The 59,579-nt window shown below is 39.4% G+C and overlaps 1 protein-coding gene across 1 annotated transcript; it reads left to right on the plus strand.

Annotated features, from left to right (window-relative positions):
• The first annotated feature begins 8,794 nt into the window (after positions 1 to 8,794).
• On the plus strand, positions 8,795 to 46,657 carry GABRB3 (gamma-aminobutyric acid type A receptor beta3 subunit). Its single transcript, XM_008635794.2, has 6 exons — positions 8,795 to 9,036; positions 14,980 to 15,062; positions 16,118 to 16,255; positions 24,356 to 24,508; positions 30,451 to 30,695; positions 42,707 to 46,657. The coding sequence occupies exons 1-6, from the start codon at positions 8,831 to 8,833 to the stop codon at positions 43,055 to 43,057; spliced, it is 1,176 nt and encodes a 391-aa protein (XP_008634016.1). The 5' UTR covers positions 8,795 to 8,830; the 3' UTR covers positions 43,058 to 46,657.
• The last annotated feature ends 12,922 nt before the right edge of the window (positions 46,658 to 59,579 follow it).

Below are 59,579 nucleotides of genomic sequence, written 5' to 3' on the forward strand. Positions count from 1 at the left end.
GTCAGAAGGACACGCTCTCCTCCACTTTTGCAGGTCTCGGTACAGCAAGAAGTTTGTGTGGATATTGAATATCACATATGCTTATAATATTTGTTCTTGGGTGCAACATTTGAGGGGTTTTGTCCATTCATTTATTCTGTGCTTTGCTGAGTTTTGTGAGCATTGCTGTGTCACGGGATGAGTTTATCCTCCCCACAGTAATGAGTTGTTAATAAAATGCATGTTTTCCTTTTGGCTTAGCACAATCCTAATTTTGTTACTGCAAGATGTAGAGTTGGACTTAGCATTACTGATGGAGTGAAAGGAAGATGTGAGGGAAGCTGGCAGTGTGAGTGACATGTCTGGAGGGAAGGGAGGAGGCAGAAGAGGATAGTTCAGGCATCACCTTTGCAATCCTCAGCCACTGTGGATAAATCTCTTCCAGTTCATTTCCTTACTCTGAAATGAATAGATAAAAGCCTGGTACAAATGAACTACCGTCTTACATATAAAGAGCCAAAGTGGCCAAGGTGTCTGTAGTGGCAGGGGATCCTCATGGAGGGCAGAGAGGCTGCAGGCAGGCAGGGCCCATCCCACCCCCGACCCAGAGCAGGGCAGCTGGAGGGCACCAGGACAGCCCCAGCCCTGGGTATGGGAACCTTCCTGGGGTTGGGGACGAGTCATGAGCCCACAGGTGGGCTGAGCTTGGGTGGGCCCAAGGCTGGCTGGGGCAGAGCTGTGTGAACTGGAGACTGGCACTGCTGTGGCATCGGTGGGGCAGGAGCTGATGGACCCAGGGGGCTGACCCGGAGTCCTGGGCCCTGGGCAGGGCAAGGGAGCCCTAAGATCCAGCAGGGTCCCTGAGGTGCGGGGATGCCCTCCAGGCCTGGCACACCCAATTGGGGGGTGCCATAGTACTGAAAATGCAGGGATTGTGTTTCAAGTTTAGCATAGCTAAAGCTTTTGATGGCGGTTGTGCTCTCTCTCTCTTTCTCCAAAGGCGTTTTGTTCACTGTGTCTGTCTTGAATAGGTTTTCCTGCAAGAATATCTGTTGTTTCAGATAATCACAGACAGCAAGTAGGACTTTGGGTGTCAGCCTTGCTGCTGCAGTGCCAGTGAGATTGGCTGGCTCTCAGAGTCAGCAAATGGATAGGTTGGGAGATGAGAAAATTTAAGAAGTTCTTCCCACAGTGGAGTAAAAATGCCTTTTTTAACCACAAAATGTGGATGTGAACAGATACTATTTTCATTCAAGTGCATGCATCCCTCAGGTCTTTGTTCCTAAATATAGTTTTGATTTTTTTTTGGACTCTGGAGTGACTTAAAAAAAAATATCTGCAAGTTCTGGAGTGCCTTTATAAAGGTCTTTTTACAGTTCTGTGGTGGCAAAAAGATTGTAGACTTTTCAGTCTTTCTTTTTGAATGTTTTTCACATTTAATCACAGCAAATAAGAGGGGCATGGATCTATGTATTTATGATCACAGTATTTAAAACCCATCTGTGTATGCCCAGCTTTAGAGTCTGTGCTGGAACACCTTGCAGACACTAAAACAGTTCATGCATTCAGTAGTCTAGGAAGTAGGAAGGCCTGAATAAATATGACAAATAATATCATCTTATAGGGCGTTCTTCGAGTTTTGGTTTTCCTTCCAGATATTTATTGATAATTCAAGAAATGCAAAGGAAAGATATAAGATTGTGTATTTACAGACAGAACAAAGTAGAAGTGTGAGAAGTCCTTCATTCTCTAAAATGGGTACCTGGTAGATCCCAAATTTTTACCTCTTTTCATATCTCCAAACTGAAAAAAAGTAATCCTACAGCTTTAAGATTTCAGGGCAGTAGCTCATTTCTCCAACTCACTGGTGGCACATCCTGCTACTGTGTAGGAGGCACAATCCATTAGTTGTCAGTTCCCATCTCTCTAAGGTCAGCTGCCTCAGTCGTGGGAACCAGCTGACAGCTGATAGAGGTTGATTTTTTTCTTCCCTGTATGTTGTTAGCAGGATTTCAATTAGTGCAATTAAATGTACCTGTTTTCTTGAGGCCTTGTTGGCTCTAAAATGTGCTTCATGAAACAAGTTCAGTGAATCACTTGGCCTAGCAATATTTTTCTTTTGTATAAGTTTCTTGGGGTTTTTTTTGGCTATTTGATGGTATTTTTTCTGACTTGATCTCTTTTGGAGTTTTCAAGAGTGCAGCATCTATACATTTGACGTTTTTATTCCTCTTTTTTAGGAGGGACCTATCAGATACTGAATTTTTTGTTCTATCTGTCTATCAGCAAGTGGATTTTGATTGTAATTTACCACAAATTGTTTGGACAGCTCTTCAGAGATGGTAGTGTAAGACCATACTTTTTTTTTGCTAGCTTTCTGCTCTGGGGCAGAGAGCATTGTACCCGTGATGAGTAAAGATGTGTGTTAGTTTTCCTTTCATTGCTCCTTTGGGAACAGAAATTCCTGCTTACTGGGAAGCCTGTGGTGTTGTAATACCTGTGATACTCTGAATCAGAAAAGATATATTTAAGTATTCTGCCCCCAGCCTCATCTGTCAGGGATTAAATAGCCCAGACTGTCTTTCCATTGTCTTATGTCCCTGAACTTAAATATTTGCAGGAACTTGATGTTTCTTTGTATTTGCTTTCCAAAGCTCAGCCCAAGCAATTGCTTTTTTGTCAGATGGTGTCCTCTGATGTTGGGATGAGAGAACACCCCAAGAGCAGGAAAACATCCCCATCAGTTTGGGGAGGGCAGAGGAACAGAGAGAGAAAGGCCAGTACCTAGATTTTGAAGAGCGAGCTCCACTGGCCATGGCAGGAAACTGCCATGGGGCAGTACACCGAAGTGACCACGACCTGTGCCCGAAAAGGAGCAGAGAAGCTGCTTTGGCCGGTTGCTATGTCAACTGTGCTCCTTTTGCCTGCAGAAAGCCAAGCACTGGTTGGTATGGCAACCCTCCTCACAGCACCCAAGGATGCTCGATGAGAAACAGGCTCTTTGGAGAAGGCACTGGGGTATCAGTGGAGGTGGAAACTCTTGTGCTAAAGAGTATGAGGGGCAGGAAAGACCCCTGCAATCACACATTTATTTGGAAAATTGTTTTGTAAAATCAAGTGTGTTCTTGGAGGCTAAGTAATTCCTGCTTATAACACCATCCTTTTGTGTTTCAGTAGGAGAGGGAAACAATAATGGTAATTTGGTACAAAAGATACCAAGAGAACATGGGTGTACGGAGGGTCACTCTGAAATCAGTGTGATTGAGCTGCTTTAGCATTTTCTTAATGGAAGAGTATCGTAGCCACATGCTTGGGAAAATATGTGCTATGTTTTCAACCTGCCATTATTGTAGAGATTTTGCATAGTATCAGAGAAAAGCCCAAGTCAGGATCTTATAGGTGAGAAGAAACTTTACTGTAACAGCAGGTAGGCCAAGAAACATTGGAAAAAGATGCTTTGGTGGACTGTAGTGGATGTGTGTGTGTCTGTGTGCATGCTCAGGTCTCCTTCACTCAGGCTCCCCAGGAACTACATCTGTTGCCAGAGACATTTTGATCAGGCAGTTTTCTTGTAAAAGACTATGCAGAACAATAGACTTTGGTGGCTTTCTCCATTTTCTGGCAATTAACGAACTTTATTGTTTAGACATTGGACAAACCAAAATGTCCACAAATAAAACATAATGTAAAAATATAGGTTTCAGGCATTAGAACAGGCTGTCCAGGGAAGTAGTGGAATCACCATTCCTGGAAGTGTTCAAAGGGCCTGTAAATGTGGCATGTGGGGATAAGGTTTGGTGTTGAACATGGTGGTTAGTGTTTGGACTCAATGATCTTAGAGGTCTTTTCGAACATTAATGATTCTGTGATTCTAAATTCTTCCTTTAATAAAATTTTTCTTTAATATGAAAGTTGTTGAAGCTATTAGAAAATTTTGAATGCTGAGAAAAAGATTTATGTGATCATCTCACACAACTGAATAACATTGCTGGTAAATTCTGATTTCCTGTGGTTAGCCTTTCTGAATACATCTTTATTAAACTCATATTTAGTTATGTGAATTAATGTGTGCATTAATCTATTTGTCAGGTCTCTTCTGCGTATGGTAGGGGGACAGATTTACAGATATTTTGTCAAAGTGTAGGTTTCATGAGTTTGGCTTTGCAAATCACTTTGGGCTAATTGGGAAGAATATAACTCAATCATCAATGGTGCAGAAACAGCTCCCTATTCTACAGCAGCCATTTCTAATTTTTGAAATTGCTAGAAGGTGAGGGAAGAGACTTTGAAGTTATAAAAGAGGCTAAGACATGGATACATCTTTTCATCCACTGGATGAGTACTTACTTTATTAACTCATCAAAATTAAATAATGCAAAACCTGATGGTAATAATCATATTTGTCTTTTGTTCAAGAAAACAAGGATGTGAATTTACATCCAAATGCAAATTTAAACCAGGTAGACACAAGGCAGCCTTCCCAAGCAGTGAAATAATTAATTTTGCATAATTTTTCTCTGATATTTCCAGTAATTTTCAATATATTCTTTCATTTTGCATAAATAATTTATTTTGCTTAGTTGCCATATTAACAGTATTCCATCATAATTATTAATTGCAGTGTTTATCTAGCAGTCATTTTGAAGGAACATTTTTACAGCTAATAGAAAACTTGTGACATCCCTGATACATAATATAGTGAGAGTCAAATTTAGAGCATTATTGTTGCTATAATTATGTTAATTTTATTTTGATGATCAAACTGTATTTTAGAATTTCGATTTCACTGTTATTGAGTGCAGGAGAGAAAAGCTAGAGATAACAAGCCATGTAATAGAAAACAAGTAATTGTTTCCTTTACTATTACAGCATATTAGTATTTTTCATTCATTAGTCTTATCAGTAGTGCATTAGGCTCTGTACATTATTTGTCTGAAGTGACTGTAGGAGTGGGTTAGTTGTATTTCCTGCCTGGTATGCTCAGTCCAGGAGAGACAAATCTCATGTAGAAAATGCTTAAAAATTTCTTTGTACATGGTTAGCACATACAATACTCGTTAGTCTCTATAATTCTTGCTTAAGGTGTATTAAAATCACAAGCAATACACACAAAGAGCACAGATGTATTATACACTATTTGAGTTGTGATATCAGCCTCTTTATTGTTGTATCTAAGTGTCTTCCAAAGTGTTACCTACTATTTGAGGTTTTTTAATTCTATTTTCCATTCCCCTTGCCCAGGGAAAACTAGATTGGAAGAACAACCATCACATCTTTCTGTGTGCCTTTCCTTACATTAGTAGCATTGTTGCCATGCTAGAAATTCAAGGATGCCCAGCACTGTCCTTTATCCTTGTAGGATGTTCCAGGGTTTTTAAATGCACAAAACAAAGATCATGTTGCCTGTGCAGTCCAGCTTTTCCCACTTTGAGGACATTTCACATATACTTGAGAAGCACTGTGTTTGTCGCCTGTCGGGGCTTTGAGTGCTTTTGTTACCATGCTTGACCTGAAGCGTCTTATTACTGTGAGGATCTGGCGAAGTAAATTTTGAATGTTGCATTGTATTGTTTGGAGGAATAAACATGTTTTATGGAGGTCTTTGCTGCTGAGAAAATTGTCCACTGCTCTGTGCAATAGTTAAAATTTCCTAAAGCTGGCAGCTCTGTGTCCTCTTTGAAATACAGTAGCATGCTAATAGAGTAGCTGTAGTGGGATGAATCTCTTCTAGCTTTAGACATCTATCCTCCTGACCTCTATATAAGAACTAGTCATCATAAGCTCATAAGGAGCTTAGTCATCATAAGGAGGGAGGTGGCCCTTAATAAACTTTGTAGGCTGCTTACTGAGAGTTAAAAGCTCATTTTCTCATTTACCTGAAATACCTAGTGTATCTTTTCAGTCTACACTCAAAATGTTTTTGCATTTTCCTCTAAGGTCTAGACTAGGGAAAAACTTTCTTTATAGATACAAAGTCTTGAAAATTAGCTAATCAAAGAATGAGAACTGATATCCATATGGGTTTTAATAAGTATAATTTCTGCAGGTAATGACTGACTTGGGTGGAGCCACCCTAAGGAGCTGGCCTTTCCTGCTCGTTTGTTGCTCCTTGCACAGCCAAGCAGTTTCAGCGCACTTCTAATACAAGCTCGCTGCTGCTTTTTTTTTTTTTTTTTTTTTTTTGAGGTCTGGCAGAGCCCAAATGTACAATGATCCTTCAAGGTGTGGGGTAGCACACATGCTTGGTCGAGCACTCTACTTCTGTCGTGTCTGTTGCTCAAACTTCGGAGCATGGGGTTGGGCAGACGGGTCAGTGCGTCTGGGGGGTACATTACTGTTGCAGAAGATGCTGCTTGAGCAATTTCCTGAGTAGATACCAAGTGAAGAGCTCAGAATGAGCTGATATTTCACGTGGAATAATGTAGCCTTTTTTTTTAGAAAGTAACTTATGGGGGTATCGTTGCTTTCAGTATATGCGAATATAGTCTATACATTGATAGGGTGTTGAGGGTTATTTAAATTTAAAATTAAGACGATATAAGAAGGTAGGAGGGTTAATAGAGAAAGCACTAGTGAAATTTGTACCTTAGAGAATGTGTTTTGGAAGGTTTTTTTCATTCAAGACAGTAAATTTTGGATGTTTAATGGTTGTTGTGTTTCTGCGCATAATTTGTAAAGTTGTTCCCTGACATAGTATATATTTTAAAATAAAATGCCAGATTCTTTGTGCTCATATTGTTACATATGTTTTATTTAGCTAATTAATTACTCCATTCATTAGATGTTAACATATATTTTATCTTAAACCAAAGGAAAAAGAAAGCTAGCCTAAATTTTGTTTTTCTTTTTCAAGTGTACTGCTTCTCTTATATTTTGGTGCTGGCCACTTCACATCTTTCAATGCTGTGCACTGCCACCTCTTTTCTTTATTTCATTTTTTAACATTATTCTGTGCATATACTGTGCGTTTACACACAGTGAGCTTTTGGTGTACTGTTCTTGTGCCCGCAACTTTTATAATCCTGAATTTCTTGACGTTACTGTGCAAACCATTAGAGAAGCCAGGCACGCACAAGTTTTGAATGTTAATAGAAACAAGCTTTAATTAAGGCAAAACAAAGCTGGTAGAGGATACTTGTTCTAATGCATCAGTGTTACAAAACTGATTGCAGAGAGCGGGAGGAGAGAGGTGGTCTTTGTGACATGGTCATGGGAGCGAGGCAGGTGCACCCAGTGTCTCATGCACCTCATTCACTGCTGAGCAGGACCATTAGTCCCCCTGAAGAAAGCTGCTGACAAAAAGGTTAGAGCTCATTCTCTTGAGCAGTCATGTCAGATTTGAGGTTTGAGGGATGAGATTCCGTCCAGGCAGTTCCACGTGGGCTCCCCTCTCCCATCACTGGCCCCTTTTGTTTTCAAAGGTTTCCTATTAGTTTCTTAAAATGGGAACAGCTTTTCCTTGATATTGATAATGATTTATTTTTCTAAGCAATTAAATTTGATTTCTTTAAACTGTAGCAGCTCCCTCATTAAAGAGAATGAATCACTGAATCAAAAATGCAAAGGCTCTGAGTGTGAAAGGCAGGCTCAAGTTTCATATGATTTCAAGGAAAGACCATAGGGCTTGAGGGAAACAGGGCAGGAGCAGTTCCTGAAATTGGATTGTCTCCATATGAAACCCATTACAAGAATGGACCATTCCCAACAGCCATGCTTAGAAAACTTGAGCATCCTTTTCCCAAACAAGCAGCAAGCCTGAGGGGTTTTGCATCACCAGTTTGTAGAACCAGATGCAAATGCAGGTATCCTGTGGATTGCACACCTGCTGCTAAATATTTAAATGTATTTGGAGATCACATAAATTTCTCAGTGTTTTGTGAAGAATCTCATGAAGAGTTTTATTGTTTAGATCGCTTCTGTAATTTGAAAATCAAGGGTTTTAATGGCCTGTGCTTATGGTCTCATTTTTTTCATGTGATTTATTTTTTCAATTTTGCTGGTACATAACTTTAAAATGTTCCCAGGCATTTTTTTTTAATGTCTTATAATATCATGAAGCTAATGTATGAGGCCTACCATGTAAGACTTTCAAGGCATTTCAAGATAGTGTTGTTACAACATGAAGAAGTCAGGTTAGCAAATTCTGAAATGAAATAAAGAACTTTAAAATGGATTTTCCAAGATTCTGTATCCATGTTTAGGCTTTTGTTAGTGATCACAGCTCATAGTAGACACCATAAACCTTAAAACTGACAAAATTATGAAAACCAAATATTGACATTAGTGGGAGTTTTATACAATTTACTGTTCTTCTAAGTACCAGTGTGCCTGTTGATGAGAAAATACTTATGTCACTGCAAAATGCAGTCTCTCACAAAGGTACATGTATAATCAACATATTTGCAGACAGAAATTATTTTTCAGACAGAAATTTGCATACTGATTCAAAATACTTCAAATGTTTTTCAATTTATCTATCATTTTTTAAAATGGGGAGGATGGCAGTATTTACCCATTATGTCATTTATCATGCCACAAATGTAATAATTTTGGGCAGTTTCCAGAAGAACTACATGACAGAGAAGAAGGAGCAAAACAAAAGATACCCATACCTGCTGAATTTCATAAGAGTTGAAATACCCCCTTAGTCTAGAGTGATACTTGAATTATATGAAGTATTTATTAAGTGATACAAATATTTAATTTTTATTAAACATTTAAAAATATTCAATTTAAATTGAATCAACAGCAAAATAAGCTATCAATAGGGAAATTATTCTCCTACTTACACAAAGTATGGTTGACTGTTCTACTTCTCTTTTTTTTTCCTTACCAGGATTACACTTTGACTATGTATTTTCAACAGTACTGGAGAGATAAGAGGCTGGCTTACGCTGGCATACCTCTCAACCTCACACTTGATAACCGAGTGGCAGATCAGCTTTGGGTGCCTGACACCTACTTCTTAAATGACAAGAAATCATTTGTGCACGGCGTTACTGTGAAGAATCGAATGATTCGCCTTCACCCGGATGGAACGGTGCTTTACGGCCTCAGGTCTGTGCTTCCATGATGAAGATTTCATCACTGCTGTTATGTGGTGTTGATGTTAGCTTCCTGGTACAAGGTTATTACAAACATTGGATGCTGAATTATGTAACCTTCCCTGTAACTCTGAGAGATGCCTGTAGAAAACAAATGACACACTCGATGTTTCTTAATTTTGCCCGAAGCGCCTTCAGTCAGGTTTTATCTGTTTCTGTAGAGTCACAATATCTGCAAAGCCCACTGGCTATAGGAAGCAGAAAGGCATGTATTAATTGTAAACCTGAAAATTCTGTCCAAAATACAGGCAGTAAGATTGAATGTGGGTGCTTATATTGTCTCTTGATGTGTTCATAGTCTAAAACAAAAAAGCCAGAAGTAGCCCTGGTTGAGGGGACTCAGCTGCAGCTAAGATCATGACCTGGTACTTTCAGTGATTTCTTCAATCACCACTGTAATTGTTATATTTCAAACCAGAGGTACAAAGTGACCTTACACTCTCTTACCTTCTACCTATTTTAGGTTTGACTTGTGTTTTCTTTCTTTTCTGTCATAGCTTTTATGGTTAAAAATGCTGAAGTATCATTCCCTTAATAAACTTAACTACACCAGCAAAAATCCTAATTGAAGACACAGTAGTATCAAAATATTGCTTTCTTTGAACAGGTTATTTCATTTGCTCCAGCAGTTTAAGCCAGCAAAACAAGTCTTTGCCAGTGGAAGTTCCATTTCCATAATTGGAAGTTTCTTGTATATTTATTGGAGATAATACTCAAGATGGGATGCACATAGGTAACGAAGGATAAAAAGTCCCTAATATAAAAATGAATGAGGTCTGAAAAGTTGTGCAGATGGATTATATACCCAGTATAATTATTCTACCTTCTTCTCTTTTTTATCAAGAGTTGAACTTTGTACTTGACTTGGGTTTTGGCCCTCACCTCTTTAATTCCTATTACATGTTACGTATGGGGTAGAATTGGATGAATCTTTCTAGACAAAATAAAAATAGACTCAGCCTAATATGAAACTTCAAAGAAGTTTAAAATATTTTCTCTGTAATTAACCGGCTTTAGCAAAAAGAGGCTTTTGTTTTGCATGGTATTGACCCAGTATGGAACACTACAGGTTTAGGATTCTTTCCACAAGTGGTTAAACGTAAGAAAAAATTGCCAGAGATATACTTGTTTTCTTCATGTCAAGAAATATCCCCACAAGCAACAGAACAAAAAAGTAAAGGAGATTAGAACTCTTGTGATCCTAGTAATGTGTAGAAGTCTTTCTTTCACACTCTATAAACATTTGGAGACATTCAGATGAGGATTATCTATCAGAGAACAGTGTATTGGAATAAATTGGCTTCCTCTTCTGCAAAATCTAAGTGTCCACAGGCAGATTGCATTTCACATAATAGGATTTGCTTAGCAGGGTTTCACCAGTGGCTCATGTGTAGCACACTTCTTCCCATTCATTTTCCCTGGAAGCATGTAACATCCAGGACGAGATGTCCATGATGTGAAGCAGCTAAGTGACATAGTGAAGAATGACTGTCTTAAATTAAATCATGGCAAAATATAGGACATTGTGATCAAAAGGAAGAAAATATCTGAGCCTTATCTCTGCTGATTTAAAGCCCTGTGCTTTGTGTTGTTCCATCACTACCCTACTTCCTCTGTTATGGCTTCAGAGCATCCCAGTGGCATTGGGCTCAAGCTGCAGTCCAGAAGCAGTGTGGGTTGAGGCCAGGACTTGGAGTTTTATGTGCCACAAAGCACAGAGTCACTCAGAATAATAGGTGAAATTTTGGAGGGTTACAACCAATTACAGAACATGCACAGAGCAAAGCAGTTCCTCAACACATATATAATTGAAAGTAATCCCAAGGCCACTCTGGATGTGTGTTCTCTTCTGAACAATGTAGGATTTATCACAGTTTTAAAGACTTGACCTTCAGTCATCCAAGGTTCCTCTCTACTTTAGAGAAAGCACTTTGCTACTGCAGCAGAAGTCTGTGATAGTGGGGGAATGGAACAGTAGCTTTTTGAAGTTCAGCCTATTTCTGGGGAATTTTTTTCTTTGGGAGACACACTGAATTTGTTCCACCTTCTTCAGAACAATCTACAAGGCAAATGATGATAAAACAGCTTTTTTTTTTCACAAGAGACTAAGGAGGAAATAACTACTTTATAGTCTGGGGATCAAAAATAAAGTCTGACTGCTTGTGTGTTTGTCATGCATAATCTTCTTTGTTTTAGGCAGTACAATGTCAAATGTTAAAAGTAAATGGAATGGAGGAATGTATGTATTTTATCTGAAAGGTCTTGAAAATTATTACCTATATATGAAACATGAGGAATGTTTGCAGGGTGAAAAGGTTAGTTGTGATCAGTCAGACAAGGCAACCATGCTTCTATTCTTTTTTGGATGATGAATGTATTTCTGTATCAAGGAAGTAAGCTGTCAGGACTGTGACCTAGTCACATATGAAGTATCTGTATTGCCTAGACTGATGCATACTGTAAAATTTGGGGGGGACATAAAATATCCTTCTGTCAGTTATGCATGCAGCACATCACAAGTGGGGTTCCTATACAATATAGCAGTATAATCAAAGGTGATGAGCCCAAGAGTACAGTACCAGAGAAGCATAAGAGAATCTATATCCAGAGGAAAGAAAACCAGAGTAAGAAAATATAAACAATGAAAAACACTTCCTTTATGTATTGCTTTCAGCCAAACTCTATGTGTGTCTGTGTCCATGTTCTGCTTCATCTTTGTCTGGCTCGTAATCATTTCTCTGTCACTGCCATGATGATTTCTTGAAACCCTGTTGTCTTGTGTCAGATACCATCCCATCCCATAAAAAGTAAACCTGCTCCTCTTGGGAGCATGCACAGGCCTGAGCAATTCATATTTGCTTTTGCTGTGCATTTGTGCAAGTTAAATTTGGTTGTTTGAATGCTCATTCAGGAGGGACCTCTGAGTGCTAAACTTGCTTTGAGAAAATGAGGTAAATCTGTTTCTGTCTATTTCTAGCTGTATCTTCTTTTCTAGTGGATATTTATTAAATTAAAAGCATACATTTTTCTGTAGTGTAAAAAAGGTTTTTGAGCAAGAATGTGCTGTTTCTGGTACTGGAACTTATGACACAAAACCACTACCGTATGTGAACAGACCAAAATAAAAATACATTCCTTGAAAATTCGTTAACACAATTATTAAGTTGAATATAAGTTTGCCAGCTGTATAACTTTTTTACAATTTTGTAAAATTAATCATCTGTGTTCTGTACGGCTGGCATTTAAAGCTAGTTATACAACATAATAGTTAAGAGTCTGGTAGCACATTCCCTTTTGTATCAACTTGGCTCATGTGGATTCTGCTGCAGGATCCCACATGAGACCTAGGTCAGTGTAGGCGAATCTACTAAAGCATGGGAGAGAACCTTCTTATCAACAATTCCCAAGCATGCCTACTTGTTTTACTTTGAACACAGTTATTATTTGACACAGGAGCAAGACCCTTTCATTGCACAATCAGTATGGCTTTGCAAGGACGATCGCTGCTTGTTTATCAATAATCACAGATATAAGACTAAGTTTTCTCCTCTAAGACCATATGCTAATCCTAGTTTTACATGCTTAGCTAGACCTGCTCTTAGGCATCGTATTGAGGAGACATTCAAAGAATCGTAGAAAGCTTTGGGTTGGAATGAGAGGATTTTTAAGGTCCTCCTGACATGGGCAGAGACACCTTTGATTAGATCAGATTGCTCAAAGCCCTGTCCAGGGCTCCAAAGTCCTTGCTTTCAACACTTCCAGGGATGGGTCATCCACAACTTCTCTGGGGAACCTGTTCCAGTGCCTCACCACCCTCAAAGTCAAAATTTCAACCTAAAATCTGATCTAAATCTACTGCCTTTCAGTTTAAAGCCATTCCTCCTTGTCCTATCACTACACATCCTTCTAAAAAGTCCTACTCCAGCTCTCTTGTAGCCTATCTTTTGGTACTGGAAAGCTGCTATAAGATCCCCCTGGAGCCTTCTCTTCTCCAGGCTAAACAACCCAGATGATTAATCATCTCCATAGTTAATAGCTAGTTAATCTTAGCACCCTGGTTCCAGAAGGGCATTTCCAGGTGTTGGTTGCAGAGAAGACGTTTCCCTAAACTTCAGAGCAACTGAGGAACAGCTGTTTGTCCCACTGCTCCAGGCCACTGGAATTTCTGGTAACAGAGGAACCAGAGTAATTCCCAGATGCAGCTTGGGGGAAGGCTGACCTAAGTATCCCATTGTGATACTTGGTACCTGAAATCTCATGGGACTGTCCTTCAGAGGACAGTCACAGGAATCAGCAGTGACAAACATGATCATGCTGTAGGTAAGGCTGGAAAGCACAAAGATCAAGTGTGTGCCTTTCTCACTGGCTACTGCTAAGAACACAAGTGGGAAGATGTGCTGAGTAACAGATCCTTGAGCTTTTCCCTCTGCTAGCTCATTCATTGCCTCTGTCTCTCCCTGTGCAAAGAAATTACAATATTTTCTTGCAAAAGCATCTTCTCGGTCAGAGAAGGGTGGCCTCTGTTGTCCTGTGAGATAACAATAATGGTCTTAATACCTTTCTTTAGATATTATGTAGTTATTCATCTAATAGGATCCTATATACGAAGGATAAGTGTTCTTCCTTTTCTTTGAGATTGGATAGAACATTCATAATAACAACATGGGGGTTTTTTACTGTGAAAGAGGTGAAGAAAGGCACCTAACTACTTTTCGTCTTTTGAAACATTGCCCTGGAATTTTATAGTTTACAAGATTAGAAGACTGTAGTTTGAGAAGGTTAATGGGTAGAAGAAAGAACTTCAGAGAAAACACATGAAGAAAACATTAATGTTGAGGGTTCCAGCTTTTAGAGGTACATTTAAGGCATTTTCCCCTCTTGTATTTATTAGCATAAATTATCACTAGAATATTATTTGTTTAGGAACAAACTGTGTGCAAGGTCCTTGTCTTGTTTATATCAGAAAAGGATCAGCAAGGAATGGAGCTATTCAGATTCAGAAGACAATTTAAATGTGAAATTTATATGAAGCCGTTATAAAAACAATGATGAATAATAATGTACATACCCTTGGTGAAGGCTGTGATTCAGAAAAACATCAAAATATGCTGCAGATTAATTAGGAGCATATGGTTATATCTGTCTAAAGTTAGTACAAATATATAAATCCATTAATTAATAAAGTGACAGTGCTGTTCGAAGCTGTTAAGACGGTTGTTCTGGTTGCACATGTATATTGTTGACTCTCATGATATACAAGAGGTTGATGAATAATGTTGTTTCATAAATAGTGAAATGTTTTGCAAAACCATCCTTAGGGTGCTAAATGGATAAATAGACAAAGAAGCAAAAATTTATTGTTATATAAGGAGAAAACTTAAAATTCAACATGGAGCTTCATAACAAAATCCTCTTTACATTTGAAAACTAGGGAAGTATACTTAACTTTGAAACAAAACATTTTGCTGGACTTAAAACTTTCTTTCAACATTTCAGGGTTTCATTTCTAGACCTGCCACAAAACCAAAAAATCAGTTATTCATGCAGCTGTGATGATTTTGACATTTGTAGCAGACTGTTTTCACTTCATGGTTTCTGTTATAAAGTAATATCTTTTAATCTCAGCAAATGTTTGTGTAATATTTGCATATGAGGATAGGTCCATTGAACCCCAAAGGGACTGGTAGCATAAGGGTAATTCACAGCGAGTTGTTCCACTGAAAGTCAATGTAATTGCTGCTCTATTAGGCTGCTGTGCAATGTAAAAATACGGACCAGATTCTCAGGTATTGTAAGCTATTCTTCAGAGGGCCTTCACTTTGGAAGATGAACAACCTCATGACCCAAACCTGGATTACTGGCTGTACAGTAAAACATTTTGATGCTTGTATTTCAGAATCACAACCACTGCAGCTTGTATGATGGACTTGAGAAGATACCCATTAGATGAGCAAAACTGTACTCTGGAAATAGAAAGCTGTACGTACCTAAGAAAATGCATGTGAAATCTAGTTTGGATCTAGTTCTTTTCCTTTTATAGAACTGTGTGGTATTTACACGTGTGTCTATAAACACTGTTTGAGTCAGGTAATTATCAGCGTTGGTATTTTTTGTTTGTTTACTTGACTTATTAAAAGATATAAGGAGTCATCCATTTCTAGATAGATGAATACATCCTAGAAAAATGAGGTTAGGACAGAATGGAGTCATTCAGTATTCCTGCCTGACTTGGCAGAGGTAGTGACTGGATGCTTATCTTCAACACAAGAGATGAATATTTGTATTTTTATCAGATTTATTTTCAAGACAGCAAACACTGTGATATAATTTTCTTTCAGTATGCTTTATTATGGATGCTTTAGTATGGATCATCTTGCTGCAGGACCTACCCTGGGCCTTCAGATTCACCCCATTTATGATTTGAAATTGTGTTACCAAAATAACAATATTCTCTTTTTCACCTATTCATGTCCTAGTATTGCAATATTCAGATGTATATTTGCACTTCAGAAGTACCTGGTCCATTTCAGCTACTAGCTGGAAATTGTGGGCCATATACAGAAAATACTAGTGTATGTTCTGTATTCAGCTGTAGTCCTCCACTACTGGAAGCTAGTGGAAATGGTGCAACTCAGTTTACTGTGAGTGGAAAAGGTCTGCCCCAATTACATTTCTCTGTGTTCATTGAATAATCAACCTTCTTCTGGTGATTATCAGTGTAAATATACACTTGGTTTCATAAATGCATATGGTGTCTTAAATCTTGGATAGTGTTTTCTTCTCACTGTGACAACTAGTGAATACCATATGAGTGATAAAAAAAGATAAAATACAAAGAAAGCAGAGTATTTTGCCTAAAATTCCCGGGCAGACTGTAATGGTGTAGCTATTTGGAAGACCTTCCCACAGGCAAAATACCACACAGCTCTCCAGCTGTTCCAATTCTTTTTGTTGTCTCAAATGACAAGCTGCATGTTTGAAGCTACGTTTGATTCTGTTGTTATTTCTGACTTACTCTCCTGCTTTGCCTGCAGATGGCTACACAACTGATGACATAGAGTTCTACTGGAGAGGTGGAGATAACGCAGTCACTGGCGTGGAGAGGATTGAACTTCCTCAGTTCTCTATCGTGGAATACAGACTGGTGTCAAAGAATGTTGTCTTTGCCACAGGCAAGTATTGTCATCTGCCCATTTAGTGTTTCATTTTCTTGTGCATGAACATTACTGTTTTATTAATAATAATTAATTATTATTACCAGTCATGACATGTAGCCTGTGTTGCATGTTTGGATAAAGAAATTACTTGGTAAAGCCTGGAAGTAAGAGCCCATGAAGTCTCATCCAGACCTGCATTCAGTACTGCATTCAGCTCTGGGACCTCCAACACAAGGACATGGACCTGTTGGATTGAGTCCAGAGGAGGGCCACAAAGATGATCAGGGGTCTGGAACACCTCTCTGATGAAAACAGGCTGAGAGTGTTGGGGTTAAGCTTGGAGAAGAGAACCCTCTAGCAGCCTTCCAGTATTTCATGGGGCCAACAAGAGAGCTAGGGAGGGACTTTTTACAAAAATGTGTACTGATAGCACAAGGGGAAATGGCTTCATACTGAAAGAGGGTAGATTTAAATTAGATATAGGAAGAAATTCTTTACTGTAAGAGTGGTGAGACAGTAGGTTGCCCAGAGAAGTTGTAGATGCTCCATGCCTGGAAGTGTTCAAGGCCAGGTTGGATGGGGCTTTAAGCAGCCTGGTCTAGTTAAATGTGTACCTACCTACAGCAGTGGGGCTGGAACTATAGAGTCTTTAAGGTCCCTTCCAACCCAAACCATTTTGTGATTCTTTGATTCCTTGTTTATTTTTCTTTTTCTTGTGTGTATGTGATACTTAACTAGACACCCAAATATCTAGGATCTAAATAATTAAGTCATTCACCTCTGAATCATGAGTTTAAATGTAGCCTACAGGGTAACTGATCATACATAAATGTGTTTTGGCATGCCTAGGTCAAAAAGCCACCAATTTTATAAACACCTCCCTGCAACTTTTCAGTGCATGTTTGTTTTGTTGTTATATAGTGAATGTAATGTCTTTTATATCTTGATTTGCACTGATGGATATATAGTACTTTATACATAGCCAGCCAGTGGATTTGTTGTCATTGTTAAGGTGCTAAAATTAAATCCCTGCTTGTCTCCTTGAAGATGTAATAGAAGTTACTATTAACTCACAGCACTGGATGTCTTTAAATCACAAAGTGCAGTGTTGATTTACATATTTGTGTTAGATACCAGTATAGGAATATGTATGACAAAACCAAAGCAACACAGAAAGCCATCAGCACATGTGGGGCCATTATTTGGCTCATTATTGGGGGCCTTCAGATTTTCAGTGCTCTTCAGACCACAGGAGTGTGCTGTTCCATCTGTCTCAGCACACTAGAACAAATGAAGCACAGCTCAATCATGTTTGTAAGCATCACTTCACCCACTCTTTGGGCACAGCATCTGTTTCAAAGCACACAGAAACACAAGTTGTATTTCAGAACAAAATGTAAATATTGCTGGGATTGAAATTAGTATGAGGGGGTTTGCCAGCTGCTGCTGTTCTTGTTTACCATTGTGAATGGAAGATTTTTTTCTGTAGAGAATCAGTTGCTCTAATCCTATATCCTTTTGTCCTGCAGTTAGTGTCACCTTTGGGAGCCAGGGCTTACCTGCACCTCCACAGGACTGGATATGCTTTTGTAGGAAGGCTCTTTTAGACAACAATGAGAATACAGTGAACTTATTTGTGGAGTGACTTTTATGATGATCCAAGGCCACATTTTAGTTCAATATGAAATATTTCATTAAAGGCATGACTTAGAAATGTAGAGATGAGAGATTTGTAAAAATCAGGAAAACGAGAAATCCAAAGAGGTATGTTACAAGTACGAGAGTAAAAAATAGGAGCACATAGTTATGTGACTGACTAAATGTTCAGAATATTAATGGTCTTTTAAAAAATACAGTGAAAGGAATAAAAAAGTCTCATGCTTCAGGGTTTAAGACAGCTTGACATTAGGGAGTTTCAGAGAACAGCATGTTTCTTGTACCATTTTCTGAAACATTTAATTTTTGTCACTGATGAAGACACAATACTGAATTTACTATTGCTTTGATACAGGACATTATAAAAATGCTTGATCAGTTATGACATTTTATGACGAGAATTTCCATGCAGGGGAAACATCACATTTGTTTCTCAAAACCACAAGTTTAAATCTAAATCTGAAGCATGCCAGCAGATCTGATACATAAAGTCAGCAGACTCTTTTCAAGTTTCTTCTCAAGAGTTTCTTACAGTCCTAGTAATTAGGGCCAGTTTCTACATTCTTTTGGAAAATAAGTTAGGCATGTTTTTGTCTTTGAGGTTCTTGAAGTCTCAGGGGGAGATATTAGTTCTTTGAGCACAGTATCTCAGTGAACATTTCACAGATTTCAGTCCTAATGTGCTTTGATTGAATAAAACTAAAAGAAGACTTCAGAGTCATGCCATAGACAGCTTTTGGATTAGTTATTTCTCCTATCCTCCAAGAGAAACTGTGCTGTATAATCTTGTGTAACTTAGGCAAAGGGAAAAATCTGTTCCCATAGTTACTACTGAGAAGCAATGATAAGCATGGGAAAAACCCCATAAATAACGACAGAGATCGGGGTGGAGCTGCAAGAATACTGGAGGAACTGCATGCCTGTTGAAGTATAGAATGGAAGTTAAAATTTATCTTTCCAAATTAGCAAAATGTGTCTGAAAAAAGTATAAAATTCAGTATGGACAAGTGCAAAATACAGCATCTGTGCAACTAATTATTCCTATCCAAATTAAGGATAGAGAATGCCAGGTTATGCCAGGGTTCTCTGTGTAGAAATATAGGGGCTGCTGTTGATGTCAGACTGAACATGAGCCAATAACATCTTTTTTGGGAAAAAGAAACAAACAAACCCACAAATCTCATCATAAAAAGGGAGTCTGATTTACATTGATAACACTTGAGCTTTGTATTTGTCATCAAGGGTAGCACTCTTGAAGGCAGTAATGGAGCAATAGGAGAGGGTTTATGGAAAATAAGCAAATGTGAGTGAAAATCTAGAAAATGGCATACCTGAGATTAGTGGAGAAACAAGTATGGTCATGTAGTTTAAAAAAAGAGAGTACTTGATTGGGAGTTGAATAACATCTTCAAGTGTCTAGAAGGCATGTGCAAAGCCACACACAATAGCCTGTTCCCTTTATTCATGATTTTTAAATTGCTATGAAGAAGAAATACCTGGTTTGACTATCCTTCTAACACCAGCTGAAGGCCATATAGGATACCATAAGACATTTAAATGGCACTGGATGCCCATGTGTCAGTAACTGAATTAAGCCCATAGTCAAATGCTGTCAAATCAGTGCCGTCGGTAAAGCCTAAAGAGCTCTTCAGCTCTTGAATACCTTCTTTTCTCAAATGACTATTTTAAGACACTATTCAGTTGCCTGCTGAAGTGTCTGCTGCTTCTTGAGCTGCTGTAGAAGATCTTGGTTAGCAGTTAGGCTGCTATTCTGGCAGCTTACAGCCTTGTGTCCCATGTTCACCATCTAGTGCTTCAGTATTGATTACTTAACTAGTGTTCTGTGCTACTCTTCTTTAGCCTATCACATCTCAAATGGCCTTAGACACCTCTGTAGAGGCAATTAAATCGCACCCTTAGAATCAGGTGGCTCTAAGTCTAAATCTCCACGGTTTCCAATGACAGCTCATGCTCCATCCATGTGCAAGTATCTGCATTCAAACACCTGAAATGTAGTGCTAAGTCTGTTACCTCAATCTGCCTCCTACATGTTTGTTATCCTAAAATGCTGAGATATTGAACAGGAATGGGGATATGTAAAACATCACCTAAAAGCTTCAAGTCACATAGCAGTCAAAGCTATATTAGCAACCAGTTGGTAAGAGGAGGGTAGTCTTAAAAGATTTGAAAATCAAATATTTGCTGTATTCCGAAAGATCAGTACATAAAGTACATTTCCAATTAGCCAGAAGAACATATTAAAATAAAAATTCTGTAACTGACCAACTCTGCTATCTTGTTTCATACTTGGATAAAACAGCAAGAGACTAATTTAGCCTTGAAGCCAGATATTTCAGCTTGCTAGCTTTTAATGAATTTGGAACAGAAACAAGTAATCTCTTTTTACCAAGTGCCCAAATATGTGAAAAAGGAATATTTGGGGCTCAGTTATTGATTAAGTATTTGTTTTCATACCTTCATTCTCAATACTGTTAGATTTAAATACTTCTTGGCAAAATTCTGTTATTCCTATAGTGTTTAAATTAGCCCATACACATCAACATGTCATGTGAGATGGGAGGAAGGATAACAAGGCAAAACAAGGTAACAAGGAAGAAACCACAACATTTTTATGGAAACTTCACAACTAGAATTTCCTGGTAATTAATTTCTAAATGTTCTGAGGCTTAATTGACAAATTATGATGCGATCATAATCAGACAGGTAACAGTGTAATTGTTGAGTTTACCCAGAAATCAACTTCTATTAAATAAGTTACACAGAATGGGTCCTTCTCAGATAAATAAGGATCTGGACTTACAGTCCTTTCTCCATGAAGGTTAGGACCCATCCTTTTCACTGAGCTTTAGCCATTCAGACAAAGAGGGGGAATTAACCACGGGAAATAGTAGTTCTTCCTTGTTTTTTTCCACAGACTCCTGTGACCTGTTGCTGGAGGTGAGATATGGTGGCAGAGATGGCAGGCTGGAGACAGGGTCAATAGATAATTTTTGAAGATATAAAAGCAATACAGTTGGAAGTAATATAAACTCTCATAGTCTCAGGGAGAGGTACCTAAAGGAGAACCCGAGCTGCATAGTATGATAAAAACCAAAGCTACCAGTTCATGTTTCAATTTCAAGCTGACCCTAACAAAGACTATACTATGCTATATAAGATCATACAGCAAAAAATTATACTGTACTATTCAACCTGCAGTAAACACAGCTTCCCTACCCATGGCAGCGGTGGGAGTTATATGGTCTTTAAGGTCCCTTTCAACCCTACTGTATGATGCTATGGTATGTTTCTATAAGACCATATTATTCTGAAATTTTCTGAGATAAAGTCATGTCAATAAAATTTGATCTCGTAAAATCACCACCAAACAGGATGACACTCCTCTTACCACGGTGAAACTGAACAATGTGTCAACTGCAGTAAGCAGCTGTAATGCCAGCAAGACTTTTGTTTAGATTGCCCAGGAGCCTTACACCATCAAAATCTACTCTGAGACTTGCAGGGCTTGGATTCATCTTGCTCTGATTTATGGCGAATATGATTTCAGTGTCTACATTTGAACTAGGTGTATGAGTTGGTCAGAATTGAGTCCATATTAGTCGGTGGAGACAAATTCAGTACATCTATAGGAGTGCATTTTAGGAGATGATGAATAATTCTCTAGGTTTCATTTGCTAGATTGACTGGATGAACTGGAGCTTAGACACCAAGCCCATGTGTAAGCAGTTCACGTGAGTTGCTTAATCAACTGCATTTGAGAGGGCACAAGGCAGCCTTTGTAGTCTCCACCCACTGATCAAAAAGGTGTAGGGTGTGTATCATGTCCATCAACTGTGTGCTGGTGTCTGAGATGTCACAGGGCATCTCAAAAGGATCAGGACACCATCAGATTAGCAAATGAATCTCTCTTTTACAATCTCTCTTACTCCAACTCTAGTACAAGAAGACAGAAAGCACTGACAGCCCTGGCCCTCAACATGGTCCTTAGGGTTCTAATTTCAGGACAAAGAATCTGGTGCTTGAAGTATATTTAGGTTGATGTCTCTGGCCTTGAGGTCAGCTGTCTGGGGAGTCAACCTTTAAGGCCAGGTCTCACCAGTTTCAGTAATTACCTTACCTAATTAGATAGAAATGGTGATAAGGTAATGGATGATGGTCACAGGTGAAGCATTCCACATAAATGTCTAAAGTTCACTCTGTTATACTGTTTCTCAGTTTGCGAGTTCATACTGAAAATTACTAACATATGTGACACGTTATTCTCTCCCCTGTTGACACACACCTTTTTCACTCACACCATTTTCTGTGCTTTATCAACGGCAAAGTTCTCTCTCTCTCAATTTCCCTAGTGCATCCAGGGTCCTTGGCTCTAGAGCCAAGAATGGACTCTGATTCAGTGATTGAGTTCTACTGAACTTTCTTGAATTAATCCTTCATACTATTTAATTAAAGAATCAGTATTTTATGGGAGATTTTTCTGTTGTCACCTCTATCAATTATACTCCACAGATATCCAGACCTGGACAGGACTTTTGGAAAGTTTTTTACAGATTTATAGAGAATCCTTTGAGTGGGCAATGTATCATATGAAATAATTTTTCTCAACAGAGCTTTATAAAGATTCCTGTCTGATGCTCTACTCTTACTGCAGAAAGGTGATCAGGTCTGCTGCATTTTTAATGTATTTCACAATGGCAGTGTTTATTTATTTCATTATGGTCTCCTGTTTTATTTATATAGTCTGTAGACACAAGGCCACAGAAACATTTTCATAAGAAGCCAAATGAAAAAGTTAAGCTTTGTAGGCAAAAAAAAAGCAGGCCTGGTTTCAATGAGAGAATTTGTCTTTTGAAATGAAACATTGTTCATTGGAATGTGTTGACTGCTTCAGACAGCAGAAAACCTTGGTATTTCAGGATGAAATACATTCTTCTGACTCCACCAATATACTTCTATTGGTGAAACTAAGCGGCATTTCATTCTGGAAAACAATGCTACTGATTGAAATAATCACAGCAACCAGATACACCTACCGGATATTTCTTTCCCTGGTGATAGTTGTTCTGAGACTGTTTGATACAACAGTTATATTATGTGCAAACTTATATTTGCACAAGTTTGATACTGCCTTGATGCTTCTGCTGCCCGGAAACAGTGTGGCATTTTTCTGTTGTATGACTCAAAGTGTAACAAACTATCAGGAATGTGATGAAGAGAAATCTTCAGTTTTCTATTCCTTCTTTCCCCTTCTCTCTTAGGAAATCATTCATGTGTATATGGGCAAATGTAATTTCTTAAGCTCATATGCAAACATATGAATATAATTTAAAGGGAAGGTTGTAATTTTTCATTTTTTATCTAGATGTAATCTTTCATATTTTCTACATATTTGCACTAGAATGGGTGGGAAGTGTTCTAATATCTGGTTGGGTCCTTGGTATGTGCTGAAATGTTTTTTAGGATGTTGACTAACTAGAGCTTATAGATGAGCTGTTAGAAGTATCATATCTAAGACTGGTAGTGCGAACACTGAAATCATGGAGCTAATGTGTGAATGACTGCCTTTTTCTTATACAGCTGTACTCAGATTTAATCATCTTTGCATTTGGTGAAAAACATCACAATTTTTTTTAACAATTTGAGATTTCTAAATATATTGGTCTGAATATATATATATGTGTGTGTATATATAGATATATATATGTCTAAAATGTATTCAGTAAGATTAAGACCAATTCAGTAAGATATACAGCAGTTTGAAGTTAAGTTGATATTGAGGTAATTATTTTTTTTCATTGTTAATTTTTTCTGTTTGTAACAGTTCATGAATCACATATAGATATATGTATATACACAAAATTCAACTTTTTCTTTGTTTAAAATATGTTTGGAAGAAAAATTCTGGCTGGCTGTTGTTGATGTTAGAGGAGCAAGTCTGAAGGCTTTTCCTCAATGAAATTCATTACAATTTATTTTTGACACCACATGGTTGCATGTTTCTTATAGTTCAGATGTAATTAAGAAGTCTCATCTCTTGAACAATTCTTCATTGTAAATGAAAAACTATGCACATTACCTATTCTCTCAATATAAATTCTATACAGAAAACTGTGTACTTGGATAAGCATTTTACTTGGACACCTAAGCATTTGTTTTTAAAAACTAACTGGTGCTCACCTATCTGTTCAACAGTCCAAAGTAATTTACTGTCTCTCTTTTCTTCCCAAATACAAATTACTTGGCTATTACTATATTCACTGCAAGGTTTCTTTTAAAACCAATGAGTAATACAGTGAAGGTGTCTTCCCTACTGTTGTGCAGATGTCATACTACCCCACAAAACGTGCATGCTTTAGTTTCTGCAGAAACTGAAGGCAACTATCCACAAGTGTTTTTCCTTCAGTATAAATAACGCTGTTTTCCTCTCTCTTTTCTCAGGTGCCTATCCAAGACTCTCACTGAGCTTCAGGTTGAAGAGAAATATTGGCTACTTTATTCTTCAAACCTACATGCCCTCCATACTCATTACCATTTTATCATGGGTGTCATTCTGGATCAATTATGATGCATCAGCAGCAAGAGTTGCCCTTGGTATGTGCTAAGAATGAGTGGATCACTAAAATGTCAGACTCAATGTAGTCTTCAGAGGTTGTTAAAAACTACAGCGTGATGTCAGTGTTTTGATATTCCAAAATAATTTTTGTCAAAATCATGTCATCCAGTATTGCCTCAAAAGTGATGTTTTCCCCTGCATGCAAGAGTATAGCTATCACTAAATCTCTGACATGAGCTGCTCATACAGGTCCCATACTTGTTCTCCTCAAAGTTAACGTTGTCAGTTCATCTAGGAGATCAGCTCCACAATCATATTTGAGCATGGGCTTAATCCAGCTCAGTGTGGGAGGACAAATGTGGCTTCAAGCCTCCTCCTGAGGTCCTGGGTGTTTTAAGTCACACTGGCAGGAGCAGACTTCAAGAACCATTGCTAGTTCAGTGCACAGGGGCACATCAGCTATGGACCATAACATGCCACCTAACCCTCAGAGTACATGGTATGTTAAGTGCATGTTTATGACAGCCTAAAGGGTCATTTACCTCATGACAGAAAAACATGGATTTGGCACAGGTTTGTGATTCCTGCGCAGATCAAGGTATCCTTCTAATAAGGGAAGGTGACTAGAAAATTTTGCAGCTGACACACTGGAGGGAAGGCATGCCATCCAGAAGGACCTTGACAAGCTTGAGAGGTGAACCCACATGAACGTCATGCAGTTCAACAAGGCCAAGTCCAAAATCCTGCACGTGGGTCAGGCAATCCCAAGCACAAGTACAGGCTGGCCAAAGAATGGATTGAGAAACAGCCCTGAGGAGAAGGACTTGGGGTGTTGGTTGACAAGGAACTCAACATGACCCAGCAATGTGTGCTTGCAGTCCAGAATGACAACTGTGTTCCGGGCTGCACCAAAATCAGTGTGGCCAGCAGGGTGAGGGAGGTGATTGTTCTCCTCAACTCTGCTCTCATGACACCCCAGCTGGAATACTGGATCTGGGTTTGGGGTCTCCAACATAAGAAGGTCATGGACCCGTTGGAGTGAGTCCAGAAAAGGGCCACGATGATGGTTGGGGGCTGGAGCACCTCTCCTTTCAAGGCAGGCCGAGAGACTTGGGTTTGTTCAGCCTGAAGAAGAGAAGGCTCTGGGGTAACCTTATGGCACATTCCAGTAACCAAAGGGGGCCTACAAAAGAGCTGGAAAGGACATGAAGTGACAGGATAAGGAGGAATGGCTTCAAAATGACAGAGTGTAGATTTGGATTAGGAAGAGATTCTTGATTGTAAGGGTGGTGAGAAACAGGAACACTGGAACAGGTTGCCCATAGAAGTTGTGGATGCCCCATCCCTTGAAGTGTTGAAGGCCAGGTTAGATGTGTCTTTGAGCAACTTGATCTAGTGGAAGGTGTCCCTGGGCATGGCAGTGAACTTAGACGGTGTTTAAGGTCCCTTCCAAGCCAAACCATTTTGTGATTCTGTCAGAGTTTAGGAATGGTATTCTCCAATTTAGTGCTCCCAATAAAACCACACTGCTTCTTGCTTCCCCCTCTCCCCCTTCCCCCTGTGGGTGGCTGGAGAGAACTGGAGGCACAAAAGGCAAAGATCCCAGGTTGAGGTAAGAACAATTTGGAAACAACAATGAGACGAGAAAATGAGCAGTATCAGCAACATACTAATAACAAAACTGTACGAAAGAGATAGTGATTCACAAGCAAAAATGCTCATTGTGGAACTCGCGACCCGACAGTGGCCACACTGCCCCAACCTGAAGAGAAGCCTTCCTCGCCGAAAAAGACTCCCTTCCTGCAACCTCCAGCAATGACATGAGGTGATACAGAATAACCTTTGGGTCGTAGCGAGCCAGCTCCTCGTTACTGCCAAAATTAACCCTGTCCTGGCCAGAACCAGGACAGATTCTATGACAATATCTCACAGCAAATATTTCATCTTTTACCAAAGGTTACTCAGGGATAGCTATGGCTAAGGAAGATGAAATGGATCTATAAATCCTTACAAAAACTTCTGCCTCTCATCTCGTCCCAAATTCTGTCTTCAACCCTGTGCTTCCCAATTATACATACCTTCCTACCCAAAACTTGTCACTAAGTCTGTGCTGTATTCTCTTATTTTCTTAAAACAGGAACATAATCCCTAGTTCCCTTATTTTTCTGTAACGTACCACAGCAAACCCAGACTCCAACCCATGTCCCTATGATTCCCTCTTTCCTTACCCCGTACCTCCCAAGGTCCCATATACCAAAGCAGCAGTGTAGTCACCTTTGTGCAACATTATGTCCCATCTTCTGAATTTGGGTAGCTGGAGATGTTGTAGATTGACTGCAGTTACTGTGCAGTAATTCTGCAGATACTGTGGATTAGCTGGTGCATATGGGCATGACACAGTATGGCGCTACCACTCAGCAGCCAGTGTTTGTTTAGCAGCTTGAAAGCTAAGTAGTAGCTTAATAGGAAGCCACCTTTGTGCAACATTATGTCCCAGCTGCTGAATTTGGGTAGCTGGAGATGTTGTAGATTGACTGCAGTTACTGTGCAGTAATTCTGCAGATACTGTGGATTAGCTGGTGCATATGGGCATGACACAGTATGGCGCTACCACTCAGCAGCCAGTGTTTGTTTAGCAGCTTGAAAGCTAAGTAGTAGCTTAATAGGAAGTGGGGCATAGAGTTCAAACATCTCTGATGTGTTCATAAATTAACTAATAGATACCAAAGATCCACCCAGGTGGCCAAGTGAGGGGAGCACTTCAAACACATCAGTCAGCATCTAGATACATAATGGCCAGGACTGCAGAGAGCAACAGATGGGTAGACAGAAGTTACCATACCCAGTGACATTCCATGCCCTTCTATTACAGGTTCATGAGAGTTTTCCTTGTTTAAGGAACAAGACTGTCTCATGTGGCCTATTTCTGTGTAGCACAAGTTCATCAAGTACTGTAAGACAAATATTAGAACAAAAATCAGAGAGTACAAGGCAAGCTCAGGAGACCAGATGTTCTATTTCAAACTGATAGAAAGTCCTTTGGAGAGGACAAAATTCCATCTAATAGTTTCTTCTCAGAAAACAATTAGTGCCCTGGTGATGATGTCTGTGATGTTTGTATAATAAAGGTCAGTATCATGGGTCTAATCCTATGTTCCTTTGTATAGCCCTTCTATGAGCCTTAAGCTGGTATCACAGAATCACAGAAAATGGTGAGTTGGAAGGTTGCACAAGGGACCCACAGAAGTCCAACTCCTGACCCTCTCCAAGAGTCACACAATGGGCCTGAGAGGATTGTCCAAATGCTTGAACTCTGTTAGGCTTGGTGCTGTGACCACTGCCCTAGGGAGGCTGTTCCAGTGCCCAACCACCATTTGGGTGAGCAGCCTTTTTCTAATATCCAACCTAAACCTCCCCTGACACAACTTCAGGCCATTCCCTTGGGTCCTGTCACCACAGAGAAGAGATCGTTACCTGTCCCTTCTCTTCCCCTCATGAAGAAGTTGTAGACTCCAATGAGGCCTTCTCTCAATCTCCTCTTCTCCAGGCTGAACAGACCAAGTAACTTAAGTTGCTTGTCATAACAGCTTCTCCTCACAGCCTTTCATCATCCTCGTTGCCCTCCATTGGACACCTTCTGATAGTTCAGTATCTTTTCTATATTGCAGTGGCCAAAGCCGCACACAATATTCAAGGTGAGGCTGCCCCAGTGCAGAGCAGAGCGGGAGAATCCCCTCCCTTGCCCGGCTGGTGATGCTGTGCCTGGTGCACTCCAGGACATGGCTGGCCTCCTGGCTGCCACGGCACTGCTGACTCAGATTCAACTTGCCATTGACCAGGACCCCAAGCCCTTTCTTCAGCACTGCTCTCCAGCCTTTTATTCCCCAGTCTGTCTGTACATTGAGTTTTGCCCCATCCCAGGTGCAGAATCTGGCACTTCCCCTTAATGAACTTCATATGGTTGGTGGTTGCCCACCCAGTCCTCTTAATTTTTCAAGGTTTCTCTGCAGGGCCTTCCTGCCTCCAGGGGAGGCAACAGCTGCTCCCAGTAAAGTATCATCTGTGAACTTATGTGGTACCCTAATATGAAGTGGTACAAAAGTTTAAAGGCAACATAGCACCTTTGGACATATATAATTGGCTCTGAAAAGTACAGTACAGAGAAGGTATATGTGAATGCCTGGTATTTGTTCGAGGAAGCATTCCCTGTGTAATTCTTGGGACACAGAGACAAACTTTTATTCAACCCCTGCAGAAGCCTGTATTCTCTGTAAGAGCCTGATTCTATTGATTCACTTCCATATTTTGCCCCTATGCCTGATCCCTTGCTGCACTGAACCAAATAGTTGCCTCCAGAGTGAACCCAAGCTACAAAGCAAAGGCCAGCTCATTCCAGAGACTATGTGCTATGGACACTGCAGATAGAGGGGGATATAGGGTTGATCTCAAGAGAAATAAGCAAATCTATCAATTCTGCTCTCTTTGCTAGTTAGCCCTAGAAGTTCCTAAATTCAGTCCTTTGAGTGAGGAGAAAAATAATCTCTAGAGTCCTCCCTTGTGGGAAGGACTATAATCACAAGATTATCTTATTTTTTTGTCTTAGGGGACTGTCAGCTTCTTCTCCTCCAGCTGTGCTTTAAAACAAATTATTGATCTTCAGAAGGACATTTGGCCGCAGGGTTTCAGGCTCTCCCAGGGAATGTATTTCCCTTTGGTTAGTGATAACCACCTTTCTATTCAGTGTGCTTAATCTTCAAGATCACCAGACATCTGACATCAATGCACACTCACTTCACAGTTTAGAGGAATAGCACTGAAAACTGCATGACACTAACCTACTAAATATACAAAATATCTGTTACACAATCTCCTAGGGTATTACTTCAGTTCCCTGGAGTGACACTGCTTACACTGACAGCTTGGTTTGGAGTTATGTTGTCTTTATTTCTGTCTCTTCAGGTAAAAGAGGATGTGCTTTATTATATGGCAGCATTTTTATTTCGTCCTTTATTCTGCCTGTATTTTAGTGACTACTTATAAACTGATGGTATAATTATGGAATCAAAGAAAATAGTAATGGAGGAGACCTAGTAGAATGACTTGCCTTGAAATGTAGACTTGTTCCACAAATCAGTGTTTTCAGCAACCTGTGATTTGCAATTCCCATAAAATTTCCAGCAGAGATACAGATCCTGCAGTTTATTGTGAATTCAGGCAGACTGACAGTAAATTTGCTTTTCTTTCCAGATTCTCAAAATAGTGCTCTGTAATATATTTTCAGGTGCTATGTCCATAAATAACTTGACATAAGGTTGATGTAGATATTTTGTAGATATTTTATTAGTGTCCAGTTTGTTGCTAAAAAAATGCTGCTCTCCCTCCTTCTTCCTTCCAAAAATTCACATACCTCTCTGTCTGTCATTGCTCACCTCACTTCTTTCTATGTAACTAGCCTACTGCTCCAAATTAGTCATCTCAAATTCCACTTATATATTGTCCTTTCCTGAAATAGGTAGCTAAAATAGACGGGATAAACTGCTCTAGAAAGGTGCCTGTCTCTCCCCATCTACTAAAGGGAGGCCCAACAGGACTAACATCAACCAACTGCCTAACTCTTAGAAATTTAAAACTGTGGGAGATGTCTTTCACCTTTTGTATGAACACTGTTCCTGTTGCACGTCAGTTTGGTCTTCATGGAAGAGATGTTCAGTACAGCTACCCTGGCTTCCATGAAGCTACATTAACTCATGGCAGTGGTGCCAGACCCCCTCGTTAGCTGTTCCCCCACTCTTATGAAGGAAATAATTGTAACAGAATAATAATGCATCAAGTTTTAATTTTGCTTTCTTTTGCAGTGATGTCACCTGCAAGACATCTTTTACAAATTTTTAAGCTTCTTCCCACTGATAATTTGCCTTATCAGGAAAATGAAATATAATGTTTGGAGTTGTAAGATATGTGATCTCTTTTCTTTGCGTAGGAATTACGACTGTGCTGACTATGACAACAATCAACACTCACCTGCGAGAGACTTTGCCTAAAATTCCATATGTTAAAGCCATTGACATGTATCTCATGGGCTGCTTTGTATTTGTCTTCTTGGCCTTACTAGAATACGCCTTTGTCAACTACATTTTCTTTGGAAAAGGCCCTCAAAGGCAGAAAAAACTTGCAGAAAAAACAGCAAAGGCAAACAATGATCGCTCAAGGTTTGAAGGCAATCGGGTAGGTTTCTTTAATCTATATATTCTCTCTATTTTTACATTGCAAGGACTATCAGTATGAAAAAAACCAAAAAGGCTTGCCTAAAAACATCACCATCTGGTGACACCCAACCGCATCTTTTTGTGGACAAACTCGGGCTTTTTCATTTTCAGGAACCGACATAGAGGAATATTGTTGCTGCCTGTTCTAAGCTTCCCCTCCCCCTCCCAAAGACACGTGCTCCTGCCCATGTGCTCTGAACCCCTTTGTTCCAAGCGCGGGCAAAACCAAATGTAACTCAGACTCTTCAGCAGTGTCTGATTGGCCGCTCACCCCGGGTCTGCCCCCAGTCCTCCCCTTTCCCCTTCTCCGAATAAAAGATGGTCGAGGGGAGGCTCTGCTTTCTCTCAGCTCAGCTACTTTCCTGTGAACATCTCTGGTTATCTGTCTCATTTGAAAGCTTCTAACTGCAGGGAATTGAGTGAGCAGGGAGCTATATTTCTCCCTCTTTGCTTCTGCTGATGGTATTTGCTCTGCAGCTGATTCAGGTACCGATTTTAGAGCTACTAAAGTGCTAGATTGCCCGTGCTACCTCTCAAGGCTGCTCGAGGCTTTCTAAGGCATTGAAATACAAGCGCTAGCTGGTATAAAGCTGAAAAGATACTTTCCACAGAATATATGTAGGGATACAGACGTGGAAGTGAGTATGATCTGTATGACAAGTAAGGGTAAGAGGAAGACAGTGGGAGCGCAGCTAGCTTTAAGACAAAGGCTCAGATCTACAAAGGCATTTATTTGCCTATCAAATACAATCTAACTGATTTTAAGTGCCTTTGTACACTGCCTATATAAGCAAATCCAGAATGTGAGCACACTTTTCCTCACTACACTTAGAGCAGATGCATTTACCAGAGAGAACAGATAAAGGATTTGTTCTTCCATGTTAATTAACTGGCCAGAATAGTATGCTGTGTGTGACATTGTCATCTGCTGCTGTTTAAGACCAGCAAAAAACCATAAGTCCTAGAGAAACTTTCAGATTGATTTCTGAAGCATGGTATTGTCAAGGTCTGTGCTGGTTATGCTCCAGCTATTTCCTTGCCTGAAGTACTACTTTATCCAGTGAATACCTCCTTTTTTAATCTTTGGAAGAAAAATTCAAGGTATTCAGCAGTATCTGACATTAACTGTCAGTTTGAATATAACATCTTTCTTCTTTTTACTAAAATGCTCCCAGTGAGGGTTTTTCATTCAGTTCTGTTGAGTAAGACTGCTTTTTTTCTATCAGCTATAAATTAGAAGAGTTCACAGTGACAAAACTACTACCTGTTCATCAAAACCAGTATCATAAAAGTAATTTCAAGCTATATTTGTTTATCCTAATGATTCTGTCTGCTATAGTAAATGTAATGCAGAACTATACCTAATTATCACCACTCATATATGTGAAACAATTCTGAACCAATAAACACATTTTTGCCCAGTATATTATGAAACCAGATTCTCATCACAGTTGGCAGCACTACTTAGAACTAAGATATCAGGAAAAAAGAATTCTCTTTACTGGAAAAATAAATAGTCATAATAATAAAAAAATACAGATGGGGAAATAAAAGAGTATCTGCATTGAAAGCCATGGAGAAGATTTTAACTGCAAGCAGGTAATGCAGATGTACGCACTAAGGTTTAGTTCTCCTGCTGGAAGCCATCTGGTGAATCTCATCCATTTAAATGATTTACATAACTCAGTACAAGACTTGTTAATGGGTCCAATACTACCCCATGTCTGACAGTTCTTCTATCTTGAGATCAATTTGTCCACATTGTCAAAATAATCATTAGTACCTTAACTAATGAAAATGTATATTTTCATACCCAGTTCATGCCATTTCTCTATCCTGGATCTGCTCATACCATATAGCAACCTTTTTTTCTGGCTTTTGACATAAAATGTTCTCTTTTGTTTCTGAAGCATATCATGAATGGTTCTGATTCTTCTGCTGGTTTAATATCAACCATGCATGAATGAAAAATTTCTTCACAGGAAGGGTTGTCAAACATCGGAACAGGATGCCCAGGGAAGTGGTTGAATCCCTGTCCCTGGAGATACTTAAAAGACATGCAGATGTGGCAGTTAGAGACGTGGTTGTAGTGTGGTGGGGGGTGGTCTCTTCTCCCATGTAGCAAGAGACAGAATGAGAGGAAGTGGCCTCAAGTTGCACTAGGGGAGGATTAGATTCTATATTAGGAAACATTTTTTCACAGAAAAGGAAGCCAGGCATTGGAACAGGCTGCCCAGGGAAGTGGTGGAATCACATCACTGGAAGTGTTCAAAAGTCATGTGGATGCAGCATGTGGGGACATGCTTGAGTGGTGAACATGGTGCTGGGTTAACAGTTGGACTCAATGACCTTAGGGGACTTCTCAACCTAAGAGATTCTATGATTCTCTCTAATAAGGATACAAATTCAGCATACCAGAGTTTAAAGAGTGTGTTACTTTGTCCCTTGGAGTCCCAGGTGTGAAAGGGAACTCTGTATGCTTTGTAGAACCATATGTATTCATATTGACTGTGAATATTAGCTGTTCAAATGACACAGGATAAATAATATGGTATGGTCCCTTTCTGTGCAGAAAACATTTCGTCCCCAGGCCTCAGCTGGAGAATTCAGCAGATCTTTGTAGCATGGATTCAGTGCCTTCAGAGAAGCAGTGCCAGCACGCAACAGAAACAGACAGAAACATTAGGTAGAGCTAATTGGAAATCTTTCTTTGAAACAAAACAACGATGGAAGATTCAGTGGATGTAGGATTTAATTTCTCATTTGATAAACACTGGCAAATGCGAAGCATAGGGAATTGATCAGAACAGGCAAGAGGTCCCATGGATTTCAAGATTCACATCTCAGGGAAAATACATCTAACAGATGTACTTTGGGCAAAGTTTACTATGGCTTTGAGACACCACAGCCTTGAAGCAGGAAAATGAAAACAGTTTCTATGTTCTGGGTCATGTCCACTATTTACCATGCTGTGCAGATATCCATGGATGCAGCAGGACTGGGGTCATGCTAGAGTTTTTATCATACTTTCTATGGAAGACAGTACTGGAAAGCTCTGCAACCTTGGTTCTGACCTCTTCAGGGATAGTAAAGAGTAATTAACTTCCAATCTCTCCTTTGGTGGCTCTTGAAAATCATTGAATCTGATGGAAATAACAGTTGCTTGCTTCTTGCTTTAGAGTTGGGACTCAGGTGCTGGATGTTTTGGGAGAGGCTCACACAGTGTACACCAATACTGCACAGTAAAGGAGGCTTAGAGACATACGTGGAGACTGCTTTGTGCAAGTTCAATGAAACGATTGGTTTTGTGGTTTTGCTGAGGCTTCAGTCTTCCATGAAGTGTAATTCCATTCAGAAAGGGAAGGTTTCTAATCCTGGGAAATACTTCCAATCTCATGTGATTTGGGGCTGAGTGATATTTTTAAAGAAAGGAAGAATGGCAAAAGCAGGCAGCTCACTTTGCACTTATCACCACTATTTAATGACTGTCAAATGTATGCTGTGCTGGAAAGGAGATTGAAAAATGTTCACATATAAAACTGGAAGAAGGAATTATTATTAGTTTATTTCTGACTACTATTTTGGGTTGCTCTGTTGCTGTTTTGTTTTAGTAATTGAATTTGCTTGTTTATGAACCGTGTGCATAAGCTCCCTGTCACTGATTAAAAATACTAGCTCAGGGCACTAGAAAACCGAAACAAAATGAAACATAAACCAAACTGAACCAAATAAAAAAGTAAACATTATTGAATTTATTGCCAACATCAGATACTGTAACATGTGGGTGTAGTGACAGAACAACTTGGTGCCGTTATCAGGTCCAGCCAGAGTCAGGAGGGGCTGTGGTACTGTGGAAATCACTTGTGTTGGGAGGCAGCACTAGCAGACAAGGGGCAGCTCAACACACTGCCTGGTACTCAGACCCTGAGTTCAAGCCTTACTTTTATGGTTCCCAAGACTGGCAGTGCTGCTGAGACAGTGTCTTTCTCTCAGGCAAAGGGAACAAGAGAAGGCAGTGGGAAAATGGTGTGTTATTTTCACTCAGAAGTGTTTTAGCCCATGGAAACCAGTAGAAACATAATGGATACTACTATAGTAGTCTATTTTTTACACATCAGAGAACTGAAGTCTGGAGTGCAAGCTAGCAGGCTTGGTTATAAACACTCCTCTTATAGTAACAAAAGGGCTTTTCATGCTTTCTTAGTCTTATTGGACTGTAGAGCAGGGGAGTTTTAATAAAAAAAAGTTCTAGACCACAAAATCCACAGATGTGGGTATGTTTGTGTTTTATTTGATAATTGCTTTGCAAAGCAGTTACTCTTCATGCTCAGTAACTCTTCTTCATAATGAATGCATTTGCATTGTTCTGCATCAGAAGTTATGGGTTTGAAAAGCCAAAACTGGCACAGCCACCCCCCTTTTGGTGCTGCTGCTATGTCTCTCCAGTGCCAGGCTTTTAGGTACTTGTCTCTGAGTTAATCCTGGTACGATACGACTAGGGCTTGCTGTCCAGCTCTGTCCACGTGTTGAAACCAATGAGCCAAATAGCTCCAGGTGTAGGGGAAAGAAGAGCTCTTGCAGCATGGAATCGGCCCAGCCAGTGTCCTCACGTTGCAGAGGTGACAAAGAAAAGCAGTGGGGAGAGAAAAACTCTGCGCTGTATTCTCCTGTGTAGCCCTGCTGAAGGTGGCATGATGGCTAAAGCACGTCTGACTAAATTGAATCTCTGGAAAAGGTTTCAGAAGATTCAGAGCTGGTGATGAGATGAAACCTGAGTGAGCCTTTATGAGTGACTCATCTGTGGATCAGCAGCTGACTACAAAGAAAATTTCACACTTAGCCGTCTCTTCTTTTGACTGCTTTTGCATCACATATTAATTCAGAAAATGCACTGTAAATAGTATTCCTCACTGAACTGTTCCAGCCTATCACAGTAAACCGTAGTTACTGAGACCAAATAGGATGCTGCTTTTTTGTGTGTATAACTGATCTTCATACACATTCCAGTTTGGGATTGAAAACTCTTTTGAAAACCTTGACACTCTGCTTCATATATGAGGGCAAGCTCTAGGATAAAGGAAGAAATTAATTTTGATTTTTCATAAAATATGGCTTCGTATATGGTATTGATACCTAAATTAAAGTTCTCTGATTGTGGACAAACTCAGAAAAGAATAGGTGGTCTCTAAAAATGTTTCCTTTGAAAATTGATCCCCGTTGTTATGAATCAAATCCATTTCTCCTGTTTGTGTTGGCAAATCCAGGCTTCATTTGTAGCTCTCAGCTTTCAGGTTTGCTACATAAATTGTTTCTTTTTAATAAGGCTCAGATACAGCCTAATTTACAGCTAAATCAGCATGAGAGAGCTTTAAGGCAATCCTGTTCTCACTTCTTGTTCACTCTTGTGCTAGAGGCTACTTGTATAATCAGATGGTTAGCATGTGTTTTGAACATTGCTCCTTCTGGGCCAATCCACAGAGGTTATGTGATATGTTAAATTCCCCTGCTAAAAACATTGCTTTTTGGTTCAGACTGGCAATTTATGTTTTCAGTTCGGTGAGACCAAAAGTTCAGTCCTAGAGTATCAATCAGGAGGGTAACTATCACACAAGCTCATTAAAGCATCAAACCCCTAATGGCTGCCAGACATGTGGGAAGAGCTTTCTCTGACAAGAATAATGCATAACCCTTTATAAAAGGGCCCTTCTCATCAGGCAGTGTCTGCATGTATTTTTAGCTCTGGAGATTCCTGGCTCAAACCCCCGCTGTTGGCCAAGGCAGCAGTTACCCACCAGGCATTGCTGAGAATAGAGGCTCAGGCCACTTAGATCTACTTAGCAGTTTTGTTAATTGCAGCAACCCTTCTCATAAGTGGGATTTTATTCTGAAAATTAATATCTTGGCTTCCGTGGCAAAATTATCACTCAGTTTAAATTGGGAAGTACGAGAATAGCAAAACTGGCAGTATTCTCCTGTGCATCTTCATGTTTCCTAGGTACTTTTTTCAGTGCTGTTTTGAGCAGTGGGATATTTTTGAAATATGAATGTGATGAGTAGGTACCAAATTTTGAAATATATCTGTCAAGGGTGATAAGCACAGCTCTCGTGGGAAGAACTGTCATCCTGTAGCTCATGGTGGGGACATTCATTGTGCACTGGGAGACTCATACATGTACTAATTTTGTTTTGCAGCCACTTTGGACAAGTATGAATCATGCAAATCCTGAGACAGTAAGAAGGATTTTATGTGCAATTCATAGTACAGCTCAGAGACTGTAATAATCCAGACAATGTGAAATACAGGGCAAAGGGACACTATGCATTTGTTTCCTTTTCTTCCCCCATTGATATACATCAAGGTTAATTGTCAAACTTCATTATTACTTGATAGACAGTGATAATAATATGGAAATTCCTAATTAGTTTGCTTCTTCATACTTTCCTTGTTTTTCAAGGACTTTCCATCTTCCCAGTTCTGCTGGGTATCCTGGGCTCATCTACTAAGCTGATATAACATAATTATCTCTTTTTTTTTTTTTTTGGTGCTTATTAATTAATATCAACATATTTAGATGGCAGTGAGAGAAGTATCAACTTTTAGACTCAGGGAGAACACTCAATACTATAATTTTTGTCTTGCATTTTTAAATATTTTTTTAAATATTCAAAGCATAATGGGGTCAATGAATTTAGCTTCAAGCCCAGATAAAACGTAAGGCCTGATTGCATATTGTTCTACATGTTGGAAAGCCATTTATGCATAAGTGAAGAAGGTGAAAGAGGCAGACACTGATCTCTCTGGTGACCAGTGACAGGACCCAAGGGAATGGCCTGCAGCTGTGTCAGGGAGGGCTTAGGGTGGATATTAGAAAAAGGTTCTTCACCCAGTGGGTGGTTGAGCAGGGACAGGCTCCCCAGCGAAGTGATCACAGCCCCAAGCCTGACTGAGCTCAAGAAGGGTTTGGACAATGCTCTTGGGCACATGGTGTGATACTTGGGGATGGTGCTGTGCAGGGCAGGAGTCAGACAAGACGATCCTTGTGGGTCCCTTCCAACTCAGAATATTTTTTGACTCTGTATGTACCTGAATACTAATTTTGATGCAAAATAATGCAAGACTAACTACAGAGACAGAGCTTTTCATTATGTTATTTAAACCCCCTATTTGCATTTATATTGCTTCACATGATGGGAAGTGTTTACACGGTATTTAAAAATTTGGGCTTGATGAACAACTAAACATACCTATGGGGTTTGAGCAAAATGCTTCCTCTTTTTGTGTAGTAGAGTGTAAGACTCACTCCTTAAAATTTATGGAATATTAAGCAGGGAACTGAATGAGCTTGAAATAATTCCAACTCAACCTAATAATAAATCAAGCCTTATCATAGTTTCCTGGCCCTAGTAAAGTGCTTTCAAACTGGTATTAAAGTTGAAGTTTTCAAAAAAATATTGGGGAAAGATATTCAGTAGCAGTTGCTATATCTTGTTTCTTAAAAATAGAATAGCTAGCATCTAAATGAGCCTGGATTCTGGGTAAAATTAAGAAGCAGACTCAGGACTTCCCAAATACAATAGGACATTGAAGTTTTGGACCTAGAACATACAGTACAAGTTGAGTCCACTGGTGACATGGTGTTCCTCCGAGAGCAAGGAGCAGGTTCTTTGTGAACGTTATCGTAGTTCTCCTGCTTCTGGCTTCAGTTAGGTGAGTGACAGTCATTTTTGTGTAATGACATTAGGCTGCTGGAGTATTTAAACTTTTCACTTGTACTGTAATATGTATCGTTCAGAAATGACATGTAATATGTATCATTCTTCATTTTGAAGGTGAACCTTCAAAAGTGAATCTGCTTCTCAAAATGGACTTATGTGAGCCTCAGTCACTTCACCTTGGTGCAGGAGCTGTAGTTACTCAGAGGTGGGAGGGATGGAGTTTAATAAAAATTGATTCTGAAATAAGAGCACTAGTTTTGCATATTTGTGTCCATGCTGATTCAGCAGGGAATTCATGATTTGGTACTCAGCTGTTTTTATCTGTTTTGATGAGTTCACTGGGAAACACTCCAAAGAAACAATCAACCCTTGCTTGTGTTGGGAAGGAGATATGAAAACCAACCATGGAGACCACAGTGAAGAAATGGGAAGGAATGGCTTCAGGTGGAGCCACAGTAGGCAGATAGAAGGGGCCGCAAAGAGAATGGAAGCGCAGGGTTGGCAGAGAAGTAAAAAAAGAGAAATATTTTGGTTAAAGAAGGATGGTAAGAAGTGAGGGGAAATTGGCCAAATCTACAGTGTCATCTCTGATTTATAACAGCATTTGAGTGTAAAGCCTGGTATTAGCATTTTGGGGAGAATTTCCAGTGCACAGAATGGCATTTTTGAGCCAGGTGATAGAATTCTATTCTAAGGGTCTTAAGGCTTAAAACTAAAGTTGCATCAAAGACTTTGGCCTTGTTTGTCATATGTAGCCATGACTGTCTGTAGTCCAGTCAGCTACTTTTTTAAATCTGTATTTTTAAATGTTACCTGGGGTAACATTTTCCCTGGAGCCACTGGGCAACACTCATGTTCATTCATGGAGGATTTTGCCTTCCCTGTATATTCAGGCAAACATGAGGTGACTTGCACAGGATACCCTGCCATTATTGGTTTGCTTCTTTATTCGTTGAGAGAGCGTGTGTAACCTTGTCAAAGTAATTTAAATCATTGCTTAAATGGTTCCAAAGTCATGTTTATGTGCAAGTACTTTTTAACATGCTGCATGCATTAAGTATTCAAACTTTAAGAGACCACCTTAAGATTGTCACAAAGTATTAGCATATAGTGCTCTAATGTTGTCAAGAGCTTAGGTGGTTTATTCAAAACCTCTGAAGGAATCAATTTGAGAGAATAAATCTCAAGAGTATCTGTGGACCAGAGGCTTATTTAGCTTCTGCAGACCCCTTCTTCTCTCCATCTGCTCCTTCTCATATTTGACATGCAAGCCTGTTGCTCTATTACAAAGAGATGCATTTCAAAAGTATCTTTCCAAATACGTTTCATTTGACATTTTGAGAAAAATGCATACTGTCATGCAGCTTCATAGGACATAATGGTATCTTCAGAAAAAGAATTTACACAGAAGTTGCAACTTTCTTGACCACCTTTCTGGTTTGATTTTCAGATGCAGTGACAAACAGTGAAAAGTTAGCACATCAAAGGCAGAAGCCATGTTAAGGTGGCACGTGAAGTTGGCAGAAAAGGTGAAGAAGGCTATGCCATGCAAGGAAATAATAGGAGTAAAATTAATTCCTTGATCAGGAGAAGGCTGAATGAGTAGGTGTACCCTCCATCATACAAGCTTTCAACTGACAGCTCACAACAGTCCAGGCTCAGTACAGAAGGAAAAAAGTACTCAGAATGGGCTGATGTCTGTGTATATGTAGGTGGCAGACAGAATCAGGAGAGATCAGGAAGTCCTGAGAGAAAGAGTGGTTGGCATCTGTGGTAGTGGAAGGAAAAGGAGTTGGGATGGCAGGGCTCTCAGGGTGAAGCCCACCAAAATGGTCACTGCTGTGACATTTTTAATAAGCTGAAGGATGTTTCTCAAAGCCTAGGAGGAGATGGGAAAGGAGATGACATTTGATGCCATGGAGGTCTGGATGAGAGATTTTAGTTTTAAGCTTCGTAAGGAAAAACCTGGTTGTTGAGATACTTTAGTATTACATAAAAAAATATCCTGAACATAATTTGTACTCTTAGTGAGGAAAAAAAAAAAGAATAGAAGAAACTGAATCAGTTCTTTTCAGAGACCACCATAAGCAGTGATGATATCCATGACTGTATTTTACACTTGCGTTACAGAGACTGCTCAACAGCACAAACTCCTTTCTACAAAGCTCAAGATCTTACTTTTGTACCCAAAGGGTTTCTGCCACAGAGAAAATAAATTCTTAATCACCACTGAGGGTTCTCCATACCATTATTTTTGTTCATGTTGTTTATTTTTATTTATAGGCACTCATCAGCATATTGTGCCATTGCCTACAGCAGCAGGATTTGTTAGATACCTTAGGATTTTTTTCCTACTTGCCTGTATATCATTCATAGTATTTTATATTCTTTTTTTGTATTTGCAAGCAGCTTGGCAGAGCGTTACTGATATACTATCATAATGGTCTTCCCTGAGAAGAGAGAAGCTGAAGCATCAATAATTGATGAAAGAAATATCCATTTCACAACATTTTAATACAAATGAAAAAAGTTAAATGCATATGGACAGAGACATAGCTGCGCATACTTTTAATCCATCACACAGAGCTTACAAAGGGCATGGTATCAGATGACTGTGCAAACTTCAGAAGGCTGTGACAATAGTCTGTTTTTACAGCCACTTTTAAACTGATGCTTCTAGAATGAGATATTCAACTGCTACACAGTTCACACAGCTAGATCATGTGGCAGGTTAGAAAAATGTATTAATTGCGTGATGAATTATGGATGAATAAATTGCATGTATAAAACTGGAAATTATCCTGTATTCCATGATTCACTATTTCTGACATAGAGAACTAAATTCTCTTGAACAGAGTCACACGTGTGTTAACTGTCTGAAAATACCCAGCATGGAACATTTATTTTATTTTCAGCCATCTTTTTTCTTGCCCCAAAACTGGCAGAAAATTGGGAGTTGATCCCTGCATTACCTGTATTGACTGCATATCCTCCAGCATGTAGGGCCTGGGGCATGGGGGATGTGCTGCCCCACCAACAAAACTAGCAAATACTGACTCAGACAGCATTGCTTGGAACTTCTCATCAGTGCCACTCATGGGAACTCTTTAAGTGTTTCTGAACTGAAGGAGCCATACACAACTCTGTGCTGCTCCTCTTTTGCCACTCAGGACTGGAGAGTCTGGTCCAGATTTTAAGACTCTAAATGATCAGGACCTTTTTCTCTATTACTGAAAATGGCATTGCATTGCTCTGTACTTGTAAATTTATATGGGGTTTTGATGATTTTTGTATGGAAGGTCTCTGTCATATGGCTGACCAGGGACCTGTATTTTGTCTATCAGGGTGATGCCCAGTCCTTGACTGAGTACAGTTTACTGTTAACACAAACTTTGACCTTGCTGTAGTTGCAGTTGCTATTAAATTAGCAAAGTATTATTAATCCTAAACCAAAATATCTACATAGAAATCACTGTCAAGTTTCTCTCAACAAAAGTATTGACTTTGTTAGCATGATAAATATAGTTTGTGCTAAACACTGGTCACTGCCTCTGGAATAGGGAGGTGGAAGGGAAGAGTGCCACCTATTTCCTCAGTTCAGCAGCTTTTTGTCTATGCCTTAAGTTCCTTGGTTTTCAAGATCCATCACTCAGACAGAAAATCCCTGCAGTTAAGTATTGCCATGATTGGAAAACTGTGCGAATGACTTTGGAAGGAAAGCTTTAGGAGATAAGTTGTAAATAAGCTCTGGGATTATAAAATGCAGAGTTCAGCACACCAGAACTGTTCTTGTGATTTTAGCAGACTTCACAGGCACTTTTTTTACCTGGTTTTAGATCTCAGATAGGAAATAAAAAAGCTAATCCAGTTTAATTTAATTTTCTGCTGTAGCAGAGAGAGGACCCATCCCTTACCCTCTCTCCCTCTATTGCCAGCGATGCAGAGGTTTCACTGAACTACACCACCCTTTAAAATGTGGCTGGTTTAGAGGGAGAAGAAAATGGTAGAGTTTGCTGAGTACAGTTTTGTACTGGATGTTTGGTAGTATGATGATAACACTGTTTGTGAAAGTATTTAAGTACATGCCTAATTTTAGGCAGCTGAATAGTGCCATTTCTAAGATTATCACATGCTTAAAATTAATACATTATTTTTTTTAGATATGTATGGGTTTGGAGATTTACATACACCCACATTCTGCTCATTGATGTCAAGTCTTTTGAAAGAATTTATGTTTCTATTTTTGCCCCCTAGGTGGACACCCATGGAAACATCCTGCTAACATCGCTTGAAATTCACAACGAGATGGCAAGCAACGAGGTCACCACCAGCGTTACGGAAGCCCGAAATTCAACTATATCGTTTGACAACTCAGGAATCCAGTACAGAAAACAAAGCTCACATCGTGAAAGCCTTGGAAGGCGTTCGTCAGAAAGAACAGGCCCCCATAGCAAGAGGGGCCATTTACGAAGAAGGTCTTCACAACTGAAAATAAAAATCCCCAATCTAACGGATGTGAATGCCATCGACAGATGGTCAAGAATGGTGTTTCCATTCACATTTTCTCTTTTCAACTTAATTTACTGGCTATACTATGTTAACTGAGTGACTGAGTTTTTTTTAAAGGACTTCAATTATAACAAGTGAAGTACTACTTGCCTGCAGAGTTTATATATATATATTTATATATATATTTATATATAAAAAAATATATATATGAACTTTTACTATGTAGACCATACTCATGTATGTGTGAATACATGTAGCAAAGAATTGTGTGTACTTTAAAGCACATACTGCAAAGCAAAAGTATATGTATGCACACACACATGAACACATTCATTCTGAGGTTATGGACACTTTAACATAGAATTCACTTCAGAGGAACCTTTTAAATTGAAAAGCAGGTGTCATCAAAGCAGCAAGCCTTGAGAAAGTAAGTGTTGTGTATTATCACTACAAAACTTTGATTGTCATAGAAATTTTCAAACAGCTGTAATCATGTATAAAGTCAGTATTTAGTAACATCCTTTGTAAATGCTGCCATACACACTAATCATAAAGCAGTAGAGTTACACTGGTAAGTTTAAAATAAGTTATTTATATTGCAGATCCATCAACTACGATTTCATCAAGCCAAATTTATTTTTCTCTGCTAAAATTTCTTGGGCTTATAATGTCATAATACATCTTTTCCCAGTCCTGAATGGGCATAGTTTTCAATGGTCTCTTGCTTTCTCTTGTGCAGTCAGCAACCTGATCATGGGAGTGTTGTAGGTCTTTGGAGACACATACAGGTTCATAACATTTCAAACAAGCATTTTAAGTGTCCATCAACAGTGAAATGAATCTTTTGTAAGTACTGTAAATGTACAGCACATTTTCCTTCCCTTGGACTGGTTCCAGCTGCCATGTCATTTTGAAAGAGAACAGCACATTTTTAGTATAATTTAGCTGAGAATTCAACTACTGTCAATGTGTTCTACATCTGCTGTAGATTTAAAGATTGTTATTCCAGTGAAAGCATAGAAGATGTCTCAGGTTATTTGTTACTTCAACATGAAATCACCTAGCTGTAGCCTTTTTTAAACATGCATTCATATTATTTAACATTCTTATAACATTGTATGTTAATGTAAAATATATTTGCATAATATGCATATAAGTAAATTTTGTCAATATTTTTCTTCCCTATGCTTGCTATCGTGACCGCATGTTATGTCATATTTTTGTTTCTGTGATGTTATAACTTTTTATTCTCTAGAGTTGAGCAAATAGAGCACTTCTGATACTTTGATTCAGTAATGGAGCATTTTCATATTTTATTTATATACTGAAAGTATATATGCCTACACTTACCAAGGTAGTGTGCTGCCATCACAGATCACAAGAGTATGTTTTGTTTCAGCATTAACTGTGTTCTAACATACCCTTCCTGCAAATGTGACCATTTTGGTTTTCATCCCAGTTCATTCCCTCACTGGGATTCCAACTTTTTTGAGTCTAGTAGATTGTAGTCATCAAAGTATGCCAATTTCAGATCTGTAAACTTAATTTGTTATTTATCAGAACTAAATCTTTCTAAAGAAAAGAAGATATATTTTTTGTAAACAGTGTTTCTATCATGTACATTCTCAAATAACAACAAATACAGTAGCATAAATAGATCTAAAAAAACCAGAATTCAGAACCCTGACAGTTCTCTGCATGTGAAATTCCTCTGGACATCGATGGGATTTTTTGACAGATAGAGAGCTTTGGATGATAGTTGGAGACTTCTGTGGGGGAAAATATGTGTGGATATTCATCTAGCAAAACAACCAAATATGAATGAAATAGAAAAGGCTGCCTTGGCTCTGTAATGACTGCCCCGTGTTCTCCCTAGTACTTGATTTGCCTGTGAGTAGAGCACTGATTCTTGGGTTGCTACTGTGTATGGCCCATTACTGTTCCCACCCCTATTTGCAGCTGAACTCTGAAACTTTGCTGAAATTCCAGCATAGATGAGCCTGGGTTGCAAATGTGTTTCAGTTCCATCCTCGGGGCTGCTCCTTGGGCATGAATGGGCTCACACGGTTGCCTTGCAGCATCGCTGCAGTGCGATCCTCAGCTGGGAACGTTCACCAGAAGCCCGGCTGCTGGCATGGGCAGGATCAGCGCCGCAGTCCTGCTGCATTGTTGGCAGTGGTGCAAAATGGCTGGAACTGCAGGTTTTAAGCACTGTATCTGCAGACAACTACACAACATGAAGAGCCTCAGAGGAACCCGTATAGCTGGAGCAGAAAAACTTGGTGTTTAAAAGCTCCTCGGTATTAAGGCCCATTGGTAAAGTGCAATGTATTGTGAGCTCCCTAATAGCTCTTCAAGCTGTGAAGGGATTATAAAGCACATTGTCATCTTTATAATCAAAGTAACTAACAATTAACACCCTCCCAAAGTACATATTAGATAGAATTGTTGAAAATCTCTCCCAAGTTATCTTAATAGTAAAATATTAAAAAACCCATCTGATTTTAATAAAAATTATAAATGGTAGGGTTTGCTTTAGAAAAATTTTCCTACTGAAATGATCTCCAAGCAAGTCTTCCTGTAAGTGCCCTAAAGAACTACCCTAAAAAGTGGGATTTGAGAGTGGTCCTGCCCTCCTGATTTAATCACCGCACTCTGTTTTCTTCAAGTCCCACCTCCTAGAAATCATGTGGTCAGGCAGAAACCTTCAATTAGAAGTGTCTTTTTGGTTGTGATAGAAATATATATTCCAAATCCCTCTGAAATCAGTTCTTCAGTACAATTTCCAAGGCAGAAAATTACTCTCTGTACAGAGAAAAGAGGCAATGTGGATTTTTCAGGGCCCTGCATGTGCAAGAAGACTGAGTCTCTGAGGACTCTCTCCCTCTCTTACCATTTGCGCAACTGGAGGGCAGCAGGTTACTGCAGCCCCGTTCAGGGAACTGTACTCCCCATCTTGCCTGTCATGGCAAAAAGTAGGCAGTTGCATGTTTCAGCTTTTTCACAAGATTTCACATTCATTGGTCTAGTCACAAACAACTTTAACCTTGAACAGATCCAAGTCTCGGTTTGACTTGAAAAAAGCCAGGAAAATCTCACTTTAGGTTACCACTTCATCTTACACACACATTTTTTGTGCCTTTTTTGCCAACTCCGTTCCTACAGTCCCAGCACGACTTCTTACACACAAAACCACACACACACAACCATGAGTTAAGAACAGTGTTTACCTTGACCTCCCATTTTCTGGCTTTTGTCCCTGTGCATTAGCTGCAGTATATTATTTTAACCTTAGATGGCTTTAAGACTAAAAATGGTGATTTCAATTAAATCACACCAGAGTAATGTATTTCATAGCTAATTAACTCCTTTGTAACTCAACACTGCTATAAATAACATTTACACATAATTTGTTTGTAAAAGGCATTAAAAAAAGGAAAACTGGAACTATCTTCTGTTATAGCCCAAAGGGTCAATAAACAGTAGAAATATTATGATGGTTTAACTCTAAGTTGATTTCATCCCACTGTAATGATAAACTAAAACCCAGTTCTTTTTGCTTAAGGCACATCTATGTATTTTTGGTATTCTTCAGCAGTGGAAAAAAAAAGAATAGTAAAATGGAATGATGAAGAGATGCTTTTTGAAAATATTGATGAATGAATATTAATTTATTAAAAAGGATTTAAAACTTAATTGGTGTGCTTTTTTTTTTCTGGGGATGGAAGGAGCACGATGACTCTTCAGCTAAATTTAATCTTAAATATCATGTAATGATTAGTCTTACACATTTTATAGAAAAAGACCAAATGTGAAATCATTTTTTAATCAACTCACAAATAGCAGAAGAGATTCTTAAGCATTAAACAACTGTATTTCCTAGTGTTTTGTATAGTAGATCAAGGAAGAGGGAAAAACTACATCCACTAACTTAGCAAGATTCTTAATAGCAAAGCAATCTGTCTTCAAGCTGTGGCATTGCCAGTTAAGAGCAAAAAGTTTGTTCTGTGCTTTATATAAAAAAGGCCTTCTTTTGCTTGCTTCTTCCCAGGACACTCAAGTTTTTAAATATCAAAACAAGACAGTGTTTATTTATTTGTTTCAATAATCAAATACTGTGTTCATTAAACTTTTTATTGCTAAATATTAGTAAGTTATTTTAGAACAGTCAGGATACAGAGAATTTTGCAAAAGGGGGTTTTAAAGACACCTTGACATTAGTGCTACAACCCCTTCCCCAAAAAATAAAAAAAACTCCTTGAAAATTTTGAAAGCAGGAACAAGCTGTCATACGCTTGCTTAAATCTCATAGTAGCTAGTGATATATGTCACAATTTTTAGAAGTAGATAAAATATTCAGCACCATAGTTGTAGTGGCCTTTTAAATCAACAGAAAGGCTCCCTCTTATTTCAGCATGTTTCTGCTCACTTTTTTCAATGCTTCCCAGATTGTAAGTAACATCTGTGATCTACTTTTTCTAGTCCAGCCTGCATTGTAAAGTAGGAAAGATTAACCATATATCAAGCTTTGTTTTGTGATTGAGAATATTTGCAACTAGATGCATTTCTTTGTGTATTTTGGAGATGCTATAGGGTAGCAATAAATATTATTTAATTGCTTAAGAAGCACTAATTATATCAAGGGAGTTCAGGTTCTAGTAGAAACTATGGGTTCTTTTCCCCAAATAGTTATGGTCCTGTTAGCATCAAGACTATTTCCACAGATGTTGGTTTTATAGTCACAACTGTCACAAGTGCCACCTGCTAGAAGAGGTACAGCAGCAGCTGAAAACTGAACTAAAAACAGTGGGAATCCCAAGGCTTCTCTGAACTGGTTTTGAACAAAAGAAATCTCTCACAAGTGCCTTCAAATTCCTCCAAATACTTGGTCTGAGCTTTACAAAAAATATTGCAGATTTTGGGTGTTTAATTAATGTGGTTCTTATAGCTTGTGAAAGCTGAGTTGTGGACTCTGATGTACACGCTCAGAAAATCAAACCCTTTGACAGTTTACCCAACACACAGCATCACTTGTACTTGAAAACTAAAGCCACATGGATAGGATATGTAATAGTACAAAAAGAAAAAACAACTGCCTCTAAAATCAGCCAGAGTTTAAATCACTAATTAACTGAACTTCAGGTAAGGCTTAAGCAAGCACAGTATTTGTTTGGACAACATCCCTTACCTTTGCAACATTCAGTGTGGTATGTCTTTGTCCCAGCACTGCAGCCTAATTTAGGTTAGCAAGTTTTCTTCTGCCCTGGTAACAAGGGAAAACCCAGAAAGTGGCCCCTGCACTGGCATTCCTCCAGCAAAGGGAAGGGAGAGCACCTCTGAGTTTTCCCCTACACTGAGCTCTCCAGAACAACGCTGATCCCAGCTCTGAATCCTTCCTTGGAGGCACTGATCTCTCTCCTTTAACTCCAGAGGGAGCCTTAGGCTAACTCTGAATTATCCCCCAGCTTGCCACCAGCAGTTGGGTTATTTCACCTGTAATTGCTCCTGCTGCAAAAACCTGGAGATAAAGTAGCTGTTACCCCAGATGTCACAAGGTACACGGGCAAACAGCACGTGGACTCGGGGCTGTGATACGTCACGGTAATCTTTAGGTTATTCATTCTAATATTGTATTTAAATATATTTCAAGTTATGTTCTAGCCTTCAAGGGTTAGCACACTTGTCTCCAGATGCTGGTGCACTTTATATGAATGTACTTGGGACAGAGCATGAGAAGTTTTTCTAAACACTTTAAATCTGCCCAGCAGCACTCTCCTGGCCATTTCCTCCATCCTTCATCCATATCACAGGCCAGAGTTTGCATTACCCCTGCAGTAGGTTAACCACCCACCTACCGAGAGCCCAAACCTGCAGGCGTGTGCTGCCAAGTGCTGACTTGCTCAGCTGTACCATTAGATCTTCTGCTTGTTAGAAAGTCTCTCACAGATCAGATGCTATAATTAGTCTAACAACGAGCTGCTGCTTCACACCTCCTCCTAAAATGCCAGTACTGCCACTAGGGACCCTGTTTTCCCATCCTTTGAAAACTACTAGAAAAAGAGGAATTTTCAGGCTGTCATACAATTAAGAACCTCTCTCCGTTCACCCTGGCTCACATTTTGCTTCAGGTTATACATTTAATCTACAGGGACAGAGGTAATTTAGTACAAAATTTCCTGCCTAGGGCTACTGTTCAGAGTTTGCAGTCCAAAACACAAGTAATGTAGGTATATGCTGAAGTATTTAAAATTTCTAGCAACAGTCTTTAAGTCTCTTTTCCTTTGGAGATATTTAATGTGAAAGGCACAAACAACTGCAGGAGCAGGAACCAGCACGCAGTAAATCTCCCTATGCAAGCTAGCCAAGAGCTAGGCTGGAGTCAGGCACATGTGCTCCCCTTGCTTTCAAAGGCCTGTCCTCTTGTCTGAGCAGCTGGGGAGTTTTGATGGAAACTCCAGCTCAGCTGAGAACAATCCCAGAGCATGACCCAGAGCACTCTTTGGGCAAGTGCTCTAGGCATCTGCCTCTGATGTAAAGGGCTGACAAAAGCACTACATCTAACTGCATCTTAGATGGAAGGGAGTCTCCTGTCATGAAAAGGCTTTGGGTGCCAGGCATGTCTCTGTAAGTGCCTTCAGGCATGGATTCTCCCTACACTCTGTATTTCTTGCCTCTGCTCCTGGACAGTTGCACACTGGACATGCTGCTTTGCCCTGCAGAGCTGTACAATTCTCCTGCCACAGCAGAGGACACATGGGCTGAATCCACTCCATCTCCCATGGCACATTTATCTGAGGTATCCAGTTAGTCCTTCCGTCATTGCAGACCCTATTTTTAACAAACTAAAATACATACTATCATCCTGATGGCTATTTAAAGCACACATTTGGAGTTCCAAGCCAACATTTTTAGCTTCATTTCTTTGACTAGCTGCAAAACTATCTCCAAAGAAAGATTTGAGCAGAGGAAACTTGTGCTCAGAAGTGCTGCTCCATGCTGCTCTACACCTGGAGTTGCTGTGCTTGAATTTTGTGTGTGATAGGGAGCATGAGAGAGAAATAATGCCAGAGAAATGGAAATAATTCCTACACTTGCCTATATTTATAGTGTTTTGGATGAAACAGTTTCAGTGCAGATGACAGAAGACATCCTGTGATGTGAGTGATCCCATATCATGATGAACAGTGTCCCACTCACCTCCCTTTGATATCAGTAGGAGCTGAGTGTGGCTTTACAGCTTTGGCTGAAAACTCAGAACCACATTGGTTATTGGAAAATAACTTGTGATTGTTTGGGGATTGGAAAACTGTGACGTGACTTCATTTGCAAATGGGAACAATTTCAAGACATGTTTTCCCATTAACTTAACCGTCCTGACTCTGCCTTATTCTAAGCTGGAAGCTACTGCATCATTAATTAATTTTTGAATTACTGTTTAATTTTCCATTATTTAATGTGAAGCATGGAGGTTTTTTGTTGGTTTCTCTAAAAATACAATGCCCATTTGCAGCAGGAAAGTAATTAATTAGTGTTATAAATGCATATACAACTGCACATAATGCAAGATATTAGAAGTGAAGCACTCTAAAGGATACCCATTACCTGCAACTACTGCTTGGGCATTATTTAAAATACTGCTGACAGTTCTATTTGATGAATATGCTTAGTTTATAACAACACTGATTAGGTATTCTATATGGGCAGTTAATATATCACGCTTCCATGTATCTCATTTGCTTTGACAAGGTAGTTTTTGGTGAAGCCAATGCTGGAACAATTTCCTAATGACCTCAGTGATGTTAAATTTCTCTTGATCATGATTTCTTGCAGACCTGTAACATCCTGAATGCAGATGACAGTTTTGACATTCACAAAGATGTAGGTTTAATTATCATCTTGATTACTTGAGCTGGAAAGCCAGATGCCTAAATATCATGAAAGGTCGAGTAGAACAAATCCTGATAGTCGGTATCTTTCAGTGTTAGAATTATTGCTTGGATTGGAAGGTGACTTGGAGAATAACAACAAGTAATTCCTTTGCATAACTCTCTTCCTGCACAAAAGAACAATTGTTTAACAATGTTTAAACAAGGATTTGGTCCTAAAAAAAAGAGGAAATTTGAGCTGAAATACCAAAGACATGTAAATCACCTCAAGTAAAAGAGAACAGAAAGGAGAGGCACCGGAGACACCAAGACAGATAAAGATCTGATAGTTTTTCCCAGTGCCCCATGGTGGGTAATACTTTATTGTTGAGAGACTCACATAAAGCACAGCAAGCCACCTCTTTAATAGCAGAGAATTTGTCAATATCCTTTGCCTTTATGTGCATGATTTATAAATCTATTTTCTAAAGCAATTTGAGGGTTGTAAAATCACACCATTATTTAGTACACAGCTCCTCATGGATTCTGGTTTATCAAGTGTTAGGTAAAGAGGAGGAAAAGCATTTGCTAATCAGTCATTAGCTAGAATAGATTCAAGCAAATTACTGCTATTATGAGTTCTGATACAAAGCCCATTACAGTTGAAAAAAAAGCTCTCAGAGGTTTCAACAGGCTTTCCATACCACCTGAAATTAAGCAGACTGCTGGAAAATTTACATCTTAATTGACTATATGAAGATCAAGATGCAAAAATTGCCAAACTATAAGACATCTATACGACAGATGAAAATGCAGTAGTGGACTGAAACCAGAAAATGCAACAGACACAAGGGATAGGAATTTTTGCAATTTTAGTTTAATCAACTACGTTGTTGCTGTTGAGGTGAAAAACAACCAGGTTGAGTTTTTGTTGTCCATGGCTGTCCACAGAACCCAGGCTTGCCCCTTAGCAGCAAAACACTAAACCAAATGAAAAAAACCCTCCAAACTACCACCAAAAAATGGAAGCAGAGCACATCTGGCAGCTCAGAAAACTCTCCCCATCTCCAGAGTCTGCCTGACATCCTACTGCAACATATAGGTTTTTAATTATTCTTTATTAATAAAAACATTGATATAATATTTAAAGTATTACTGATGTTTAATCTGACATATTACATGCTTTGTTGCAAAGGAAACCTTATTGAGACCTGACCATGTTGAACCATGTTGAAGTTATGGGACAGTTCTGATCTAGGAAGTGAAGAATTTTTGGCCAGAAACTTTTCCATATGCATAAGTGAAAACATTGCCTGACTCTCATGCTGCTTCCCGCCCATTGACACCAGTCCAGCAGTCTGAGGGTGAGTTTCTACAGGTTTAAATAAGGACAGAGAAATCATGACAACCAACAAACCAGGGAGGGGCTACTGTCATACTGCCGATAATTTAGCAGTTTTGGAAGAACTTCTGTCTAGTATTTAGGTGCCTTATTTGGAGTTCAGTGCTGGCTGGCATGTCAAAAGATTTTGAAAAGCATATTTAGTAGCTTCAGCTGTAATAAGAAAAATGCTGGTAACCTCTGAAGCACTATCTTCACAGATATACGTCCTTTTCCTTTGTAAAGTGATTGTAAAAAACGAAGGTAAGAGCTTCAGGGGACTGGCTGGGTGAAGGTCTGACAGCCAACTGTGGAAATTTTCTGTACACTCGGTCTTACTGATAACTGCTAGCTAACAAAAAGGCTGCAGCAAATCCTCCATCCATTTCCATTTTCACTGGCTTTTCCCAAAGACCTGAACATTAGGAGCATCCTAGTTTGTCAAAGCCAGGAAGTCCTATCACTAATTCTTTTCCATGCAATGATCAGGCTCTACCTCTAAATCCCAGAGATCACCTCAGTGGCTCCTGTTGAGAGGACAGTGCACACCCTTGCTGCTCAGATGGGTAGAAATCTCTCCAGGCTGAAAGTATTTATGGCTGATTTCCCCCCTTTTGTTCTTTTGCCAAAATTTCCCTCTAGCTCAAATAGCCTTTCTCCATCTGACATTTACTTTTGGTATATTTCTAGAGAGAAATCACATCCTTCTCAACCTTCCTTTTGCTAAGCTGAAACAAGTTCAGCTATTTTAAGTCACATTGTGCTCTTTTCTCCCCTGACCACCATCTTAGTCTTTCTCTCACCTCTTGCAGAAAAAAAAAATAATAGCACTTTTTATGGATCATCAATGACAAAATTATTATACAGTGTTCCTACTGGTTTTATTCCTCCTTATCATGTCCTCTCTTGTGTCATTTCAACACAGATTCCCAATAACAATCATCAGTCTCTTCCTCTGCCCAGTCCTTATCTTGTCATTTACTTTCATTTGTCTTTTTGTGTCTGTAATTCACTTTTCCCTGTGGTGTCCACTTGCCTTCTGATGTAGGCAATGGATATTTTCCAAGATTCCACATTTCCTCCACGAGGTCTTGGGGCTCAAACCTAACACACCTCTGTTACAACATCAGCAGTAATGCTGGCAGGAAGAGACTTTAAACACTGGATTATCTTGGCGTTTAAAACGGAAGTCATTGTCCGTATGTGAAGCGAGGTGCTCAGGACAGAGCCATGTCAAACCTCAGCACCTACTTTTGCCATCTCAGCTAAGCATAAAAAATGCTCAGAAATGTCACCCTTAATGAACACCAGGGAAAACCACTGGCAATGGCAACAACCAGCCAAAGTGCAGAGCAGTGCACTGCACACCTAACAAATTGCTCATGTCTTTGACTGCCCAGTGTGTGTCATGCTCTTCTTCTGGGGAGGATATGTACTCCTAGCTCCAGGGGAGCTGATGGATGTCCATCCCTAGAAGCCTTCATCTTCCCTTCGTCTGAATAATGATGGAGCTGATGGGATGCCATATCACCCTGTGTGCCAGGAAAAGCCTCTCTGTGGCTCTGGGGATGCTCCACAGCTCATCCTAAAAGCCTGAGAAGATACTCTGTAAACAGTCATGTGCAATACCAAGAGGAATTTGTAGAATTAAATACATATCTTGTTTGGACACCAGTTCTTTTAGGTTTACCATTCATACAGTATCAAGCACGAAAACAACCTTGAAGAGGCAATTGGTGAGCTCTATGCTAAAATTTGTTCTCATCAGAGCTGTTACTAGAGGACAAGAGGATTACTTCTGTGGGCTTTTTTCACATAACAGAGTACTTGTCACAGCTGCAGTTGTGGGCTTTTTTAAATCTAATTGCAGACTTGAAATGCAAATGACTGTAAAATTTCACAGACATATTTTAAAAATACAGGTTTTAACATGCTACTTTCCATTGCTTTTGAGAAGCATTTTTTTTGTTGTCTGGGGGTATTTATTTTGAAACTTCCCAGGCAGTCACAATGTCAAGCTTACACTATAGAGATGCATCCTTGTAGTGACAATTACAAATGCATGTAATATTAGGGACATACTTCGCACGTACTGAAGAAAAAGTACATTACAGACAAGCATGCTCTCTGCAACCTTAATTCCCATTACTGTGTATTAATTAATGCCATCAATTACAAGTCCTTATCTGCATGATATTTTCCTGCAGTATTTACATGCCAGAATGGACCAAAATTTCAACAGTTGTCTGGCTAAAAAGTCTGAATATTTGAAGCTGGCAGGGATGCTTGAATGCTCAAAATCCTCAGTCAGAAGTCTTCAAATGTAAATTTGCCCTCAGGAGCAGTGGTCTGTGATGGTGGGGTCAGGTATGGATGTGCAGTTTGGAGCAGGCAGCTACTCCATGGATCCTGCAGCTGTTGGCATGGATGCAGTGATGCTGGTGGTGCCTGTCTTTCTATTTTTAAAGATCTTGGCCTTTAATATTTGTACTAGAGTGTAGCTGTGTACTCGCTAAAAAAAGCAGGATGAATCCCAGTTGTTGAAACAAATTGCTTTCCCTGAGAAAAAAACCAATTGGTTATTAAAATAACATGCCAGCAGGAGCCTTGCCAGCATTGACTTAGGCCTCTGGGCAATAATGCTGTGCAAATAACACTAGACTGCAACTAAAAGCCTGAAACTGAGGAACAGAAGAGTTTCAGAGCAGGTGTGTAACAAGCAGAAAACTAATAGAAGAGGAAGACATAAGAAGATCTCTAACAACACAGAAAGTTTTGGCTTCTCTGAAAAAATACCCTGAAAATTGAGCTGGCATGCATGTCAGTGCCACAATCTTTTTATGCACATCCATAGAATCACAAAATTATAAAATTATTAAGGTTGTAAAAGACTCCAAGATCATCAAGTTCAACCATTACCCTAAGTCTGCCAGGTCCACCACTAAACCTCATCCCTAAGCACCACATCGACAAGTTTTTCTAATACTTCTGGGGACAGTGTTCCAATGCATGACCACCCTTTCAGAGAAGAAACTTTTCCTAATACCTAATCTAAACCTCCCCTTACACAACTTGAGGCCATTTCCTTTTGTCTTATTGCTTGCTACTTTCAAGAAGAGGCCAACCCCCACCTTGTTACAAGATCCTTTAAGGTGGTTGTAGAGAGTGATAAGTTCTCACCTGAGCCTCCTTTTCTCCAGGCTAAACAGCTGCTCCTTGTAAGACTTGTGCTCCAAATACTTTACCAGCTCCATTGCCCTCCCTGGACATGTTCAAGCACCTCAATGTCCTTCTTGAATTGAGGAGCCCAGAACTGAACACAGGATCTGAGGTGCAGTCTCACCAGTGCTGAATAAAGGGGGACAACCCCTGCCCTGGCCCTGCTGGCCACACTATTGCTGACCCAGGCCATGGTGCCATTGGCCTTCTTGGCCACCTGGGAACACGCTGGTTCATGTTTAAATCCCGTCAACCAGCACGCCCAAGTCATTTCTGCTGGATATCTTTCCAAGCTTGTAGCGCTACATGGTGTTGTGGTGACCCAAGTGCAGGACAGTTACTTTGCCTTGTTGAACCTCACACCACTGGCCTTGGCTCATTGGTCCAGGTTGTCCAGATCCCTCTGCAGAGCCTTCCTGCCCTCCAGCAGAGCAACACTCCCACCCAGCGTGATGTTATCTGTAAAGTGACTGAGGGTGCCCTCAATCCCCTCATCCAGACCTTTGATAAAGATATTAAACAGGACTGGCCCCAACACTGAGCCCTGGGGAACCCCACTAGTGACCTGTCACCAGCTGGATGTAACTCCATTTACCAACATTCTCTGGGCCCAGCCATCCAGCCAGCTTTTTACTCAATGAAGTGTGCAACGAAGTGTGACTCTCCAAGCCATCCACATCTAGTGCACCTGAGGGACTAACTCATTTGCAGAGATAACTGCTCTGCAATTTCTCCAAAAATCAATTTAGTGATGTCTGTCTCAGGTTGGGATATCCAATAACTGGCACCTAAAACTGCTTGCTACCTTAGCTATAATCATCAAAGGAAAATCAGAAATCATTTGATGACAAATGTAAACTCAAGGTGGATCAAGCTACAGTCTTGTTACAGGCAAGTTATCATGGATAATTCAAAATTTCTGTTCCTCCTGATGATGGGAGCTGCAGAGACATTTTTGGGGGGTTTTGCTTAGTAGATTCTTTAATGCACATCTGTGCTTAGCGCATATAGGTAATTTTAAAGATATGTTTAGGAGTCTTAAGGAGTTAGCAGAAATCTGATATCTGATATTTATACAGGCATCACATACAGGGAGGAACTCTCACAGGGATTTCCTGAGAAACACCTGCACTGAGCTGCCTGTAATTTTTTCACCAACTGGAAACAGCATGAGCTTAACTGAAAGCAGAAAAACCGCGATTCCACAGCTCTTCATAGAGTGTAGCAAATCCTTCTGAGGCAGAGCTTATGAGCTTGACGTGGCTTCCTTGTAGCTCTGAGATGAGACTTTCTAGTGCCGTACATCTCTGTGCTGTGCCAGCACACAGCTCGGGTCATCACAAGTCCAGACAAATCTCCACAATGCTCCATTGGATCATGTAAACTCGCCCTTTGTGTCCCTGCTGGTACTCTCTGAATGGTGCAAACGTACAGCACCATAATAATAATAATCAGTTCCATGAAGGCAGAGGTATAAATAACAATAAGTGATTAGGAGAACATTGCAATTAATCACAAGAATGCAGGCTCAATGAACTCTTGTTGTCATTTTTAATGAACAATACATTATAATTAGAGGCACCCAAGGGGAATTGTAAGAACTTGCCAGTGCAGAGATGTCAACTACGAGAGTACCTCATCACGGGCTTGTTCTCACTATTTGTCAGGCTGTTTTGAGATTTCTTCATGAACCATGTGTCTCAGTGGTGGCTAGAAAACATGGAAGAAAAGAAAGTGAAAAAAGAAAGGAAGAACATTAGATCCAAACTATTCCTTTTTATTTCTTTAGAACTGCATGTTGTTCCATAGGGTCTGCAAGAACTGTGAAAGTAATGTATAAGGAATCCATCTGTGACATGCAAATTACAGACACGTCTCATTGGAGGGATACCAGATCAAACACCTGCAATAGAAATTTATTTCCCTTTAAAATTACTAATCTAATACAGATGTACCAAAGTTTATAGTAGAGAATATCAGAGTGCACAATTCTGTACTCCCAGCTTGCATGAAAAGCAGTGTCTGCACAATTCGTCTCTGTGTGGAGTCTGATACGCACAACCTAAGACATTAGTTATGGTCAACTTTAACGATTTTTTGTGTGATTAATTTATGTGACCCACATACAAGGTTAACACGTTTTCCCACAGCTGTTTCCCGTTTTCATTAATTTGATAAGCCATCCATTCTGTATAGCATCCATCAATGTATAGTTTTTCAGACAATTTATTCTTCTGTGAATAATTTTCCCCAATAATTTGCTTGTCTGTGGACTATCCACCAAATTTTATTGTACTTCCGGTGTAGATTAACAATATTTTAAGACACAGAAACTTGCTGTTATTTTTCCAAATAGGATTTAGGATGGATTTAATATATTCTTGTTCACACACAGATTTTTCCTTTAGAGTTCCCAGATTTCTCAGGGTTCCTAGACTTGCAGAACTGTAGGAAATCTGGTGCAGTCAAAATGGGTTCACAAAGGGAAAGTCTTCTTTAACTTATTTGATATCCTTCTTGGATAAGCTCATCTGTCTTGTGGAAGAAGGAAAGGCAGTGAATGTAGTTTTTCTGGATTTTAGTAAGGCTTTTGATTTTGCTCCTCACAACATTTTGCTGGACATTAATAGTGCACTTTAGCTTTTGGTCAGCCCTCAAGTGGTCAGGCAGTTGGATTAAATGATCTTTGTAAGCCCCTTCCTACAGAAATAGCGTATTCTGACAATATATGTGCTATTGTGTTACATTGCTATAGTATTTGTATACATATTTACCATGTACATAATATTAAAATACAGCTGTGTATCTATTATTTCACAAATTTATATTTGTACCTTTTTATGTTCTTATTACTAAACTGCAGATAATTAGGACAAAGTTAGCAAACTTGTTTCCCTAGATTTGTGTTTGTTTTCAAGCTACTACACCTTGGATGGCATTTCTAGCAGACTTTCAATAATATTTAAAAGACATCCTGACATTTTGAACAGCAGGGAAGCAGAGCAACCTCCGGAGTTTCTGTGAGATAGCTGGTGATTTGATTTGTTTAGTCAGACAATATCTATAAGTCTCATACATACACACTAGTGTTTGGAGGAAGGAGAAAATTGTTGAGAGCCTGAAGTAAGAGCTTGACAGCATGCTTAAGTGCTTTTTTCCCCTTGGAGATTCAACTTGCATGAAATGTGACACAAAATACTCTAAGCTAGGAGAAAAATCCAAGAAGGCTGGAGAATAGAAAAACAACACTTTCAAGGGCCTTCCTGAATATTTATCTTTTTTGGGATGTATCTGAAATCATCCTCAGGGTCAAAGACTCCTGAGCGTCTAATTCAAAAAGTTAAGCGTGGTTAAGTGCTTTTTTCCTCAGAGGTTCCCTTTCTTCAATTATGTGTCTGAGAAGAGCCATCAGGCATTGCCCAAAGAGTTTTGTAAGCAGATGTAAGGGATAGGAACAACACAGTAGTGAACTTTTGTTTGGGATTGAAAGGCAAATAAACATCATAGGTGCACACAGCACTGCTTGAGAAGCATGATAGAGATGACCACCTACCATTAATCACCCTCTCTGAATTTTAAGAACTTCAGGCACATTAATTTTGAATTTTTTTGAACAGCCCAAACTTTTTTTAAGCAGTAGGGTTACAAAGGTCCTCCCTTTACTTGCTGGCATCCAGAAATACTCCAACTTGTAATTAGAGAGAAAACAAATCTAAAAGAGAGAAAGGAGGAAGATGGGATGTGCTATGAAAAGTTGGATACAAGTAGTTCTTTTGATCATAGGTAGTCATCATGATTATCCACATGGAGTCAGGAGGCCCTGCCAGGCTATACTGAGCTCAAAAAAGATTTTGGAGTGGGCTTCCAATGCAGGTACAGGTCATGCTAATGAGAAAGAGCCAGTAGCAGTATGACTGAATGAATAATGAAAACCAGGATTTTTACAGAAAAAGAAAGATGTTGCTTAAAATTGTTGCCACCATTCCACTTTCAGATAAATTTTGGACTCCTAAATACCTACTTTTAGACCTTTTTTTAAAGGGAAAAGAAAACATTTGATACCATTGAGGCAAAATAGCATTTTTTTGTGATTTCGAGGTAATGTATTTTCTCACTAAGGCATTGAACAGAATTTTACTTCTGTGTATGTCTC

The sequence above is a fragment of the Corvus brachyrhynchos genome, unplaced genomic scaffold, assembly GCF_000691975.1.
Source record: "Corvus brachyrhynchos isolate BGI_N302 unplaced genomic scaffold, ASM69197v1 scaffold83, whole genome shotgun sequence".
NCBI classification, from domain to species: Eukaryota; Metazoa; Chordata; class Aves; order Passeriformes; family Corvidae; genus Corvus; species Corvus brachyrhynchos.

Coding starts and splice junctions, on each gene's coding strand:
- GABRB3 (XM_008635794.2), top strand. CDS start 8,831: ATGTATTTTCAACAGTACTGGAGAGATAAGAGGCTGGCTTACGCTGGC. Junction 16,256..24,355: donor GAATGTTGTCTTTGCCACAG/GCAAGTATTGTC, acceptor CTCTTTTCTCAG/GTGCCTATCCAAGACTCTCA. Junction 24,509..30,450: donor AGCAGCAAGAGTTGCCCTTG/GTATGTGCTAAG, acceptor TTCTTTGCGTAG/GAATTACGACTGTGCTGACT.